Source organism: Homalodisca vitripennis, chromosome 5 (genome assembly GCF_021130785.1).
Source record: "Homalodisca vitripennis isolate AUS2020 chromosome 5, UT_GWSS_2.1, whole genome shotgun sequence".
Taxonomy (NCBI): domain Eukaryota; kingdom Metazoa; phylum Arthropoda; class Insecta; order Hemiptera; family Cicadellidae; genus Homalodisca; species Homalodisca vitripennis.
The window spans coordinates 75654125-75726213 of NC_060211.1; positions in this window are offsets into that span (position 1 = coordinate 75654125).

The window sequence follows — 72089 nt, forward strand, 5'->3', positions numbered from 1 at the left end:
TCCTTTGGAAAGAGGTAATGTGTTGACTTTAATAATGCTTTTAAATTACTTATACAAAGAGGAGCATTCTATCCTGAAGTTAAGTGTGTGTGGCTTACCACAGTTTATGGAAACTCCTAACTTCTAAAAGAATGCAAATTATCGACATTTTCACAACTACATTTATATAGCTGAACTACTTTACATAGGGGTTCAGCTATTACCAATACTCGTATAACTTATCAATTGTATATGACATATTGCAGATAGCTTAAATGCGAGTTAGGATTTTCTTAAGTCGCTATTTTGCAACAACACAAATAAATACAAAAGGAATGCATCTCCGAACACTATGTCGATAAGGGCTTTAAAGGGTATAATAATTTTAAACGGTCAATATAATGGAAACATGCTTTTGAGTATCGAAACGTAATTAGGCAGTACTGATATTAGTATATGGTTTTTACTGTGGCTCTAGAATATATTGGATTATTTTTTCTTTAAATAATCGTATAAATATATACCAGAAATCTGTACAAACCGATTGATATTTCTATGCGTTATGCGTGAGCAGTTAAATCAAGAATTTTAACTACACTTTGATACAGACAAGAGTGGTGGAAAATCAATTTGTGGAAATCCAAAATAAATGAGGGCCATAAAGACTGAAACAATGACGAACAGCGTTGGCAGAATAACACAATCAAGAGCTCTCTGTTACGAAATAAGTGACTCGGAAATACGTACTTTTGAAGCCCTTTTAATTTCATCTTGTTTGGCTCTAGAACTCAGAGAATACTGTATATTACAGTATGTGTTTTTAGATAATTACATACCTAATGTTTGGCATTAAAGTATATTTTTAGGTAAGTATTTGAAAGATTACGTACATATGAACAATTTTATATACGGTAGACCCATAACTTCCTGCTGTTTTCTCTGCGATATAGGAAACTATCCGCTAAATTGTATACCAGATTAACATTTAAATATACCAAAGCAAAATTCTATTTTTACCACATAAAAACAAAGTAATTTGAATAAGTGGAAAACACCAATACCGAATAGTACTACACGAAAGACTTGGTAGTTATTTGTTACTTCAATGGAAGAACACAGGGGTTTCAGATTGCTTGCAACATTGCAGCAAAATGTGTCAATGTTGATTGTTCCCGTATCTAATACTCTATCACGTTTACAGCACATTTTATGCACTGTGCAGTGCCTTGGCTTGTGCTCCTTCTAGCCACTCAGGACTTTACAGACTCTGCTAGACTTTTTGGCGTATGAGGTTGAATAAACTGTTCTGTTTTGAGAGTTCATCGTAATACATGTATTAGTTTTCCGTTTATGTGTATGCCTGACTTTATACAGTATATTATAAATTATTTTTCACCAATAACTAATTCTAAAATATGGACAAAATTCACTTTAATATGGGTTTTAATTGATACGTCTTAATCATTATTATTCTTTTTTATTTAAATTGAACCCTCTTTCAGTTAAAAAATTAAACTTCTTATTTCGCAATAATGGCTAATTAATCCGAACCTTATCATTTAACTTTTAACAGGTCCAAAGAAAACAAAATTAATTTACTTCTAACATTACTATTAGATCGAGGAATACATGTAAAACTATAAATGTGCAGTTTGGGGACCAATTACCTAAAGAAACTAATTGATCTTGTGGAACTCACAAACTTGCTTCACTTACTTAATAAAGATGCACTAAAAAGGAACTACATGTGTATCTTTTCTTATTTTACAAAACCTTTTATTGGGCAAAATGGGAAAATTGAAATGCTTATTTTATATTGTTAGCCAATTATTTTAAAGAAAAATGGTAACAATGTCAGCAGTTCACGCACTGTTGGAAGTTTCACACTACATTGTTTAAGTTATCTAAAAACATTTTATAAACCTATATTTATTCTGAAACTACAATATTTTAAATATTGTTGTTAATTTATACATTTATTTTTATTATTAAATAGTATTTATTGAGTGAGGGCTATCCACCCTCATCTTGTATGATAAAAAAAGAAATATGTTTTTCTAAATATGTAAGATTTTATCTTATTTTTTACACTATTAATCTCTAAATGTTTCTGTGAAAAATGTAATATGCAACACAAAAAATTTTTATGAAAAATACGTATTATTAAAAGCGTTTCAAAAAAGGTTGCATGTCACCAAAATATGATCTGCCACGACAGGATTTTAGTAATGCCACTTCCAAGATTAAAACTTTTAGATATTGTTATACCGTGATTAAAAGTAGATTTAAGTGTGGTGATATTAATTAGTTTATATTTTATAAAAAAGAGTAAAATATACTGAGGAAAAACAACAACCCATATATCAATAGCAACACTAGTGTTACGCAGCCAATTTGTCGCAGTGTCGAATTTTCGCCAATGTCCCCCGCTTCACAGTTCATTTATTCCGGTTCAGCTTAAATTGCCTGTTCAGGCAAAGCATCAATCGATTGTTTTCTAAAACAATGGGAACTACTGTCCACGTTAAGAAACTCCCTAAAACGCATTAAGTAAACACCGTCAATCCAATCCAAAACATGTTTCAAATTTAAGCTTTCGTCTTTTCACTATCTTGGCTGGAAATAATAATATTATATTTTACCTTTACACTCTTTCGGAGACATTTGGAATTTTTAAGTTAAATACTACGCTAGATTTTGAAATATATCATTTATATACGATTCTTTAAGCATAATTCTCCCCACTGCATTAAACGATGATTATTAAAGGATTATTAAAGGATTTGAACTTATAAAAATCCTTTTTAAATTATTTGTTGTATAAATTGTTTTAGTATTTATTCGATTGATAAACAAATGCTGGAAATAGCTATCGTGTCTATGTTTCATAAATAAATAATTTATAATAACTACTCGTTCTTCATAGGTTCATTTCCAATATTTGAATTCAGTGACTATGTATTAGTTGGACTGAAAAAAATATATCCTATTCAAGACGTACTACGTGTTTTGTGCTGGATTCGGTTTCGTCGAGTATTTGCAGTCTCCAAGCAAAGTTTCTTGTGTTAGAGTATTTACTCTGAAGGAAGACTCTGTTAGAATAGTTTAACTCAAACGTTCCATACACCAAGTACATATTGTACCTTGATAACATATTTATTTCTCTTATGCCTTTATTAAATAACACTGATCTATTCAGAAACCTTAAAGTCATCGAGAAGCCGAAAAAGTTAAATTTTGCCAACAACGTTTTCCTTAGTTTTGAATAATTTATATTTTCTTATGCATTTAAGCATTTGTAATATAAGTCCAAGATAATATTTTTGAAATTCCTGTACCAAAATGAAAAATTTTTCATGCTGTAAAAACATTGAAATCTTTCAGCGTAATGTTGTTCCATGTATAATAAAATGTATTATCTCATGTATCATTGTATAATTTAATGTATAAAAGGTTAATCCTTACAGAAAAATGTTTATTCTTTTTATAATAAATACACCTTTCCAACAATTTGTTTCACCGCAGTTTAATTTTTATAAATGCCGAAATATAGTTCTTATTAACTGAATCAAAGTTACATTTTAAGTTTTTGCCTTTCCTGTTTAAGTTAACTATAAGGGACTCCTGTGATTGGCTTTCCACTATCCAATCACAACGTCAGTGACAACATAAAGTCAACTCGCATTGTAAAACAGTTCAAAACTTGTGTGTAGCATCCTACATCCGCATATCTCTTGAAAAATTACATAATTCAATTTACTTTTATTTTAACATCACTAATTAACTTCTGAAATATTTGCACATGTAATTTGTCCCATAAATATTTGATGAATACATTTTAAATTGACTATGTACAAATGCTACTTTTATACAGCATTGAAGTTTCAAGAAGCTGTCAGTTCGTTCTCGAAATATTGTGCAGACAGGCTGATAGACAGATACGCATCGCTGACGCTCAGCCAATAGTGTTCCATTGTGTAATAACAGATTTGAAATGGGTAGCGATGAAATTAGAATAAGACGCCGCGCCCGTAGAATGCGGCCCGTATATCATTTGGTGGTAATTAGCCTCTCAAAGTCGATAACACTCGCAGTCGTCACCCACCTTGGGTATAATCTCACAATATTTCACAAAGTTCAGACTCCTCTTGGTCATTTAAGTTTTGGTGGATTGCCACTTATACGCAATTGGTATTCTTCGTTAAATAAAAATATCATATATACAATTTTACTGGAATTCATCAACATAACCTGTAATAAAAAATAGTCAGAACTAATTAAGTTTTTAATTTAACAAGAGCAACTTTTAGTTATGTCACTTCAAACTAAAATACTAAATAATAAATTATTAATATATGATAAAAAACGAATAATTCATATTTAAATATAATATATGATTATTACATTTAATTATTTCTTATACAATGTGTATTTAATATAGATTAGTGGAAAATCATTTAATTAAGAATAGTTCAAATCACATTTTAACGAGATTGTAAACAGTATTGTTCGCTGTTAATGACTTTAGATATGTGATGTAATAACAAAATTAATCAAATTTTGTTTCATATTGGTTTTCTATATCAAACACCAAATGATTAACAATAAACGTTAAATATTCCAGTAAATGGCCTATAAATATTCAATTGGAATTATTTCGAAAACGAACTGACCTATAGATCAGGCAGTTTGCGTTAAGCATCATTTATATATAAGGCACAGTGCTACATCATAAAGTAAAAGAAAGATAACAAAATTGGAAAGTCAGTGTTAACAATCGGTCACAAGATATTATTTCAGTGCATGTTTTTGTTGCAGTTCCTAACAGAACTTTTATTATTTGGACATTAGTCTAAGACCTTACTTAATGTTAAAAATGTGAATGTATCATGTTTAAAGATATCTTGAGAAAGATATTATCTGAAAATTTCTTCATAGACAAGAATGAGTTGCATGCAGTATTTCCAAACATGAAACTTGGCCAAGCGTCATTGAAGCCTTTCACTAAGTAAGCTGACACAATTTATCTTGTTTTGCCGGGTGGATGTAAAAACTTCTTTTCTGTATGATTGTCTTCCCAATATGTGTATAAGCAAGAAATCTCTAGTATTCAATTACCTATAAACTTGAAATTTAACAGTTAATTTCAGTGAACCTGTTACGCGACCCGTGTAAAGTGTAGGTCGCGAAAGTATCCCTTTCGTTGCATCTAGGATAATCGATGTACAGCAGTAGCAAATGTTGCTGCCTCTTGGAGAGAAAACCACTGAGCAAGTAGTGTAATGTCTGGGTCATTGAAGGTTCTGTAGCTAAATTTGGTTTGTTATTTGGATGGTAGAATACCTGTAGTGTTTCTTTGTAAAAAAAAAACACCCAAGTCCGTTGCCCCTAGCCGATTGTTTTTTTTATAGGAAGTTTGCGCTAGAAAAGATTAAACCTTAATTTTTGTTTGGGAAAACTTTTTATATTTTAAATTTATAAAACATTAAGATAACCTCAATGAAGATAAATAGTAGGGTTCTCAACGAAGTATTACAGGCATTTAAATTATGTCAATCAGGCCCAGAGAGATAAAGCTAAAGATTAAAATATGAACTTTTACAGTATGCACATAGATTGTAGATCCAGGGAGGTTCATGTCTGGTAATAGTTTTTTTTTTTTTTTTTATAAAATTAAGCTGTTTCATCTTTTACTCCCTTTAGTAACTGTTTATGTAGTACATAGTCGAAGGTGTTCATATCCTTTAATTGAACTTTGTTTCTCAGAGTCTGACCATAAAAATCCCAAAACTTCACATTCCTGCTACTAATAGTTCAATAATAAAAAGATTGTATAATCATTTTGCCAGTCTTCAAGAATGATATCCTAAAGGACTGGGACCAACATTTTAATTCAGAATTAAACAAAATACTGCAAACTTTCAGTTCCTATGCTGTAATGAGAAAGATTCTGCATCGTAACATTTGATTCAATTAGGTAGACATTAAGCGTATTAAAATCCAGGAACTTCCCTAAAAAAGAAAAAAATATGGTTTATTCTCATGTTGCTTTGACTCCTGAACGCCTGCTGCGGTGGCGTGACGGTGCCCGGACATCAAGATCGAAGAGACGGCAGTGACAGTGAAAAGCCATTTGTATTCCCCGGCACGTTGGGTCGCGTATCAATGGATCACAACCACCTCAGTTGTATTTATGAATAATAACAATGCTAACATTTAGTTTTGGTTTTAATTATGTCCATGAGTAATGAAACACCGTTAGATGGACCAAACATTTCAGATATGGTACGTCATATTTTAAACTGCTAAGAAATTAATAATTAAATCACTAGTATTTGACGTAAAAGACACTTTTACCTTTTTTATATTAGTTTATATTTACTCAGAAATACTTTTTGAACCGTTGAATTTACTGTAATCATAGTGGTAACAATAAGTAGTATAACCACGTCTACTCGCAACTATAAAATTATTATAGGACTTTATCATATCACATCATAAGCACTCACTGAGATTACTACGACAGGCTCAGTTTTCGTCCATTTTGTCCTAAAATATTTAAATCGTTTTGTAGCTATTCATTAAAGTATTGTAGAATGTTGCAGAGAAGATAGAGTATTTCATTGATATTATAAAACCATTTCAAACTCCCACTTTAGGCCCCAAAACATTGCTCTTTAAACGCTAAAGATGGAATATTCTGAAGGGGATATCATCTATTAAGCATCACTTTTTCAGGAGTCAATTAAAAAGATCGTGCCTACTACGTAACTATTAATCAAAAGGAACCCCCTTGTATTACTAAGGATATCTGTTAGCAATTACATAAAACAATTCTAAAATTCTAAAAATAACAGTGATTAAATTCTGAAATGTAATATATTGTAAGCTATTGAAACAAAAGTAGATAAGAAATTAGACTAAAGCTAGAAGTAGAGTGTTACGAAGTAGAGGCTTCTAAAAAAGTATTTGGCAGAAGTGGTACTAAAATATTTGCGGAAATAAACGTTAATTTTTAAGGAAACCGACCCTCAGGGTAACTACAATAGATCATTATTATAATTCACCAACAGGAAATTTTTGACGTAATAAGACTCATAATAATTAATATCGACTAGAGAACATCCCTGCAAATGTTTTAAAGATATATTCTATTCAAACTATTGTTAATTATACGTTTCACTGTTTAAGTACCTCGTTCTGTTGAACCACAATGTTTAAGTAATTGCCTCTTACAGAATACTATTATCTTGTCATACTTTGACTACCCCTTCTCATTCTGGCAATGCGAAATTAACTGAATTATTGTTCTATAACAACAACGATGGCTCTGAAACGTCTTTACTAGAGAGATACACCATCAGCAGCAGTTGGTCAATTTAAATGTCTGCTACTATACATGGAAATTTTGTCTAACAAAGGTAAGGTAAGCAACAAAAAGTTTTAAAACTATCGCAGTATGATAATACTGCAAGGAGGTTATTAAAAATTTGGTTTGCAATGACGACGATTCCCAACTATCTTTGAAAAAACTCTGCAGTTCGGGTGTTCAAAAACGTTATTACGGCGTGCATGTTCCATTATTTCCTAATACTGGTACTCTTCGCTCATATAACTCGGTTTATAAGATTAATTAATTTACCTGGGTTACTATATCAACAGGTCATACCTCTTGCCATTTCAATTAAAAATACCACACAATTTAAAAGATTTGTTTAATCTGTTTGACAAGGTTTCCAGGTTGCGAGGTGTGTGTGACAAAAATATAAGACAAGGTTATATTTTTTACTACTTACCATAAACTAATGTTTAACTGTAAGGACAATCAAATTTGTGTCATGAGGAGCAATTCTGTAATCATTAAAAACTCGGACAGTTTTAACATTACTCGTATATTTTTGAAGATCTAAGTGACCATTTCTATTTATTTCCTAGTAGTATACTATTATACATTACCAAATAACACTCGATTTGAGGTAATATTTATTACCTTTATAACAGCATTCTTGTTTTATACAATTTGGATATTTTATTTCTGCTTGTAAATACAAATTCGACTATTATTATATTGTAAGTAAACTATTATACATTATTGGATACGCGGTTAGGTATTCTCATATCTTTGTGCCACGTGACGAACAATTTATAATTTTTCATCCATTACAAATGTCTATATGCATTTTTAAAGTTTGTGTGGTACAATCGGGGATTTTTCGCAATATGCTTGTGTCAAAAAACATATCCACATAACAATCGTTACATATTCCGAAAAAGATTTCTTGGACTGGAGTATTTATTCTGCAGAAATATATTTTGTATATGTAAAATTAAACTTTTTACACCAGTCTAAAGTGTAGTATGTACAAATAACATATATCAGGGTTTATTCTGCATTCAATGCTGGTTGCAGTTTCACCGCGTATTGGCTGTCTCCAATCAAAGTTTCTTATGCCGGAGTGTTTGCTCTAACGGGAGACTTTATTGGAATAGTTTAACTCAAACATTCCATACGCAAAGTGCTACATATATGTCCATATTTTACCTCAGCTACATTAATTTCCTCCTAAACTTTTGTCAATAAATTTGAATAGTTTATAAACCAACTTTGTTTACGTACGTTATTCGTAGACAGTTGCGGTTTTCAACCTACCACACAAACAAGTTTTTATGATAAAGATAAAAATGTATTCCGCTATTTGACTTGTTACTTAATTTTCTAAGTTCATAACTAGACATTTCTGATGATATGCATGCATTAAAATATTTGAAACGAAACAAATGGTCAATGATCATCCTAACATACTTAAATAAATATAAAATTATATTCAAATGTACTTGCGACTCACTGATGACATTTTTTGAAACCCTGAGGAACGTTGGAAGTCCGGGTTTTCCCAAATTTCAGAGTAAATAATAGATGTTATAATGTTTATATATTATATATATTATAGGAAACATAACACTAAAATTAATATTTAAATCTTGAAAGCGTATTTAAAAATTGTTTTAAAACTTGTTCATATTGAGGTATAAATTATCATATAATGTTTCGTAAGGTCACAATACCAATAAAAATCAATGTAAACTTTCTAAAAATTAATTAACTCCTTATAATACAATAAATTATTATATTGGTGATTGCCAGTTGATGAGTTAATATTTCTGGCATTAAAAAACAATTTTTGCCTTCATTTTACAATGGTCAGTTTTATAAAAGAATCACTTTATAAATAACTGACAGATTCTTCATACGCTGCCTACAATAAAAAACAATAAAACAGATAGGAGTGCGCCGCAACACTTCTGTAACAGGCTTCTCTGAAATGCAATGCAAAATTTCGTCTATAGCTCTGTTCATTATTTACGGATTGGAGGACAGAAAATCATGCAGAAATAAAACATTTACATCTCCGCTTACAGTTATGGGCTTCAAGCTAAAGCTAAATTTCATGATTGGACATGCACTGCTATTTAACTCATCCTCGTGTTTCTAGAAATGAAGATTCATGCTAAGTCCATAAATAAAATATTTCTCGACGTACCTTGCCATATGATACATTTGTTAGGATCAAAATTTTCAGCTCACTTTTGTGACATTGTACATTAATATTTAAAATTTTAAATGCTACTCTACGCTCCAAGTAAAGCTTTATTTTTAAACCATGCGGGCCGTTCCCCTTAAAGGAATTTATTCCACATGAAAACTTAACTTATTCAACATTTTAAGTTTTGTAGCTCTGTTTGTAAGCTCTGTATAAACCAATATATTACACAATACACAACAATCTATGTATCAGGCAATCACTTAAATATGTATATATTGAATCCGTATTGTATTAAAAATTAGATTTGCAATGCATGTGAATATACAAGATAGCAGCCACATAAAATGTTGCGTAACGGGCTCCGCTAACGTCTCTTACAACATTTCAAGTTATAGGTTATACCTATGTTACTATATCACGTATTAAAATGAAAAATCTGATTGTACTCAGTTTTTTTATAAGTTTATTTATTCTGTGGTTCTCACGTTGCCTTCAGTTTTCCTTGTAGGACCATTGTAAAAATATCCGGTAACACCTAGCCAAATCCAAGGAATTGAACAAACGATCATCATGAAACTTGGTTTGGCCTATATAGAAATAAAGTGTCGTGAAAAGTTCATAAAATGAAATTCAAAATGAAGTTCCGTACCTAAACATATGTGGTTGTTTCCGACAGACAGAAATAAGATTTTTTTCCACCCTCTCGAATAGTAGGCTTTGCTAATGCTCAGCTAATATGCAATATGTATGAATATATGCTAACCATTCTAAAAATATAATTCTTTTCAATCAGTCTGAAAATCTAGATGGATTCTATAGTCCATTTTCTTATTAGCTTCAAGGAATTTATTAGAAGATAAATGAAACCTTTTATTGAATTGCAAAATTAGTAAAATGTAAGTTTTATTGCTTTAGATAAACACTATGTAGTTGTGTAAACTCTACATGTCAATTTACTGCTTGGAGTAATAAACAATAAATTATATAAAATTAAATTGCATGTAGATTTTTAATCCTTGCACATTAATTGAAGGCTCCAAACTGCAGTAGAAATAATATAGTACAATTATAATCATCAAAAAGTTCTCTCAAGGCCAAATAAGGTTTTTAGTCAGTATCTAATTACAGATTTTGTTAGGAATACAAAGAAATAAAATAACTGTATTAAACAAGGCTGAAATCATTGTTTAAAATGTGATTTTATACACCGTACAACATGGTATTTGCTGTAACGTATGACATCAAAGATTATCTTGGTCACTTTTAATCATAACAGTAATATTTAAATGTTGTTTGACAACAGGTTTTAATATAAAACACCCAGTGTTTGTTTATACAGGTAAACACTCGATGCAACGTCATATGTGTTTTCAATTAGAAAACTCTGACAGCCTTTTAACAGTTAGTATTTTATCTGTAGTTTTAAACTGTGATATTTTTGGAACTTCATTGTTATTTTTACAAATCGGGTGGTACTGATACATTAGTTTTAATTTTCGAATTTATATAAGCCTTTTGAAATTACTAGCAGTTACCAGCACCTTCGCACACAATGTCGTACAGTTTGCACTTGTTTGAGCACTTCTGGTTCGAGCACTTGTTTGAGCACTTCTGGTTCGAATGAATTTAATGTCCGACGCTAATGTTGGGTTTGCCTTCTTGCCAAGATAAAAAAACATTAGTTAAAAAGTGTTTACTTGTAGGCATTTTAATTTTCTTCGTTCCGTGTAGGCCTCGTTTACTGATCAACAAAATATATATCAGAGATAATACAGGCCTAATTTTATCAAAATACAACTAAGATGGGTTTTATACTTACTTACTCTTACTTACTCCCAGGGCCATTTATATCGGAGGTGATATTTAGCCGCACCAACAAAGCTCCTCCATCTTGAACGGTCCTCTGCATCTTCCTCTGAAGCGCCCACCTTCTCCATATCAGCCTTCACCTGGTTCCACCATCTCACTTTCGGTCTCCCACGGGGTCTTCTTCCTTCTGGGTTACCGTACATTACCCTCCTCAGTTTGCATTCCTCTTCTCTTCTCAAAACATGGCCTGCCCAACGGAGTCTTCTGCACTTTATTTCTCCTATTACATCCGTACTATTGTAGAGCTCCCTGATTTCTCTATTATGTTTTCTTCTCCATACCCCTTGTTCATATGATGGCCCATAAATTTTACGTAAAATTCTATTCTCGAAAACTAGAAGCTTTTTCTCATCCTTCTTATTTAGCCTCCACGTTTCGGATCCGTACAAAAGCACTGGACATATAATTGTTTTGTATATTCTAGTTTTAGTTTTGTGAGAGAGAGATTTGGTTGAAAGCATCCTATTGCATGCATATACACATCTATTTGCTGAGTTGATCCTATTTTGTATCTCTGGTTCATGTGTGTTTTTATTTGATAATTTGACCCCAAGGTACTTAAAGTTCTCCACTTGTTCGAAAACATGCCCATCAATTTGTAGGGGTCCTCCTCTTTGATTTTGATTCCTTTTAAAGTGCATATATTTAGTTTTTGCATCATTCGTCTTCAACCCCACTTTCTCTGCCTCACTCATAAATAGTCTAGTTAGTGAGCTCAAATCATCTACATTTTCTGAAAATATGACAACATCATCTGCAAAAGCTAGGATGTTTAGTTTAGCTCCAACTTCCACCCCTAAATCTCTCTCTGCTACACTCTGAAGTGCTTCTTCTATGGCAATATTAAATAAGATTGGAGAAAGACCATCTCCTTGCCTGACTCCTGAGTTTATCCCAAAAGGTACACAGTCCCGACCATTAATTCTTACTGAGCCTCTTGACTCTGTGACACTCATCTTAACTAAGTTTATTAATTTTCTCGGGATGCCAAATTTATCTAGTTGTGTCCACAACTCTTTTCTGATTATGCTATCGTATGCTTTTTGAAAGTCAATAAATATGGCAAAAACTTCTTTATTATATTCCCAGTATTTAGCTAATATTTCTTTGAAAATGAAAATCTGATTTGTGGTTGATCTGCCCTTTATGAACCCTGCCTGTTCTTCCCTGATTATTTCATTTGTATAATGTTCAAGTCGGTTTAAAACAATTTTGGATAAAACTTTATATGGGATGCCGAGTAGTGAGATGCCTCTGTAGTTACCACACTCTTCTTTTTCACCCTTCTTGTGTATAGGTATTATTATTGCTTCTTGCCATTCAGCTGGCATTTTTTCTTTCTCCCAAATACGAAGTATTAGTTTCCATAGATTTTCCACTATTATTTCTCCTCCTTTCTTCAAGAATTCTGCTGTTATTTCATCCTTCCCAGGAGCTTTGTTGGTCTTTAGCGCTTTGACTGCATCCTTTACTTCTTCTATGGTTGGTGGTTCTATATTTGGTTGAACATGATAGTATTCACCAACTTGCTCTTCGTCCCTAGTTTGGTCCTCTACATTTAGTAGCTCGCAAAAGTACTCTCTCCATCTTTCTATAACTTTTGTACTTTCTATCACCAACTCTCCATTTCTGTTTTTTACCCCATATGGGTATGGGGTAAAACCTCTTTTGAAGAATCTTATTTTCCTGTAGAAGTCCTTTGCGTTCTTTGCTGTATTATCTTCCTCAGCCTTGTCAAGCAATCTATGCAGATACAGTCTTTTTTTCCGCCTCAGCAACTTGTTTGCCTCCCTATTTGCTTCATTATAGCTTTCTCTATCCTCTACCCTGTTACTATTCATCCACGTTATTTTCCTTTTAACTCCCATCCGAAGGTATCTTCGCCTTGATGTGGCGGGTGGGCTTGCGTGCTCCAACGACCTCAAGAGCTATACCGGCGGTAGCGTAGCTACTGGTAGGGCCTCCCTTGCCGGACAGGTCTTCGTGAGGTAGGAGCCAGACTAAGAGAGATACCCTGGTCCTCCAGGTTGGGGGTTGAGCGTTGGGCTGACGACCCGCCTCATAAAAAATTGTTGTTACGAATCACCAACAAAGAGTAGAAACTGGACGGAATAAACGGATAAAGACCCGGCTTTGCTTTAAACAATTACGATTTGGTACATGGAATGTAAGAACACTGGCAGCACCAGGGGCGAATGACATACTAGCAGAAGAATTGCACAAGTATAACATGGATGTTGTGGCACTTCAGGAGACCCGGTGGCCCCTGGCAGGGAGAATTAAAACCAAAGATTATTTCATTTATTATAGTGGCTGTGAAGATGCCAGATACCACGGTGGTGTGGGTGTTGCTGTAAACAAGAGAATTTCGGATGCTGTGATACATTATGAAGCAATTAATAATAGATTGTGCAATATTAGGTTAAGGGGAAAATTTAGTAACATATCTCTAGTCAGCTTTTACGCGCCAACTGAAGAAGCAGAAGAGGAAGAAAAAGATAACTTCTATGGTCTTCTGGACGAACTGGTGGGTAGGTTACCAAGTTTTGATATGAAGATTATTTTAGGGGACGCAAATGCCAAAGTAGGAAGAGAAGAAGTCTGGAGACCTGCTATTGGAAAAGAGAGCCTGCACCAAGAATCAAACGACAATGGAACCAGACTGGCAAGTTTTGCAATTGCAAATGAATATAAAATAGTTAGCACGATGTTCCCAAGAAAAGATATACACAAATATACATGGACATCACCTGGTGGAACAACAAAAAACCAAATTGACCACGTGATCACAGACCAAAGGCACAAAAGTAGTATAACTGATGTTCGAAGCATCAGGGGAGCGGAATGTGGAACTGACCACTCATTAGTTTTAGTCAAAGTGTGTCAGCGAATAGCAATCCAGAGAAGAAAGGAAGTAAGGCAAGAAAGAAGAATAGAAGTGGGTAGACTTGAGCTTAAGAATATTGCTGATGAATTCAAACTGAAACTGGAGAATAGATTTAAGGCCCTGGAAGACATGGAGAACAATGAAACTGTAGATGCCAAATGGTCTAATTTTAAGGAAGTAGTTCTGAACACAGCAGAAGAGGTATGTGGTAGTAGGAAGAAGAGAAACAAAAAACCATGGTTTGATCAGGAATGCGAGCAAGCTCTGAAAGATGGGTTTTATACAGTCTTTAAATTTATAATAATATTGTAATCTAATATTTGCTAAAAATTTATAATTAAAATAACGTTAAAAAACTATTACGTGTTTGTTTATTTATGAACTAAAATATATTTTTAACTTATAAGAACATGTATAGCTGGAATTGATATGTTAGTTCTAAAGCACAGTCCAGGGAACTTTGATCTTCAACAGTCTTGCCGACTGATTCAAAAGGAGTCATTGAAGTCCAATTCTAACCATCTTATGTTTTAGAACATTTTATAATGTAAATGAGTACTTACATAATCAGTAAAATCCAAAAACGGTGTGAAAACTAATGGTTATTTCTTTTATACACTGCAACAATTTAAAATTGTTTCCATTCATCCTTTATTCTTTATTGCCAACCGCAAAGCCAATATGTACATTAGATACAATTATGCGATCTATAATTAATATTAGTTAATTATATATAATTTAATTATATATAAATTAATCGGTTTAGTGTAAAAACGCGGCATCGAATTGACCATTTACGATAAAATTGTTTGCAGGGAGCAAGCCAATAAATTAGCAAGATCTGTGGCCCTACCGCGTATTAAGTTTCCAACAAACCTTAGCAAAGTTTGTCCACTTCAGAGTCCTCAGATTTATAGTGAAGATAAGTCTTACCACTGTGTTTAATTTTTGTTCGAATAGAAAAGATTATGAATATTCTTTTAACGTCCAATTTAATTCAGAACTAAAAAATACAATATGTTCGTTTAATTCTAAGGTACAGAATAAAAATCCAACTTCAAAATAGGTTACAAATAACAGAGCTAATAATTTCAAAACTAGCGTTTTTATCTAATAAGCTCAATATAATCTAATTGGAGGTGATTTAGGTTAAGTTCCTTTTACAATTCATATTATTTAGTTGGTCTTATATTTATACATAAAAATGATCAAATGAATGTTTTAATTTTGTATATACGGAAAGATAACTTTAATTTATGAAATAAATGTACAAATTCCCTTTATAATTCAGTCTCAATAGGCAATAAAATAATTTGAAATAATTAAAATTGTTGTGAGTATATTAGAAGATATTGAAAATGCGTTAGAACGAAAAGAATTTGAAATAATGTTATAGCAGTTTTAAAATAGTTCAGATAGGATAGCAAAATAATGTTCTTAATACATTTTTGAAATGGTTTCTTAGTTTTATAGAATTTGTATTTTTATACTGCTGTTAATTTTTAAAATAATTGTAAAATTACTTTAATGTAGTTTTAAAATGATCCCAAATCATTGTAATATTACACTTTATAACATGTTAGATATTATTTAATACAATTTTAAAATAACTTGTGATATAATTTGAAACCATTGTAACATTTTTAATTTTAATGATTTAAAAAATATTTAAAACCAGTATAATAGAAATTCAATCAAGGTTTCAAATTATTTCAATATCATAATTTATAATCAAAATGGTTTAAAAATAGCACAGTAATAATTTTGAAATTGTTTTATGCTAACTGTTGATATTAATTAAACATTAAATTTGTTTAAATTTTCACTGTATGTGTAGTTTTTCCATACTATAATTTGTTTAATATTGATTTAAATGATTTGTTTCATAAGTTTCAATAGTTTTACATAAAAAAAATTAATTCAGCATTAAAACTTTTTATTTATCCTTATTTGTTTAACTATCGTTGTATTAATCAAATGTAATATTATGTCTCATGATAGTTGTTTCTCGTCTAATATTTTGTAATTTCAATTTTTTCATATCAAAAATAGAATTATAAATAATAATGTTAGGACGTTAAGACAAATTAGAAAGCTCTTTTTAAAATGTTGCTTATATTGAGTCTATTACAGTATCACTAGAACATATCAATCTGCTTATTGTGTTATGAAGGCGGCCAGGTTTTTTTTGTTCATTACTCTTCCACCTCTCTCCACTTGGGTTCGGCACGACTTTAGGGAAGAATAACACGATCAAAAAGTTTCTTCCTGTTGATCTTTTGATGCAGATTTTCTGTTACTTTATCTTTCAAAATTTGGTTTTTTATTGGCGCTAGTAAAAAATGCTCAAACACATTGTAACGATATTTTTGATACAGGGGTGACTTACCTGTAGAGAGAATGGGGAGGAAAGTTGCTCTGAGGAGCGTATGAGCTATACAAAAACCACACCACTTTCCAATAAATATTCCATTACATCTTTATATCTTCACCACTGATGGATATTTGGATATTTGCAAGATCTATTAAAGCACATTGCCATTACGCGGGGCTTCTACATCTTTCTCTGCTCCAGGAATTTTGATTTACCTCTGTCACTGATCATAATGTTATTTTAAAATAACTTTTTATAACATTGTAAATTCAGATATAGTTTAGAAGGATGTTAAAAAGAATGTAAAAACAAATTGATGACACTATCTGTTCTACTTTGCAACTGATGAAAAGTGATTAGCCACGCGTATAAATTCAATGTGAAATTTATTTTTATGTTATTTACTTATAAAATTATGGTAAACTGTTTTAAATAACTGTACAATCTGTAATACAATTGTAAATTTTTATATTGTACAATTCAAGTTATTTTAAATTCAAAATCTAAATATTTGAATTAATAAAAAAGATTATTCAGCCACTGATAGTAAACTCTTTTTAAAAAGTAAGCTTTAATAGACTCCAGTTTCTGGTATTAAAATAATTTATTTTAAATTCATTTTAAAAATAAGGCACAATCGTTTTAAATTATGTCAAAAGTTATAAATGAGACTAATGAGAATATGTAAAATAATTTTAAAAAGAAAACCAAAATAAATTACTTTGGTGAGAAAATTATTTCTAAACTAATTTAAAAGTCTAATACCATAGTTTATTATTATTTCATTCATACTTAGCAACAACAGCTGTAGAAGTTATTACTTTTCACAGACAAAGTTCTGTTTCCATAATTTTGTAAAGTAAACATATTTAAATGAGTTTACTTTATTAACAATACTGATTATTTGACTTACTGATTATGATTACAACGTAATGCAATCGTTAGATTAGTATTCCCAAAAAAATTGGTGAATTTCACCAGCATTGAGGAAGACTAGCTGTATTTTATAATACTGTTTCATTCCGTACCATCAAACAGCTGTAATGAGAAACTGACATGGTCTCTGCTCATTAAGTATCAGCTGTGCAGAATCTAATTAATGAGTCAACAATGCATTTTCTCAGTTTATGTCTGTCATGCAGGGCTATTTTGCCATAAACCTTGATTTAAAGTTAATTGCTATTTTTCATATGTATTCTAGCAAGTTTTTATTCTTACCATTTTTCGAAAGAGACAAAATTGTTATTAAACAGACATAAATATAACTGTAGAGTATAAATTGGGGAGTTTGTTTTGGGCGTCCAACTGACATCTACTCCATATTAGAGTTTTAGGTGAACGTTATAATATTACAGGTAAAGTTGGTTGATCTCACTCTGAATTTAAACAGTCTATCAATGACCTGGTATGATTAATATGACACAAAACCTGATTACAGAATTAATAAAATGAAGAATACTGGTATGTAAGCGAAAAGTAGGTACTGTTTTTACAGGTAGACTTATTTACCGCATCATACAATAGTATAATAATGATAATAAAATAATAAAGCAGTTTTTTATTAAATTAATGCTACTCAAAATAATTTCACTGCTACACGACTAATAAGTGTTTTATTGTTCGTTACTTATACAACCGCTTACTTGCCACAACACATTATTTCACAATATAGGTTAACGTATTGCTTCCAAATATGTACAATATACAATATTCCAGTCTTACAACAGGTGTGTACGTTACACAGCAGTTTGCTTTAGTTACATTTCCTACCCACCACATGACTAGTTGTACCTAAACTTTTCTAATTTATGTCACTGAACAATAATTGTGAAGTAAACCGTTTAGTAACTTGTGGTCTCATGCACGGATAGGGCCTGAGCCCACTCATGCTCCTTATATAGTAAATTATTTGCCTTACGCATGTGTTACCTACCTTAATCAATAATATAACTAAACCACAGTGATCAATGCATAGAATATGTTTAAAAAGATTATTGAAAACTGATACAAGAGTGTTGTTTTTGCCCTATCTCAGTCAATTAACCACCTATTCGGTCTATGGTCATTGCTCGGAATCGCGGAGGATAAGATAAAATAAAGAGTGAGAGTAGGTAATGAAACTGATTTTATTTTTTCCAGTCAGGAAGGAATGTAAGCCAATTCACAAATAAGAGTATGTGTCCCACACAGGCTCAACAACACTTGAATAAACAATTGTTATTTACTTTCCTTAAGGGGGTTCGGTAGGCCCTATCTTGCCAATGCTAAATTTACTATATTGATGACACGTTTTCTTAGAAACTACTGGAGATATCTGACTGAAATGTTTTACACATTATATATGAGTTATGATTAACACTTTAAACGGGCAATTTCTTTTATCTATCCCTGATTTTTAATTACAATTTTTTTTAATTTATTTATAAAAATTTCTAATTTTTTAATACGTTTTGGCATGTAAAATAAAAACTAAGCCAATTATTTTAAAACCCCTGGGTTAAAGATTAAATTATACCTCAATTAGCATGTAGTAAAAATATCAAGTCCATATCATATATAGTTTCTGAAAAAACGGGTCATTTGCACAAAAATTTAAAGTTTTCGGCAAATCGCAAATAAAGTATAAATAATCTTTTATTACTGTATAAATAGGGGTTTAGTGCATTCCTGCACCATAGGATGGCTGGTCTGGGTCCTCCTCATCTAAAATTGCTTCTTCCAGCTTTCTTTTTGCACTTTATCTTTGTTGTCTGGCTTTTTTCAATAAACCAGAGAGCAATCGCTCGGCTCGTAGTACACGTAATTTGTCCAGTTCACACATAACTGAGGCTGTATTATCAGTAACAGTCATTCCAAGTTCTTTTAGCACTAGATATCTAGTTTCATTGCCCTTATTAAAATTTAAAATGGCATCATAGACTCCAAATTTTAGGGTTTACAGGCCTACAAATACTGTTTTAGGTAGTCGCGACCAAATCACTGCATTGACCGATTCGTTAGGGTTTTGTGACTTGCCATGAAGGCATTTCTTTAGTAGATTAGGGTCTGACAGATCCTGGAAAATAGGTTTTATGGCACACTCATAATAGCTTCAGGTATGTGCATGTGCTGACGGTGGTCATATTTTTCTTTTTTGGCTATGGCTCGCTGGTATTTGCACCAACTGTTACCTTTTTCACAAAGTCCGTGCTGGGGGGTTTCATTTGTGGATAACAGGTGAAAATATTCAGCCCATATAGCTTTCTTCATTCCGTCCAAATTCCCAGAATTCCTCTGACAGCCAAGCCGTAATATTTTTGTATAGCTAAGATGCGCTCATCGGTAAGTCGATCTCTTCCTCCAATAGTTTTTCCATCAGAAAGAACATTTTTCCCACATTTCATTTTTAGTTTCCTAAGTCTTGAGCCCATACGCTTTTGAACATGTCCACAACACTCCAGTTTTTCAATCACACATTGGTCTCCATGTGGCCTACTCTGAAGAACTGTACTGAACGCACTTCAATCTCCGTCCCAAAGGGAAAACGTCATGACATTGTCCTACATAAAGTTGAATAACTCTATTTCTATTCACTATTTATTAAATGAATTTATTAAATATAACGTTAACAATGTAATTATTAAATTTTAAACTGATAAAAATCTATGTAAATTAGAGTAATTCCTTTATGTTTTATTAAATTAAATAGATTAAAACTTCATTATTAACCCGTAAAACTTTTTTGATAACTCTTTTACGTTACTTTAATTCAGTTTTGACTTTTCAAAACAAAATCAAATATTTTTTTATAACTAGCAAGTCATTAGTTACTACTTGCTTTCGTGATGTATTTTTACTCTTTATGAATCAAATAAGAAAATAAAAATTTGCCTGTACATTTATATATAACTTCCTGAGTAGTATTTTTTACCATCGTGTGGTTCATATTTTGTGTAGTTTCTAATTTTAGAGATTTTGAAAGGTAGTGTACAACTCCGCCAGAAAAACCACTGTACTGAGAATGACTCGAGTACTCACACAGTAAAGTTTTAATTACATCGTTTGAAATTTCAACGGAGTTAAGGATACAGGGAAACCAAGAGATTGTGGAGGAAACCGTGTTTTTGTGTGTGTGTAATGGAAATACATTTATAGATATTTATTTCCGAATAGTATTAACCTATACGGTAAAATATATAGGTCTTATTGCTATGTAACTTATAATAATACATTGCGTCTTTATATGGTCACTATATTATATTATGTTTATAATTGTAATTAAAAATTCATTTACATTGATAACTAAGATTTCTTTCAAGCTGCACCTATTTTACGTAGTATTGTAAGTAGTACATTTTTCAAACTTTAAACTGTAGTTCTATCAGTAGCGTTCGTGCTTGGCATCACATCATATTCTGTAAATAGGATTCTAATAACTATATAAAATAATTATATATACATCAATTTGTAATTTACAGTACACCTATTACAATCATACATGAAACTATGATTTAAAATTTGATTCGGAGCAAGATATATTCAAAATAAAGTGGGTGAATTGAATATAAAGTCTGGTGGACCCTAATACTTAATAAAATTTTAATTCCAGTTACTTGTCCGATTTTATGAAATATTGCGTTATTTTTAAATTCTTTAATTTATTAAACATTTGAAGTGCATTTTTCCGGCTATCAATGTTTTGCTTTTGTACAAAAATGCAAAAAGTAATATTTTGAATGGTAATTGAAGAAAATCAATCAATTTTACAAAACATTTCTTGATAACAAATCCGATATAATAAATAATTAAAACCCTAAAGTAATTTAGGGTAAAAAACCAAAGTACCTAGCGTATATAAAATATTTATGTTAATATTCAATTTTATTTTTTTAAACTGAAAATGATGGTATATCTTGGAACATCCGTACTCGAGATAATACCAATACAATTAAGTGCCATTAAGCTAACTGCGGGAGAAGTTGTGGTCCACAGCATGAAACAGTTCGGCGAACTTTGAATTCAGGGAAATTCAACAGACTGGCAAGATTGCTTCTCTAGGGATTCTGTGTTTGTATTAATTGAAGTGTCTTCATGTTGGAATCAAACATCTACCATGAGGTTGGGAAGTACAAAGGGAATACGCTGATTAGACATTTAGTGCCACCTCTCCAAGGTTGCCACGTTTTCGACACTTATGTTCACGTAATATTGGCCTTTTGAAATTCGTTACAACTCCAAAGTATGATGTTGTCACTAAAAAATCTTGAACGAGCAAATCTCTTGGTGCTGGATTTCATCGTAATTATGAGTGCTGGATTCTTAAGGCAATTCAAAGAGTTTTCTGTTTAAATTAAGTTTTCTTTTAATTTTCAATATTTTTAAGTTTTCTTTTAATTATTGGTGTCGGTCCATTGGAAAGTTTTTCTTAAGAAAATAATTTTGATAATGTTCGCCATTTCATTTTTGAGTGGTTTGCATTTGAATTACAGTAATTTAAGTTCATTTTATACAGGCTCAAAGAAAAATGGTTGAAGATAGGAATATGTTTTTGCAATACATTTATATATAAAAGCAACTGGAAGGAATACAAATTGCTTGTAGATCAAACGCAATTTCTTAAATTTTATCAAAACATTTTCCTTCTTTAACTAAGGTTAATTTATTTAATTATTTTAGGTTCCTAGTTATTAAAACACGTCATCGACTGAAGCTACAATTAAACTACATACATTTATCAATCAAACTTTTATTTCAGCCGGATTTATTTATGTCCGGTAACAAAATATTATCGTTGAATGACCATAAAAATCTTTTTCTGTCATCTGTCAAGTCATCTAAAAGAGCTATTACTTTAAAATAAAAATATTATTCCAATTAAAAATGTACTGCACCGCCTTAGAAAGTTCACATCTTACCTCTAGCTTTTCGTATTTTTTCTATAATTCAGTCCCTCTCCTGCTATTAACTCTTTAATTTTTTAAATAATTTTTTTATGAGTTTCCAAAGTAAATCCAAAAGAGAATGAGAACACTGAGTATGGAAACGTTTAATGAGAACCTCACAAGACTTAATGACAGGTGTTACGATTTTTAATATTTAAAATTGAAATATTTTAATTCCTTGCACATTTTTTATTCCCAAGTATACTGTAACCGAGTTAATGTGCGTCTGAAAAATGATCAAAATAAATAAAAAATATATTAAGCAGTGACAAAACCATAAGCAGTTTCTTTAGGTAACGGAAGATGTTAAGAACACCTCTGTTTTAATATTTTATTCGAGCATATCTGTATACTTATTGACTAGAGGTACCATCACTATGAAATTTAGCTTTAAAACATTTGGAGGCCTCTATTTTGAAACCATTAGTGATAATTGTTTATATTAGAAGGAAGAAACATTCCAATTAGCTATACATATATGTTAAATTACAAATTATGTTAATAAGAGAGAGGGAAAGAGAGAGAGAGAGGGGGGGATGGAGGGAGAGAAAGAGAGAGAGATGCTGAACAAAACGAAGAGAGCATACTATTACAGAAAGTTTTTGGTTAGTTTCGCCTATCATATTATTTTTTTTACTATTTCTAGGAATTCATGCTCCAATCACCTAATTTTGTATTTGTAATAACAGAAAACAATCCATTGTAAAAAGCTTCTTTTACCATTAGAACTATGAAGTTGATATAAAGACCATAGTGTAGATCATATTAATGATGATCATATTATGATTTCTTTGTCAAACTAAACAATCAAATAAAGTTAATTATACACGTTTGTAACAAACTTACTGGACAGTGGCCGGTTATTACGATTACTTCTGGTTGCCATCCTAGTTATCCTTAAGGCCATTGCAAAAATGTTTAAATATTGTTTTTACTTCAAAAATATTCATATTTATGATTTATTATTATTAAGTATTACTAGATTTTTATCTAGTTTGAGCCAAATTATATGCCCTTGCAAAATTACTTTTTATTTTTGATTCAAAGATTTATATTTAAATTACAGACAAGAAAGCGAACTAACAAAAATTTTCAAACCCCTAGTAGGTATTACAAACTAAGCGTTCAATTAAAGAAAACAAAATTTATCCATGTAGAATATAAGAGCGTTTGTTACTATAACATGCAAACGATGAAGGACGACTATAATATGACGAGAAACGATATTAGAGAATATAAATAACTGTTAACTGTACTAGAGTGCCTTGACATGATATGTTTACATACCAGACTACAGCGTAAGTTTATTTTAGTTTAAAGACAATTTTATGTACCAATTGCTTTGTATTATAAATTAAAAACACAGGAACTAAAGCACTGCTTTGTACTAATAACTTTCGAAAATTTCGATTATATTGGAATTTTGCACACTTTATATACAAAATGAATATTTATTAATGTAAGAATTAGGCAAATTTAATAGTTTTATTACATATATTATGTGTTCTGTTCAGTATCTTTGATTGATCATATATAATTAGAGATCTTACAACCATGACATTGTAAGCATTATGTTAATGAATTGATTAATAATAGCAGATAATAAGTGGGATCTGCTATACAAACTTATTGATCAAGCTTTACTAAAGTGTTCATGTAAAGGATATTACTTGTTGTGTCGAGTTTCTGTGGTGTAGGTAAAATTTGGTTCCAAGGTCTAGTACACTGCAGAAAACAGCAACAGTTTCAGTGAGGGGATCCTTATCTAGCATATATAATATAGGCCGTGCAAAGATGCTGGGCTTGTAGGGAATGGTGGCCTGAGAGTGTAGCTAATGCCTCAACTCTACCATTTCTATTTACATTTGATACACTCAATCTCAGTAGCGATGTATTATAATATTTTACGAGTATTTTGGCCCAGCACCGTTGACCAACCTGTACCTGAGAAAGACAAAATTCTAGTGGCCGCTTCAACTTAAAACACTGTAGCAGTGACTCCATTTTTACAAGCTGGCAATGGATTGGCTCGGATGAACAACACAATCTTACTATGATTTATGTTCTAAGAAATGTACCCAGGGGTTAAAAATATATAAAATAATCAAAATGTCAAGTAAGGTTTCAGCATAAGAGAATTTGTATCAAGCTAAAGGAGTATTTGATTGATTCAAGATTCAATAGCAGAGCTCTTTTATGATAGTTTTAAGAGTTGGTTAGCTGGAAGTTCATTGACTGTGTACTATTATAAAACATTAGAGATGATATTAAAAAGTATAGTTCAATTGTAGTATGTTACATGAACATAAAAACAACATTTCGATCATTGGTTTGCCTTCTTTTTTTCAAGCTTAACACCATATTAGGAATGGCTAGAAAAAAGTAAACAATTTAATGAAGATAGGCACACACTAACCAGATAGGGTTTGATTTAACTTCATAGTTGACAAAGAAAAATGTGACCATGTCATTATAAACACACACAAAAAACAAAAGTATTTATGGTGAGGGCTGAACTGGAAATCGTTTACAGTTCGTCACAATACCATGGCGTACCGTCTTTGCCCATGATATCTGACGAATGATATTGGCATGGATTGAGGATTGGACAGTTTTCAGCCTAATGTTTACTCCATCTTTTCTGAATCTTAAAATTATATTTAATGAATGTTTGTTTGATTTAGATAATTAGTGTACGATTCCTGTCTAAAAATGGTTTTTTGTATTTTTACCATTAGCCTGGCTTTAACAAAATCTTAGCAGCTAATTTATTCATCACAACTTTAGTCCTAAATTAGTTACTCAAAAAAATTGTGTCGGAATTTTGTTTAGTGTTTTGCCTCATTATCATTATAACTTAAACGTAATGTAACTGGTGATAAAAACGTAAGATTTTCAGTTTTGAGACTTCTATACTAAGTAATAGTAACAACGCTCTACATTCTACTACATTACTATATCCACTGAGCCCGTAAACTAGTGTTTTGAGGGACATAGTACCTCCTAAAGCCTCGGTGAATGCTACTCTAGGAAACCTTTCCCCAATATTCTATAATTTTACTGTTTATTATTTCAATAAGAAATAAACTTTCATTAAGGATTGTTCATATGGTTTTCATTCAAAACGAAACAGGCTTTTAAAATTATAGAGTGAAACAGTAACAATAAAACGAAACAATATAAATGGCGGTAGAATCCTTGAATAAGCCATTAAAGCTCCTATTAAGAGGCAGAGGCTGATGTTTAATGGCGGTAATTTTTTAATGTCGACAGGGTTGTGAATGAGGCTTCCTGAATTTTGCTGGTGTCGAGAGGTTATGTTAAAGTGAGGATCGCTGTACATTTGATACTTCTTTCCTATTATTTGAACCCAATGTACCCAATCAAGGGAACATATATTTATCAAGACGCTGCCAAAGTCTCCAAGGAATACATCGGCATTTTTTTACAGTATATAACTTCAATAAATAAAATAACATAACTGCAAGTTAAATGAAGCTTTTTGATACACCACGAGGAATAAATTTCAGTGGTTGGGCACAACTCATTTTATGAAAGAAATAAAATTTCAAATCGTATTAAATAAGTATTACACATAATATCATCACGTTGCCGTGTATGTATTTGGTGGCTATTGTACAATTTTATTTCAAAATATTTCAAAAAGACGTTACGTTACTGTATAATAGATTATCTCATTAAAGCCTTATACTTAAAATTGTACTTTCATATGATTATTGGCAACAATTAGCCAAAACAAATGACTGAATGTAAGTTGTGTATATCTGTACGTACTTAGTGAGGAGTAAATCGATATGATTATATTATATCATTCAACTAACTTAATAAATTAAATTTGAAACATAAATTTTATATTTCAAAGGAAGGGTAAAATTACAGTTAGTGGTAACGAAGCATTATTTTAAAGGCTTTACTATAAACCAATAATACAGTTGAAATTATTTAGAAAATAATATTCATTATTAAACCATATTTAGCCTGGTTGAAGTAGAATTTTGCGGGTAGAGGTCAACTGACATGCCAATACAATTATTAGTTATAGGATATTCCATAATGTAAATTAAATAATTAAAACTAGGAATATATAAAATAAGGAATATACGAGAGGCGAGAAGGCCTTAGGACTTAATTATACTAAAACTCTATAATAAGCTAACCTAAAAGTGTTTTGTTACAAATTGAGTTGTGACATTTGAAATGTATTCTATTGATTAATGATAAATGAGACATTAATTAACATTACTATTAGCGGTTAAATTTAAAAATATTCTATTCTTTAAATAATCTTCATTGCATAAATGTTCCTCTAACCACCATTAACTTAATAAATTACTGATAGCAAAAAAATATTAAATGACAGCTATAAACTTATTTATAGTTATAAAGAAAAATTAATGTTTACATAATTGTTTAATTAAGAGGCTAAAATTATGTAAGATTTAAAATTGACTTCATCACCCTGTGTGGTGATTGACTACTTACCAAAACAGCTGAGATCTGCGAATGTCATCGTTTCCCTCGTAGCTAAGTCAGCTTATTTTCTCTCTGCTTTTGAATTACTTTACCTTTGTAAACAATCCTTCCCCTATGCAAACATCTCTTTCCTTAGATTGAAACTACCGGTTTGGCTAACACAAGCAGTAATGATTTTTGCTGTCGCCTCAGGCACAAATACAATCTCGCCGCATACATGTTAAAATCTGTAAACACATATCTGTGATTCCGTTGCTGGTTTTGACAGTTTTATGTTTAAACATCTGATTTTAATTTCAACATGAATTGAAAAATATTCTCCTCGTTATTAAACTATGAATTTTCAGATAATCTTTAAAAAACGTGTGTGTTTTATTGATTCGACATGGAAAGTATCGTTCAATACTTGAAAGTTCCAATGGGAGACTTAATAGCATTTTCCACGCTCGTTTTTGCCTTACGCGTAAATGCAATCTCGCCCCGTAATAGTTCATTTTCGAAATGAGTAATAAAATTTACAGTTAATATAATATACAATAAAAGTTAGTATTGTAACAAAACAATATACAATAGCAGCTCTCATATAAACTATTGTGTAGTTTCCTAGTTCTTACCCATTTATTCTCTTTCAACTTACCAAACAAAGCAATTAAAACATTTCTTTGTAATTGTGTAAACCACTCATTGCTCAGCAGCATTTCTAGTGAAGTTGTATGTTGTGGTTTAAGCTCTTTAAAACTTATAAAAACTATACATAAAAATATATAAAACATAATGCTACCACAGCATTCTAAGAAAGTTCTGAAGAAGTTTAATTTCTTGTAACGAGCAGAATTGGTCAAGCCACCAGAAAAATAGCCAAAGAGTATCTCAATAATCTTACATCCCATGGTAACTTCAAAATTATAATGTTCAGTTTAATTTGGTCTATGATGGTAGGGTGGATAACACATTCATAGTAACTTAAGCATATACTTTATCGTACCAAGAAAGAAGTGGAACCAGAACTGTTCCTTTGAAACAACAGAAATTACTGCATTCTTCACTCTAGTATTGCTTAAAGACACGGAAATAAAAATATCAAAGTCGTAGGAGACATCGCTTGGATACATGATGCAATTTGGGCAAGCTACCAATGGGGATAATTGGCTGGCAATTATATATTCTAGGCATATTCAATTAATTATCCGTTGTACTCGTATATTTTCAGGATAAAACAAACGACATGGTATTTCTATAATTGATGAATATACTAAAGTCTCTAACAATTTAATTATAATAACACTTTCACCTAAAACGTTAGTTAATTGATAAGATGTAAAATATTTAAAGCAGTGTAAAAACACGTCACCTATTTTCCCTAATTAATTATAGTTTAGTAGTTATTTCTAATCGATAGTACATCTTTGACACAACTCCTAGGACACTTTTATAAAACAAAATCATTAACTGAAAACAGTGAGTAATGGCGAAACATACGTTAATGATAAGCATGAACTTGAACACTGCAATATTGTCTCAGTGACGAGGTTCAGCATCACTGATAATGACCCATGTTAGTTTCTCATTAGACTCATTTAATTAGAGCGCACTGAACCAAGTACCGTGGCAGTGTTGCAGCTGGTTTTGCAAAATACTCGTGTTTGACCAGAGAAAAGGCTGTATCACTTTTTAATCACATTCATTCGTTCTGCTTCGCATGAAAGTGTGTGCCATGAGTTGTAAATAGAACATTATAGCTTTATTTTTTGCAATTATACCCAAATAGAGAAAATAAATGTAGCATTCAGACAGGTAAGTGAAGATTGCTGTGAATTTAACTATTTTCAAAAACATTATTTTGTAAAGTTTAGTGCATAAGGCTAACAGGGAGATGATTCTTAATTTATTTAATAGCATTTCTGGAAGAATAATTTTAGTAAATAAATTTGTTGTATATAAAGTTGTTTAATTGGACGGTGCTAAATTAAGGATAATTTATAACTCTCCTGGTTCCGTCGTAATCAACCATTGACCTGCAGAATATTACGTACATATTCAACACATTCAATTTATTATAAGCATGAGACTTTAAATATATATATATATATTTATATATATATATATATATATATATATATATATATATATATATATATATAATTTCAATAAACATTGAATCACAAAAAGTACTTGCTCCGCCGGGAGTCGAACCCGGATCTCTCACTTGCCGGGTGAATGTGCTACTATTACACCACAGAGCACTTACTTTTTCTGATTCAATTATTTTGTATTTGGCCATATCTGTCACATATGCGTTTAAATAAGCAAACTAACATATGATCGGAAGACCAAATACCTGTCAAACGACTTTTATTTACATTAAATTGTAGAAATGGCAATAGCCTTACTTAATTTCAATAAACATTGAATCACAAAAAGTACTTGCTCCGCCGGGAGTCGAATCCGGATCTCTCACTTGCCGGGTGAATGTGCTACCATTACACCACAGAGCGTGTAATATAAAATACATATATATAATGCATTTAGCAAAAGCACATCGGTCTGTCATTTGCGACTCACTTTTAAGTTTTATGTTAGTTCCGACTAATATAATCAATCTATGTATCACACAAGATTTCTCAGAATCACACGAAAATTTGGATTTTTGATGTCTGCAACAGATTGAACATAAAATAAATATATCTACTCTTTTGTATTAGAACACAAATTAAACCCAGAGTTAAGACTTATTTTCACTATAAATCTGAGAACTCTCAAGCGGACGAACTTTACTAAGGTTTGTTGGAAACTTAATACGCGGTAGGGCCACAGATCTTGCTAATTTATTGGCTTGCTCCCTGCAAACATTTTTATCTTAAATGATCAATTCGATGCAGTGTTTTTATACAAAACCGATTCATTACCGCAAAAAATTTCAGTAAGATTCGAAATGGACTGTTATCTATTCCAAATTAAGTTTCTAAAATTATGATATAAAACGAACACCTGCTCATTTTGTTCGCAGTGTTGGGATATCTACAATAACTGCAAACAACACACATACAAAAAATACAAACACACATCAGAAAGCACTGTAAAAATAAATTAATGTTTTTTTGTTTCTCTATGACATTATCTAACTTATAATATCAGCCTCCACCTCCCTGTACCATTAATTGGCTACGTAACGTTATACAAAAATTAGATCAATTCCTGTGACTGAGGTGAAATATCAACGACGCTTCTTTTTCACCAGAATAAAAGTATTTTCTAATTGATCATAGAGAAAATTATATTGATAACTGTATTATACTTAAATACACATAATGTAAAATTACTTCCTCTTTTAAAACCTATGACCCCTTGGATTAATGACATCAGAATCAAGTCAATATATACCATGCAAAATCGTAGTAAATTTTCAGCTAATATACTCTAAATAAAATCAATCGATGTTAAACAAGTCCAGCAAATTGGAAATTACTAAAAGATTTTTCATGGATAGTATGGAGACTCAGGTGCTGGATAGAATAGATGTGTAAGGTATGTACTCGTATGGTCACGATTTATATGGAGGGATACTTGCACTTTTTAGGTTATGAAAATAGATATCTGAGTTAAGGATTATTACTTTCATATTTCTTATGTGATCTCGATCAAACCACAGTTAGTAGTAAAAAAGTCGATATTTATTTCACTACCCGTACGGTAGAAATCAAGGAGCTCTTCAGTGAACCCTTGATTGAATTTATGTAACAATGCCGGAATTTCCATGTTGTACACTAAACAATAATTTATATTACAATATTATCTTATACAATTTAAATAATTTTAAAATAATGATTATTTTTAATATGCAATAATGAATGTTCAAATTGGTATTAATTTATAGGATATATTTACGATATTTAAATCTTAGTTCGAGAATTTCTGCCTTTTAATACAATTCGTATTTGCTTAAGATGGGTAGAGTTTATGTTCTCAAGTTGGCAGAAGTGTTGCTACAAGTCGTCTGTTGGCACCATCCGTCACTTCCAGTTCAGTGCTTCTGATTGTTACTGTCGCTCCTCCCCCTTGAAGGGAAAAACCGCCGGTGTTCTGCTAACGCTCTTAACAGATGTTTTAGAAAAACATCCAACAAGATCTTTAATACAGAAATTTAAAATCTCTTACGAAAATCAATACTGTTAATATTTCATCTTAATTCAAACTTAATGGGAATTATTATACATTGCAATCATGCTATAGTTTTTCTACACCGTATTTGATGAGTTTAAATTTATATCATAGGCCACTGAATCAGGAAAATCTAATAGTTAAGTTTATCCTTATCATTGCATATAATAATCAGAGTGGGTTTGATAATGAGGGAAGGATTAACATGTAAGTAAGAAACAAAAAGGAATGCAACTCATGCAATGTACGTATGCATGTAAATTCTTATTAAAAGCTCTTAAATAAAAGACATTTCGGTAAAACTATTTCCCAGAAAAACACCGTTTAAAATAGATATAGCAAAACATAATATTATTGAGTTTTGTAATCGTATTTCGTAAATTTAACAAGTAAATAATGAAACTGGTAAACTTTTAATTAGCATTGAATTTGAATTTTTACAAAACTACATTTCACATAACTACATTGACTAAATGTTTCCTACCTCTCGCCAAAGAATTAATGTATTGGAAATATGAAACTAACCGCAGTACCGAAATGTGAATAATTGTATGTGATGGCTCATTTTAAACGTGTAAAATATTTTTGACGTTAAACCAATGTGTTAACCTTAACAGCTTTACCTGTTGAAACTTTTGTAGTATAATTTATAGAAATTATAACTACAACTTATGAATATTATGTTAAAATATGGTTAAATAAAGAACATACTCATAATTAAGGAATAAAAGGAACTTTTTCAACTATCTTTATTTGTTTTATAACTTAGAACAGCTTATTAGAGACCGTTTAGTATATAAAATATAATCTTTTTATTTTAAAATAAGTTTAAAATCGTGAATCTCGTAATATTTCTGAATCCGCGTGTGTACGTAATTAAGACTTTGTATGTTCAAATACCAGTTAAAGTATAATATTGAATTAATACTTTGCAAAAACACAATTTCTATACAAATAATTTTCACAAATATATAGATAGCATGCGTTTTAAGATAGCACTAATGGAAGAAAATATAGCTTTTGTTTAGTTTATAGATTTTCTAGAAACTTTGAACTGTAGAACCTTAGAATTTTCTTGAACCTTTAGATAAATTATATAATTATGGACACCTTCTTTCTAATATGTTTTACTAGGGCATTATAATTTAAATAACTTCCAATACGTAAAAAAGGGTGTTATAAAAGCTTTTTCAGGAACACGAAAGTAAGTTAAACGTGTAAAATAATCGTTTTTCTACTCCAAATGGCTGCATTAACCTTAAAGACATAGTTTATTTTATTATATTATTATTAAGAATTATAATAAGAATAAAAAAGATTCTTTCCACTGTGGATAAAGCAACGCGTGTACATTATTCTTAATTCTCTTACTAACTTTCAGAGAGAAGTGATTATTAACGCTTAACTTTGGGTAATATTTTGACAGTATTTTAAGTAATATGTATACTAAAAGGTTAAAAAATCATAAGGATTTATAGCTCGTATTTATTAGCGCTTTAAGGGAAGCTGAAGCAAATGAGCAAAACACAGACTCAATTAACTTGCGGAGTCTCTCTGGGTCTGTAATCGTCCCTCTACAATTGTAATATCCCTACAGCTCCAGCCTTTAGTATCATTTCGTATTTCAATACTCGACTCAAGTGATAATACGTACCTAAGTAAGATATTGTAATGTTTATATTAGGATATATATATAGCTAAATGTAGTGTTCCAAATCTAATCATAACACGCTATATTTATACCTAACCATGCCTGGACATACTTATGGGTTATGGGTATCTTGTCAAATCAATTTTAAAAGGGCATATCTTGATTTAATATACCCACATCAGATTTTTCCATAGACGAGATTCTAATATTTTCCTAGTACCGTTTTAAGATTATTTATAATAAAACACAATTAAAATATTAAGTCATTAAGATTTTAAAATCTATGCCATTATACTGTAAAAATTATATCAGTAAAAGTACAGAATTTAAAATTAATATTTCATTTTTCAGTATTTTTCATAATACTTTTATTGCGTTTCAGGTGAGGTTCTTGAGGATTCAAATTGTGAGTATTTTCACTGATGTAGTAGTATTATTCATTATCTCTATTTATCTCACATTAGTTTATCATGGATTCCAGCTGATCGCAATATTTATCTCAATTCAATATATAAGTTCCTTTTCTCTTTCTTTTATTAGTTTACATACATTCAAAGCTCTATATCACGCCTACATGCACTACATGCGTATCACTGGTCTATGTTTATGTAAGTTCAATGCTTTTGTTTGCATTTTTATTGTATTTAAATACTAAACTACTACTACGAGAATGCATTTAACTCCCACGTAAGATTTTATTTCGTGACTGGTAAATAGGGTACGAATTTCTACAACTGATAAAACATACGCTGATTTTAATGATTGGACATTTAGATATAAATTTATCATCATTTGGAAAAACTCTAAGAGAAACATGAAGTTTGGTATTTAGTTGTACAATTTACTTGTAAAATAATATGTTTTATAATTTGGGGTACAATCTAATAGACGCCTCTTTTATTAGCATTTGTGTATATTTTTTGTTTCCTTTTGAAAGACAATCATACAAAAAAGAATGTGACATTAAAATGACGCATCATAGAAATCACTTTTGTAGAAATTAGGATTTATTCTAAATTTAGAAAAAAACACACACAAAAAAAATAAATAAATTCTGCATATGAAATAATGTCTCGACATTGTTTTCCAATTTTTGCCCATTAAATTGGGTTTTATATCAGAGTTTAATTAATAAAACTTTATACACCGTCACTATAAACTTATTTATGTGTTAGAATAGTTATGTGACGGATAATTATAGGTTTCATGGACCAGAATGGAATGTTTGATTTTAACAGTTTTCTTTTTAAAGAGTACATAAAACTAGGTTAAAATTTTATTTTACAATTGGTCAGTTTTGAAACTGTGGGTTAACTCCACCTGAGTGAGCTTTACATATGAATGTGCTTTTGATTTTATTCTATTGTAATAAATTAAGTAATTCACTAAATTCTGTGTGAACAAATCTATGTGCTACAAGATTTTATTACATTATCCAATAACTCCTTATACAATTTCGGATGAATTAAATAAGTCAACTGACTTTACATTAGTTTATAGTATATTATTGGTTAGTTTAAACTCTTGAAAACCTTGTTGTAAAATACTTATATAATCTCCAAATTCTGCTGAAAAATAATAATTTTAACATTTCTGTATTGGATACTAAATTTAAGTGATATCTTTGTGATTCCAAGATTTAAACATGTCAAATATGTTTACCTTTATAATCCGCCCTACATCTATAAGAGCAAACAAATTATTGAAATGAATGAACATTGGGCATTTATACTGGATTAGGCATTCAAAACACAAGAAATCAACTACTATAGGCTTACACGTTTCGTTTTATTTAAATATATAATAAATATTCATTCTAGGTCATTTTCCTGCGCCATTTTTAAACATACAAAACAACTGAATACTTTTTTTCTTGATTCTAAAGTTTGGAATTACTGACTTCTTAACCCGTTGAAAATACGACTTACCCATTTCCGATATACTGAGAACATTCACTGAAACTATTTATGTTTGTAATTCATATACCCATAAAACTTTATAAAACAAAACATCAAATTTAATCATGAATGAGGTACAAGTGAGCCCTTGATACAGGACACGGCGTGCCGGGGAATACAAGTGGCTTTTCACTGTGGACGTCGTGTCGGTTCGATTTTGATGTTCCATTGCGCTACCGCAGCAACCAGAGTTCTGAGGGATAAAACCTACAAGAGACAATTTTTATTTTCGTAAAATTTAACCAAGTTAAAGTTAATAGTAGACTCGTTATACTTAGTATAAAGTAGGAGTAACAAGTACATCATTCCCACTTTAAAGAATCAACGTAACTATTCATATTTTAATACCATTTTCTAGTTGATATAAAACCAATGTATTAAAACTTGATATTGAATATCATTTTAATTTCTAACCAAAACCATTGTTGTTTGTTGAAAATATTGTATTGAGGATAGTTTGTAAGGATAACATGATTTCGGAAATTTGCCATCGTCTTAAGAATAGAATACTACTGTTCATGGAATAAAATAAATTCACTTATTTAGGTATCTAACAATTTATTAGATAGGTTAGCAAATAGATAAAATTTGTTAATACTTTAATAAGGAGATAGATTCCGATCCTCAAAACTTTCTATTGTACTGTTGTAACATATAAGATACCAAAAACACGAAATTACGTTATTCCTTCATAGCTAATGGTCGGATAAGCTGCTCAATCAATGATCATACATCCAAAGACCATATAATCATGTATTATATCTAATATGTTACCTATCATCATTTAACAGTTCAGGACTGAACTTAGATTAGAATTGTATCCTGATCATCTGATTCCACATGATTTCTAGTTAAGACATAAATATCCACCATTCTTGGTATCTGTTATTTGCTATTGGTATTCATTATTTCATAAAGTTTATATACATTTTAGAGTAAGATATAATTTATCGATACTATCCAATTTGCAAAACTAGTAATGAAGTTCAAAAAGCATGGCATTTTAAAAAACATATAAAATACTAACTTTTTAAGCGCTGGTGTCAAATTTTTCTAGTTGAAAACACATATGAAGTTGCCTCGAGTATTTACCTTGTATAAACCAACATTGAGTGTTTGATATTAAAACCCAGTGTCAAACAAAATTTCATTAATATTAGGATTAAAAGTGACCAAGCCAATCTTTGATGTTAGCGTTCCGACAAATACCATGTTTTACGATAATTACGATCCCATGTCTGTGATTTCAGCCATGTCTAATACAACATTATTTTATTTCAATTTATTCTTCCCCGAATCTCTAATTATACTTTGACTAAAAACTTTCCTTAACGTTGCAAATAGTTTGTGAGGATTGGGATACTCTAAGTTGGCGCATATTAATATTACTGCAAGATGAAGATATCAATAATTGTTTTACGTTTGAAAAACATACATGAAATTGGATTTAATACATACAAATGTATTTCGAAACAATCGATAAGACAAATTTAAATAATTTAAAAAATAGCATCTTGTATATCTAAAGCAATATAATATATAAGACATAAAAAAACTTTCTGTGTTGTATATTTGATGGAAGTCATAAGGTTTTAATACAAAATACAAAGCGTTTTTAGTATTAGATTGTATTTTAAAAATTTAACAACTTTGCAATTCAATTACAATTTTCTTTTTCTCTACTAATAAATTCCTTATCGTTAAAAAGTAAAATAGACTCTATATTGTTAGACTGATCAAAACTAAATATATTATAATAAAGCGTAACATAAATTCACATACCATTACATATTGGCTGAGCGTCAGCTAAGCTTACCACTCAAGGGGCTAGAAAACATTTATTTATGTATGTATGTCTATCTTTCCGCTCGATATCTTGAGAACTATTTGACCTATAGATTTTATATTTTGTAATTTATGCTACTTTTTATCAGATTCGCATTTATGTTGACCCTAGTCTGATATGCAAGGAAATAGGAGAATACAATAATAAGGATAGAAAATCATTTTTCCAATGAACTTGTGCATACTTTCCAAGGTAAAGGCTGAGGTTAAAAACCAGCACAACTTCTTAGGATATTACAATACTAAACGTTAATCTGCTTGTGCTTCTATTAAACACGATTATGTATTATTTTTTACAGTTTACATGAAGTTATTTTAAACACTGAAATAACATTTAAATATTACCCCCGTATTTACTACTATGCGTTATCGTTGAGCTATATAATTTTGAAACAAATGTGTTCAGTATAAACGGACCATGGTTTTGGAGATCACACAATCATAGAGATCTGCCTGAATGATTCACTGCCTCTTAAAATATTTGAAAGCAATTGTAGATATTATAATATTAAAATTTTAGAGATTTTTACTCCAATAAATCGTGGGATTTTGCACTCAAATTTGACCTATTACATTGATGATCATACAGAAAGTTTTGATGTCTATAACTTTATAGATTCTACACCTTGATCTTGATATATAAATATCCAATTGATCAAAAGTAAATGAGAAGATTGATATATATTCTAGTCTTTAAAAATAATATATATAAAGTGACTTTTTAGTACAGGAAATTAGGTGTGAAGCCTGGTAGTCTTCATTATTTTATTGTTCTTTCAACCTAAACAAATGTTATTTGACAGATAAATTTAAATTTACAAATCGATATTATGAAATCTAATAAATACATTTACAAATTTTTAAGTATACTTGTGATCTGAAGAATCGGTTTTTATAGTTTTCAAAATCAGCCGATTGATCATTTGACTGAACGGGGGCAATAAAGGGCTGAACCGGAATAAATGAGAGCTTTGAAACGAGACATTGGCGAACATTCGACACAGCGACAAACTGTCTGTGTAATGACAGTGCTGCTATTAATGGACAGGTTTTTGTGTTGGCAAACATGTTTACACTTTGTGAATACAACTCAAACTACGTAATAGTTTACCACATCAATTACTTCTAACTTCTATCATGGCATATCAAGTCTATATGTTTTAAATATGAAGGAAAACCTTATTCCAGTTATTCCTATTATCTACTGCAACTGCGACCTTTCTTTGGACCTATGTTTATGGAAATCAATTATATAGTTAAGGATATTTAGTTATGTTTACAAAATAAGGGTTATGTGAACATTACTTTAAAGATATAATAATATATTACGATGTAATGTAAGTCAATTCTTAAATTATGGGTATTGAAATTACAACTATTTTAACTTATTCAAAGCAAAATAAGAATGGTACCAAAATGTGAGTAAAATTTTAGAAAATAATCTTAAAGTGGTATTATGTTTGTTTGGAGAGAAACGGTATTTGGTAAGTCCAAACAGATAAGATCTTAGAAGGAGATTATATTAGCTAAAACTATACATAATCCTTTCTTGGCTAAAATGTGGTGAATCAGTGATAAGAGTGAATCAATCAGTGTCCGGTATGGTCAGTTTATCATGTTGAAATAAAACAAATTCTATTGTTTTATACGCAAGGAATAAATTTATTTTCAGATGGCGTCTAAACTATAAATTAAACTGGAATTTCATTTAATTTAAGTTTATTTTTTAAGTAGGACTTATGAAGCCTAAAAAAACTGACAATAAGACATTTGAATTTTAGTTTAATTTTTTTCTATGTAAAAATGAATAACTTGTAAATGTTTATTGTATTTTCAGGAAATAAATATATTTTATTCTATTATATTCTATTCTATTCTATTCTAAACGTCCCAATGACAGAATTAATATAATCATTATATTTTATGAATGCTATGAAAAAAAAATCAGTTTCCAATACATTACAGCTGTTTCAAAATGAAGATAAAAACTATTGACTTGATGAACATATTCTGCACCACTGCTACAAATATCAAACTTCTGAACTATTACTACATTAAAATTAAGACGAAACAAATAAATAAATGTAAATGCAGTTCAAAAAGGAGCAAATTTAGACTTACAGTTACCTGTTACTTACTAGGTTACCTTTTACTGTGATTTTCAAAAATTATGTAATGAGATTGAACTCAATAAGCGTATTTTGTGTAATCAACAACCCGAGATGAAAACGGAAGTGAGAGACGAAACTTCCAAGAGACTAGAAATAATGGTGTAGAAAACCATTTGAAGTAATGAGATAATAATTACCATACTGAGATTTAGGGATATAACTGATTAAATTAATTGTATGACAAATTTACCTGCAATAGTAATAAACACTATTATTAATTTTATATATATTAGTGTTCCTTCATGCGATAATGTTTCTCGTTTATAGCCCAACAGGAACTATATTGCGAGATACCCTACATATTATATAACACATATTAAAAATCTCTAAACTTTTCTTTGTAAAAATTGCTATCTGTCAAATGCAGGGAATGAACTCGTGTTCATTAAATATGTGGGAGTATGAGTATACACATTACTTAAATTATTATAAAAAAACTATCCTAATCAGCCACATTTGCGTGATTGGAGTAAGTAAATGAAACCATTCTGTGGTTGGAAGTGAGCCGGATTGATTTAGTCATTTACTTTGTCACGTGTCGCTTCATTTGCATTTGAACTATATTGTTGACCATTGTGCATATAGAAACTCAGTACGTTTTTTCAGTGTGGTTACAGCATGATTGAATATAAATTTGTCGGTACTGTTTATATTTTACCACGTATTATAGTACGTAGTGTTGGCATGTCATGTTAACCGATATGGTAATATTTGAACTTTTTGTTGCATGTTGCATTAATCATAACATAAAATATGCGAGACTTCAATTTAAACTGTATACATTTTTATGCGAATAAAATATATTTGTTTTTATTTATAATAAATAATATATTGCAGCATTTCAAGTTAAAAACCCCATCGTGCGTCATTACATTATCTTGATGATGAGGGGTAGACAAACAATCGTAAAGAAAAGTTCTTATATGCATGGTAATAAATTCATAAGTTCAAGTTCAAAATTATTTTCTTCCCTGAAAAGCGCAAATTGCTACCATTAACTATGGGCTGTGATAATCCCTCAGTGGTCTCTGCAGATCCTCACTCTTTCGCTGCAAAATTATGCTTTCTAATTTAAATCACTTCAAAATATATAATAAAGTTAAATTTTCTCTACAATTTGTTATTATTAATGCTGATTTGATATGGTTATTTATGCAATAACCTGCCCTGTTGAAACAACCCACCATGTATAAAGTTATTTGTTCATTTTCAAATTTTTACCTTACGAGATATACTTACCATGCATGAATATATGTAATTATAATAGGTATGAAACATCCATAATATGAGACTAGTTCTGCTCTGTTACAAAACACATAAATTGCAAAATTCTCACAGCCCTTAAGGCAAACAAGACAAAATTAAAAGCATTGGAAAAGTCCGTAATGCCGAGCTACTTATTCCGTAACACCGAACACTTGGCTGTGTTATTGTGCCGGCTCCTCGTCATTGTTTTACTCTTTATGACTCTCATTTATTTCGGATCTCCCTAAATTGGTTTTCCACCACTCTCGTTGGGTTCGTAGTTACAGAGTAAATTCCATTGCTTATGCATAAAAACAGCTAATCAACTCTTACTGTGTGTTGTAAAAAATAAGTTATTTTCTCAAAATACGTTTTATTAACTATACCATGGATTTAGGTTAAGTTTAAATTTAAATTTGTTCAAACAAATTACATTGCTTTAAACCATTCATTATGTATACTGCAAGAATGTTATGTTCTTATACTCGTGGGACTGGTTACATAACCGGAAATTCCTACTTTCAATGTGTATAACTTCCTAATTTTTATATTATTCATCTGTGACTCTGATGAATAAAAAAACAACCTAACCAGAAATCACTGAACATCTTGAAACTAAGTGATAGTAGGCCAGTGAATAAATGTTTTAATTTATGTACTCCCATATTGGGATGAAATTATAAATAGACTACTTCAATTTCCAAAACGAAAGTATTTATTTTGAAGACAACTTCTGCTGTACTCTCTTATGTAAAGGACAGTCTGGAATGTAAGCATCTGCATGTTAGGGTACTCTTGGACAGTAAACAGCTTTTTATATTCTGCTACATTCTCTAATATATTTTCATGCCATATTATAGTATACCCACACAATGTCCTTTGTTGATTGTTTATCTTACCAGATTTGTCTTAGAAACCAACCGCATTTGATAAAAACATTGCAAGAAAAGTTTTTAAAAATTACAGTTGGTCAACTACAAATGCTTATTTATGAAAATAATTCGCTTTACCAATTTAAGGCAATCAGAACCTTTCACCATCCCTATACCTGTTCTGTATAAAAGTTATATAACTAAATGGTATCTAATGTTTGTCTGTGCGTATTATATTAATTTTTAAACTACCAGTTTGTCTACACTTGCCTTTGCCAAAGCTATAAAATTAGGATCCTTGTTTTATATTGTTAGCTACACGGTATTGCATAACCACCTTGAAGTTAATTCCATGGATTTCCCTTATGACGTATCGCAGAGTTACAAGTTTTACATTGACATAACTAACAACCCATCTCGTGCATTGATATGCATCTCGTATCCAACCCGATATAATTATTCACTACAGATTTCATAAAATAATAATGTATGCATTCTGTATACATGTATTCAGAATGTATGATATACATTAAATTACGTTACCAAAGCATCATATATCTTGGATCACTACATAACACAAGTTTTAAAGTTCCTTAGACATTCGAAAAGAATTACTTAAAAACGTGCTCCATTAAAAGCAATTCATAGTGCATTAAACGCTTTAACATTTTCTCTATGTATCAATGAAACCTAGGTATTTATTATCTATGAAACCTAGTTGAATGTTCTTCTTATTAGCTATCTCAAACACCTCCTGGTGTTTATCTTTATTGATCTGGTGTACTTCCTATCTTGCATTGAATTATTACTTTTTTGATAAACATGTTAGGTAGTGTTCCGAGATGATTGAATCTACTGATGTACAAATGTCATAAACAATATTATATTTTATAACTACATGATCCTGCCCCCTAAGAGAAAGCTAGTCTATCACTCTTTAAATAAAAGTAAGTACTTATAGATGTTACTTGTTCAGAAATTATTTTAAGGATCGTCATTATGCTTTACTTCGAATGTTTCTTTTAAAAAAACCTAGTTTATAAAATTTCTAACGATGTGAAGGTATCTTTGTTTACCCAGTTGGTGTGAACACAGAGAGGGAAGGGATATTATGGTGCGGGCCTAATTAAACAACTGGCTAAGTTTAAGAACCGTGACTGAACAAGAATGAAGTCTGTTAACGTTTTTTATAGAACTTACAAGAACTATATTCCCACGCAATAAAAAGCTACAAAATGCATAGTTAATAAAAAATGGCTAATTGTAAAATTTAAACTGTTAATACGTTTTTTTATTTCATCGGTCTGCGCAGTCTAATACGAGACATCTCGTATGTCAAAGATGTGTATTAATTATCATAAAATATTCATATTTCTTTCTGAATTTTATTTATTTATTTTACACTCTATAATAGATATTTATTGAACTGTAGTGCACCATAATATAACTAAACTCTATTAATCACTTGATTGTAGCTGGCACTTTTGTTTATTTCGACACGAATGATGTTATTTAGTACATAAATTCTATGTTTTGTACTTTACGTGCTACATTTAAAATCACAAAAAATATTTTATCAGATAAATTATTAATATCCATAATAATTCAAACAGACAAATTAAACCTACAATAACTACCAAAATAAGTTTATAAGGATAACTGGATAAAATAACAACTAGATTTTCCAAAAACGTAACTCACAATATAATGAAACTATATTTTCATGAGTATCATTAATTATTAAATCATAGCGCAAAACTGTATTTAATCGCTGCGCTGAAATAGGAGGCTAAAAATCTGCAGGATGAGGCAGATCGTCACCTAGGCACGTCATATTAACATAATAATGTAATAATAACAATATATTCAGTGTTCAGCGGAATGAACATATATGATTACTATAAAATCGACTACAACTTCGGCCAATAGCACACTGCAACTTGTATATCTCCATTTAAATAAATTTTACCTTGGCTGTTGGGAATCCAACCTGTGTAAAACTGTTGTTTGGTATGGTTTTTATGAAGAGTATATTTATAGGCAATATCGTGTGTGTGACGCTTAGCATAAACAAAACTTCTCATGTGAGTGTAGCGTGTTCTATGTTGTGCAAGGTTGGTTTTCTTTTCATATCATTTTCTTGTCATAAAGTACAATTCATTTATTTTGGCACAAATCTTTCCTTTAGCTAGTTTATATTTTAAATTATCACCATTATATTTTATAGAGTGTAACACCCCTGTTTTATACAAGCCTTATATTTAAAGCTTGACACCTGAACACAGTGTTAAAATGCTTTAAATAAAAAATCGTTGTACACTATGTATAACGATTTTTTATATTGAGGTATGATACATCATAACTATTATGTATGTATGTATTATGTATGTATACCTCAATATACAGGTTGAATTTTAACGCCCTCATTTCAGACTGTTTTATGCTTTTCTTCTGAAATCGACTCCGGACCACCGCTAATCATTGTTTAGTAGTCAGTACTTCATTTTAATTAAATCCACATATTCTACCACCATTTGGGATCTGCCACATGGAATTAGATAAATTGCATTATATAAAGGTCGTGTTGTGATACTCAAGTCGAAGGCTAATATACTTAACCAAAATTAAGCTGTTAGAAAATTTAATTATTTTTATTCTCTTGGCATAAACTGCCTGGCCAAAACTATTTTTTTTTAAATAATAATATCTTAAAAACCAATAAAGATATTTAAATCAAAATTTAGCATAGTATTCAATTTATAAAAATATAGTGAAATGGTGTACCACAACATCATCTTTACGTTGATACTTACTGTGTAATTCCAATATGATGGATTGAAGATGGCAGCCAAGGATACGAACTTAATTCAAATAAAGTAATTGCTGCTCAAAAAATTATTATCAGTATTCCGTAATCAATATCTGAAGAAATTTGTATAGATCATTGGCTACACTTAAGAATTACATTTATTTCATTAGTCACATCAGTAGATGACGCACTACTTAACCTCTTGACACGAAAGAAACCAAGACGGTTCTTAGAAACTAATAACAGTAAGTTCAGATCTCAAATTCAATATATTATGTAATGAAATCTATGGGATTCGAAGAAACGACTTTAATCAGTGTAATCCAAACTCGGCAACCAGAAAACCACACTACATAAACACTGGCTGCGGTTAGTCAAACTACAAACCACATGCCCGTAGCAACATTTGTACATTGGGAAGGTATCTATGTTGGTCTTATAAAGGATTTCTACTGATTTGCGGTGGCTTCCAGTAGTTAAAATATACTGTACGATGAATGTAAACTATACATGCGAGTATTTAATCTGTATCTCTTTACATTTTTGGAATACTTAAGAAAAGGGTTTGAGCTATTGATTTATTCAGTATTTCAGGAATAGGTAAATACTTTATTTAAAACTACACAGGACTAGTTTAAATTTTTATATGTTTATATACCTGCTTATTAGACACTTTTTGTTACTAATAAATGCAGAACACGACAGCTTTATTTTCACGACAGAAAAATATCTATATAAGGTTAAAAGGTTGATTAATTAGTTGTACTTTAAATTTATATTAGTGAATGAAAAATATTTTCTTCAGCGTTAATTGAAATTGTTATTTAAAAAACAAATTAAAAGCCAAAACATACAAAAAGGAGTTGTTAATGGAATTGCTTAGTGCGGAAATCTGTTAAGAGTCATTAATTAAAGGAAATACCATGTTGAGGCAGTCACTAATTAAAATGTCAACACACAGAGTTGTCTTAAGTTAATTTTTGTCTAAATCAATGCTGTACAGATGTATACGCAATAATGTTTTATAATTTTAAATTCATGAAATACCGCTGAATTTTAAGACCTTATCAACATTGATAAGGTCTTAATTTACTCTATTAATCGTGAAATGTTCATTTTAAAGACCTAATGAAGATATTCTGACTGATTCTAATATTTTTCATTGGGTACATTTTTTGGGGGTTTTTCAACACACTTAACTTTTTGGAGGAATCTCTTTTAAAATAGAATGTCAACCATCTCCTCAAATCAAAATCGTCTACATTAAATAACAGAAATGACTAAATTGTTAAACTTATCAAAATATAGGTAGACGTATTCTCGCCAAACGCATTATTACTAAGAATAAATTAATTAAAACTTTATTTACAGTTATTTGCCCATCGAGAATTAATATCCTTTTTGAAATAAAAACTCTACTTAATACTATGTAGACAAATTTTTGAAATTATTGCATCTCCCTATAATTATATCTCAATTTTTTATTTTAAAACTAACCTTTATTTTTTAAATGATATAAAAAAGTATTTCTCATTTAGATTGGCTTAAATAAACTCTCAAATGGGAAAACTTAACTAAGGTTTGTTTTAACTTTAATTTGTGTTGAGGCCACAGGTTTTTTATATGTATTGGACCACTCATGACGAACATATTTATTTTAAATAGTCCATTTAATACAACTGCTTCACTCAAACGTAATAATAAATGTAATAATGTATCCGTGTTACTTATATTATATAAAATTCTGTTAATAGTGAGATTTTTATGATTGCCTAAACGCTATTTCAGATTTAGTTATAATATTGCAATACGCATTGATATGGAAGTAATCAAAACACTGCACAGCAATCACCTGCTCATCCCGCTACATTCCAATCAACCGATGTTAGGATGGCTGATTATAATCATTACCATTTCAATGACTACCTTACTGTACAGACCTGAGTAGTGTATCTAAATAGGTATATATCTTTACGTATGTAAAAATATTTTCAATTATTTTCATCATTATTAAATTAGTATAACTTAAGGTATGAATTCTACCACACTTACATCATACACGTATTTATTTATCTGGTTGATAGTATAGATGTTTTTGATGTGAGTAATTAGTTCCTTTTCATTGAATTATACGATTATTAAAATATAATTTAATTTTAGTTTTGTCAGTTTTGTGAATTCGAATAAACTGTTTGTTAGAAATTAAAAGTCTAACATAAAATCCTACACCTAGACAACTTTCGTTTCCGGAATTTGTGGTCGCGTAAAAGATTAAGTTTCCAATGAGTGTCAGCAAAGTTTGTTCGCTTTAGAACTTTACGAATTTACGAAAACGATACTTCCAGCTTAAGTTACCGAAATATACAGCTGAAATTATGTAAAAATAAGATATTTCACACCATTGCAAATCAAAATATCTGGTACCTAAGGAATTTTATTAAACTCAGCTGATTACAAAAATTCATCTACCAGTATGTATATCGAAATAAATATTCAACAGTTGAAGTTTTTTTGTTAATAAAGGATTATTACTTAAATACAGGTGTGTGTGTATATATATAAAACTACTAGTAGTAATTAAGCTGAGTTCAGTAAAATTACTTACGAGATATTTTGACTTTAAAGATGTAAAATATTTTATTGTTACTTAATTTTTAGCTGTATATTGCGCCAAACTTAAGCCGGAAGCATCGCTGTAATAAATTTTTAAAGTTATACATGTAAATTTTATATATATATATATTATTTTATATATATTATATATTATTTTATATATATATATATATATTATATATATAAAAGTAAAACTCAAACTTAAAATCTCTCATAACTGGCTTCCCTTAAAAGGCTAATATATTTTTTATAAGCTATTTATCCATATCTTAAAAAACTAATTTGACTATTAAATTATCTATTTTTAAATAAATCTTTCAATAATGATTGTATTTCGTAAATATTCGGAAGCTAAATATTTCATTGAGGAAAGTTATTTTTATTGTTACGCATGATATTATTTGGAAGCCTATTCTAATCATTGTAAATTTCAGATAGATCCTAAACTATTTTAAAATTATTTGATTATTGAATTTAAATCTATTCAATTTAAAGTTGATTGAGATTAGGTTTTATTTACTTTATCATAGTACTGTTTCCAGTTACAGCATATTAGCTTAAAATATAGCTTTATACTTTCTTAGAATTTACTACAATAATATGACGTTTTTGTTTATGATTAAGTATACAAATTTGACTAAATCAATTCAACTACAAGTTAAGCTACTATAGTTAAAAAATAAAATCCAGAATTCACGATTCCCAAGTTTGAAAGACACGGTTCGGTCATTTACTTCCATCCCAAAGTTCTTGATTGCTATTATTATTTTATTGCATTTAAGCTCAAAAATATTTTTTCGAATGTGTCTTAGGTCTAATAAGTATAATTTTACAATTATTAAACCTATTTTTGTATTAAATTGTGCATACATTTTACTTCAGTTACTACTTTGAGCACTGTAAACATCTCTAAATATATAATCCATGTATTCTTAAATATAGTCTTACAATGACTTCACTGCCACACAAATATTGTACCTAAGTCGTTTTTGTTTTGCTAAGTTTTGGACTAATGACAAAATGTGAAAACTTCCCTTTGAAAACAAGTGAATTCAACTTTCCCACCAATCCACATATTTCTTAACCGTCCTTTATTAGCAATCATGATTTCATTTTTTTACCTTATTTGTCACTATATATTTAGTAAAATTGCTCATTTTAAATAATAAAATAATAATAAATAATAAAATAAAAATTTGTTATCCTACAACCGTTGGCTATTGGAATAATTCTGAGCCTTTTTTAACTGTAGGTCTTTAATGAATATTCCTAAGGAAACTTATTTAGTATAATCCAGGTCTATATAAGCCATGTCCACTTAAAACATTACTGATGTGTGGAATGCTATACGTCATTGATTTTATATTTAATCAGAGCTGGAAGTTCAGCATACACGTTTGGTGAGTAAATTAGATATTCATACAATCAATTATCATTAGAAATACTTTCAATGTATTACTGAATTCATTGAATTATTTTCAATTACACGTTTAATTTTATAAATCACTGCAATGTTTTATTTCAGCCGTTAACCCTATAAACAATTTCACAAACTAATTTTTATTATATTTTAGGTGAGCTTATTGAGCAATTATGCGGTGAGTATACTTACTTTAATTTGGTTTATTATGTTTGTGTTTACAACAAATATTTAGAAAGCAAATGATGAATTGAGGATGTTTTAATGATGTAAGCTTAAACTGTATTTTTTGAGAAATATGTACGTTATCATGTTATTCAAAACAATATGATCGTCAGAAAGCTTTTTTAAAGAGTTTAAAAGAACGTAGAGAGAATGAGAAGTTCGGCAAACTCAACTGAAGAGAATTTCGTCGATGAACATTAAATCCAAAGTGTTTTTGTAAAGCTTAATTCAATTCAATAACTTTTTTATTTACTATAATTAAAAGTTGGGTTTAATGTAATTTATTGTTTTAATTGTAATGTTTTAAAAACAATGTTAAGCAAAAGTAATTTATTACATGTAATGAATCCATAACAGTATATTACCATTAATTAAGTACAAGAATACGTAATACTTGACACTAGACATAAATATAAGTACTTAAGGCATATAGTTAAAGAAATATTAGGCACTCTTATAGTAATAACTTTTGCCAATTTACAGTTTTAGTGTTTAGTATCCAATAGGCAGGTTATTAAATATTCTTTGAGCGATGATGTTAATTTTGTACACAATTGATATTTAGTTTAGGACCTCTCTTTTCATTATCATACTTAAGCCTATATCTATAGCAATTGATACTACTTGCTTTATTACCACTTCTCAAAAGAATTCTTTCCTAATTTACGCAAATTGCAGGGGTAAAATTTGTATAGTACAAAAAACCTCAGCATTAAAGTAATTAATACCTACTTTTAATTGAAATTTATATTAGTTTTACAGTGGTTTAATATGGTTCACCTCAACAAAGAATTTCGTGCTTAATTTGCTAGTAACCAATCCAATATATAGAGAACGTATATCTGTTGAAGACAGATGTCAAAAACATAACAAATTGTTATGCATGATATTTATTTAGTTTTTAAGTTATTATATATTTCCAATTTACACCATATTATAAAGTACTTCCTAAACATTTTATGTCATCTCCTAAATTTTCTTTCGAACATGCATTATAAATCACCCAATATAACAATCATTTGAACTGAATTTTTAAGAATTTTAAGGCAAACAGGTAACTTAAGAGAAAAACGACGTTTTCTTGCAGGTAAAAAATTGTATTTTTTGGGAATCTCCATTACAATTATTTTTAATCTTTATTCACGATATTTTTCTCCGATTATTTTCTGAGTAAACGCAGGGCAGTACCATCAGTAAATGCAGTAACTAAGTTCACATCCATTGTTTATATTATTTACAAAACAGCTCACAAAATGTACACTTTTGGAACTCTATATTATTTGGTTCATCCTTTGTCATCATATTCGCATTCTATGTGACACTTGACTCCTTTCATGCAAATAAATTACTGAAAAACATAAAGTGACTTATATTATTTTACTTTTATATAACTTTTGTAGTAATATTTCATCACATAATGAGTAACATGACTTCTTACATGTCCAAGAAAAGTACACTAACATGGTATGAGTAAAAGGAAACTAACAAAAAAAAGATCCAAAAATTGATATAAATTAAAGGCCACGTGGGAGATGATGTTAGAATTTATCTTAATATAAACTTAAATGTTGATATGTATTGCTTGAACTAAAATGCTTTATATTCAAACAAAATAACAATTTTTTCAAAATTTAACTGTGCAAAAATATGTTTTTTTATTATTCCGATCTCAAGCTTTAACAATACTTCAATAAAATTTATACAATATACAGTGGTAAACAATAAATATCACATAACTATTGTTCATCTAAGTATATCTCCTCTTCTACCTGTTTATCTTAGATATATTTTTATCTCCCAATGATCAACGTACTTCATGTGGAATATGTATGTGTAATATGCCGGCATAAGCTTAACAAAGCGTCCTCCGACACAAATGGAGAATGAGCGTAGAGAGTGGAGAGATTACTCTTGCACTATTGTACTAGGACGTGTATGAGGGGTTTCATCTGCTTCAATGGGCTGGCATCATCCTGGCAGACGACCTCAATACACTATCTTAATAACTTATGATTAGTATAATCGATTTCAAAATTTTATTGTGTACTCCAGCAATGTAGTCTTATTTGTAATATTCACTTCATAAAAAAAAATTAAAGAAAAACTTCTTTTATATTTTATTACATTAGGACTGCTTTCAATGTTGAAAATATGATGAAAATAATAATAAATAACTATAAGTAAATATATAAAGTGGCACGTGTTTATGTTTATTTCAAAATAGTGTAACAGGAACGTAAACACTCCCTGTTTCTTCCTATAGACGTCATAACCGTTGCCACGTGATAGTCCTCCGACAAAAAAGCAGGAGAAGCGTATTTAAGAACATTTATACTTTAACAAATATACTCCATTAAACATAATTTTTTTTACATAAGAATCATGAACGCAGATTCAAATTAGTGAACAGGTTAAATTTAAGCAGGGACTATTTTGTAGCTATAGGATGACAGTATAAAAAATATTATTTACTTAAAACATTATTTAATACAAGAGCAGTATTTTTATTTCAATAATATACATACAATCATATTACTACATGAATGTTTTATATATTAAAGATTTCAAGACTGTTATTACATCTAGGGAAATTTGTACTGCCATTTTCTCTATGCTTGTGCTTTATATATTCGGTATTCACATAGAAATAGCCTAATCATTGGCAATGGTCACCATTAAAATCATACTTTACTTCTCAGAGCGGAGGTGATTCTCTGTTCATAACATTCAACAATGATCTTTCTGTCAGTCTGTTACCTACCATACATGGAAGTGGTTTTAAGTGTTGAGTATTCAGGTATACAATGTCTTTAGTTCCACCAAAGAATAGACGTATTTCATACAGGTTTACCATCATATTTCAGGGGTTGGCATAGTCATTATCGAATACACTCTAACGAGATCCAGCATATTTTTTGGGATGTGAATTATACATTTGGTGCACGAAAACCAAGAGATCATTAAAAATATATATCGGAATGTGTATTTCAAGTGCTGTCGACAAACACTTCAGGCCACTTTGAAACGTGAATGTTCTCAGGGTAAGCTCCGTTATGTAAGTTTTTATCAAAATAAAACAAATTTTATATTTTAAAATCAGTAAATTACTTCCATTGTATGTGCTTACGTTATAAAATAATTTTGAAATCACAGATATTTAAATATTTTAATATAAGATACATAAATATTCGATGTATTAAAATTGTTTATACTAACTGTTCAATGTTTGCACAACATTATAAAGTAGAAATATTGAATTTTCGATGTGTAATTAAAGCATTCATTGCAGAAAACACTACTTTCGGGGATTTTCAAGAGAATGATTACAATAATTTATTATAGGGTAAAGTTTGACATAACACTTTAATATTGAAGGCCTGAAATTACAAGAGAAGCGCTAAGTTTGGTATTTATTCTCAGTTGGAGACTTATCTGCAAAAGTCTGAGCAACAAATTCAACTTCGTTACTGACCAACTACAGCAATTGAATACTACTCGAATTATAATTTCTTAATTTAATTCTTTCTAATTTATATATTTTAATGTATGTGTGTACGCAAACATCTCTCCTAAGTATCATCACTATTATTCATGTAAATCTAAACTAATTTTACAAAAGTCTTAGCTGCAATGTAGTCCAATTACAAGACCAAGTAAGTAGTGGTCTGAGCCGAACTTTTTTCCAGAAAAGCACTTTAAGCGCTATAAACTGTAACCGAATTGGCAATAATGTTCTATGAAATGAATAGTAATTCATTTTAGTAAATAAGCACGCAGAACCAAATTCATTCTCTGTACAACACTGTTGCAAATGTAATTTTTACGGATGGATGGAGTTTTACAAACATTAACATGAACATAGTGTTGAATAAATTTTGTTGACCCATGATAGTTATTCCTAGTATTTTATTAAGGGAACGGTGCTTCAAATTTCCCACATAACTACTACTATCTACGGTTAAAGAACGTCTTAGCTGCAGCCAAAACCAATACAAGTCCAAAACAAGGCCAAGGGAGCCCCTAGAACTAAACAATCTTGAGTAGGCTATATTCTGAAGAGCAACCTAAGACTTCTGAAAATACTACAAACATGAAACAGGATACGCAATAATTGTTAATTCATTATATTTATTCAGTGCTTTTTGGGTCAACTATATAAAAGCTATTAATTCTTTTTTCGTAATTACCACATAATTCTTTTGATTTTGATCACAATTGGCATGAGAATTCCGGATAAGTCGGAATAAGTAAGTATAATTTGCAAATGCTAAAATATTATAATTTTAATTTCTCATCAAATTTACGTTTAAAAAAAATCGTTAAAGATGAAAAAGTCTAGAAGATTTTATCGCTGCATTTTTGTATTCCAGAACACTGGATATCGTTTCTTTATCTCCATAATTAACGGATTTGTGAATTTTTTTTAAACAATAATAAATGTTTATAAGATTAAGATTTTAACTCTTTGTATGTCATGTTATTTTAATAATGTACATAAAATCATATTCCTACATGAATGTTTTATATATTAAAGATTTCAAGGCTATTATCACATCTAGGGAACTATTCAGTGCTTTTTGGGTCAACTAGATAAAAGCTATTAATTCTTTTTTCGTAATTACCTCATAATTCTTTTGATTTTGATCACAATTGGCATGAGAATTCCGGATAAGTCGGAATAAGTAAGTATAATTTGCAAATGCTAAAATATTTTAATTTTAATTTCTCATCAAATTTACGTTTAAAAAAAATCGTTAAAGATGAAAAAGTCTAGAAGATTTTATCGTTGCATTTTTGTATTCCAGAACACTGGATATCGTTTCTTTATCTCCATAATTAACGGATTTGTGAATTTTTTGAAAGTTTGTGAAGTTTGGATAGCTGCTATTTTTAAACAAAATGACGTAATAATCTGGGCAATGAACTTAAATTGTTACCTGAAATCAGTTCTAAAATGAACTTATAATTATAGATATAAACCCATCACAATGACAATGCGCGAAATTTACTATTCGCTCTAAACTAACTTAATATTTTAAAGCAGAATAAGAAATTGATCTTCCGTGGCTTTACAGTTTTATCGATTTGGATGTGTGCCGTACAACATTAAGATTATATTTCTATGAGAGGCCAACGTATATCAGGATCCTACTAAGTGACATACACTTTATTTCTAGATATGATTGAAGAATTTAAATTAAATAGAAACTCATTATGCATTATTAATTCATGTAACTGGTGATATAAATATAAGTCAATCTTAGATTCGTTAAACGGAGAGTGTAAATATTTATTTATAAACATTATCTTTACGCAACATCAGATATCAGTACTGTAATTAAATAAAATTATAGTTCCCTTAATTCACAAATGAGATTCAAACAAGTCACTGTGGTCCATTGATACGGGACGCAGCGTGCCGGGGAATACAGATGGCTTTTCACTGACACTGCCGTCTCTTCGACCCTGATGTTCTGGCACTATCGCGCAACCACGGCAATTAATAAAATCTACATGAGACTAAACTATTATCTTTCCATTTTTTCGATAAGAGGCGTTAATAAAATACACTAATTTAATGTTAAAGGTGGGTTAACACAAGTTCTGATTAATTAAAGTAATTTTCTGACCAATGATGAACTTAGTGTATTTGCAATTGTAGCCATTGCCAGGTATGTGAGCTACTTGCATGAATTTGGCTTGCAAGCAGTATAATAATTGTATAATGTATATACTTAATTTATAGTGTATATAAGTATGTACAAGAGTAAGTATTAAGTAAGTATTATTCCAAATAACATCCATACTTTAGTCGAATTTCAAAACTTTTATATGGCAATAGGTCTCCGCTCTCTTGGTTCAGATTGGCATCAAAAATTAACTAAGGATTAATTTATGGAATGTCTCTTGTTAACTTTTGTTATAATCTGTTAATAACGACATATAATTACGTTATTTTATATAACACTTCAAGTAGTACATTGTAATTTATTCTCATTAATAAAGTGTTATAAGAATATTATAAATTTACCTCAAAGTTATAATGAATGTAATCGCAGCTTACTTTTTATCCACCCTGTTCAGCCTAATGGATGACAATGAGGGTAATGGCTGGACATTGAGATAATGCTGATCCAGCGGTGGTGGATCACAACTTTACCAGGCTATTATCGCCAAACTCTTATTATCTACAAGGGGTTTCATTATTACATATTAAACTAAATTTAATTTTTGGAAAATCCTTTACCAAATTTATATTCTGTGACAGTTAAAACAATTTATTTTCCGCAATTTTGCGGATGGCCAATACTTACAAAGCCAGTATTAGTATAAAAATTCAATTAGTAATTTTATTCCATTTCATGATAACCGTAAAATATCATAATGATGCATCGATGTTTATATCTTTCTATAAACAGTTATACATTAAATACATTCTTCGCTTTGAATGTTCTACCAGGTACAAAAACGTATATATATATATATATATATATATATATATATATATTATATAATTATATATATAAAATTGTGTAAATAGTTTTTTAAATAGTCTCAATTTTAAAACGACTCGTATGAAAGAAAACTTTTACAAAATGATTTATTAGGTAAATAAACAAATGGTAACATGTCAATTTTAGACTAAAACATTGGTTTGTTCTACAAGATATGTTTAGTCCTATAATTGTTGTATTTAGTATTCTAGGACAATAAATTTAAAATATAATTTTATCTTCGTATGTGTTTAATATTCCGTATGTCTGTTTGGTTTTAGATAAATAAAATAAAATATCATAGCGGCTCAGTATAGTATATTGTATAATATACTATACATAGTTGCTAGTAATCGGTAGATAGACGTATAATACAACTTGTAGAAAATATTGTCTGCAATCTCAAAATATTTGAAGCTTGAGTTTAAACTTGTGTAAAAATAAATAGGCTACTGCAATTAAAATGTTAAAGAACTCTTCAAAGATTCTCAAAAACGCCCATAGCTTTCGTACTTATTTTCTTAAAAACCATTAAACCTGTCTTTATATATTTTATATTTTGTATTTATATTAGGTTTATGCATATCTAAATATTAAAAACTTCATTTCATTTATTTTTCATAAAATAAAAACACATTTTTACTAAACGATTTTCACTATTTCACAGTGTTTCGTATTTCTGTTTATATTTTTTATATTTCTTGCCATTTTGTCTTATTTGTTTTATTGTTCATAATATAAGGCATAACATTTTAAAACAATATATATATATATATATATATATATATATATATATACTTATTTACTTACTTACTGCCGTGGCTCCTGGTACCCAAGGTGGTACTTTGCCTCGCCAACACACTGCCTCCAGATCTCTCTATCCATTGCCTCTTCTTCCCTTCTTCCCAGTTTTCTTTTTTATAGGATATATATATATATATATCCTACTGTAGTTTTTTCACGTGCTCAGATTTTAGGAAGACTTTTGTATCCAGTTTCAATTTTATTCATTACTACATTGACTGAGATGTACGCCCATTATAACTATACCGACTCTCTTAAGTCAGTATATTACTCATGTCGCAGTGACGGTATGACACTACTATAATAAAGATGTAATTATGTATTTATTTCTATAGTTCGCGAAACAAGCAATTATTCTAGTTTCTTATCACAAGCGCACATAGTAAAATTTAAAATTTTTTTGTTTATTGTAGTTTTATTTTTGCTACAGCACAAAATACACCTAAATCGGTATGAAATTATGTTTTTGTGCCCAAGATGGATTCAATCTCTTCCTTATTTACATATGACTGCAAACAATAATAATTCATTAAATATTTCACGCTCGTATTAGTCTGGAACAAGATAACTCTTTTTAAGAAAAACTTGTTTTTATACAGACTTATTTTTAATAGTACATAAATATAACCACGAACGTTTACGTTGTTTGCTTTATTTACTGTTTTGTTAAAGTGTTTATAGTGTTCATCTATTCTTTTTTTTCTCATCAGTTATTCCTTAAATATCAACCAGGTTTAGAAGAATCTGATTAAGTTTTAAAAATAATTAAATGTCAGAGTTGTGTTTCTGTTTCCAACCCACCTGACAGTTTCATTTGTGGGATTGTTTGCGGCGAGGCAGAGACTGTCTCGGGATAACCTGAATTGATATTTTTAGTTTATATCTTACCTGTGAAGACTCTATTTAATTGTACTACCAAATGATTAAAATTTTAAACGTCAATATTTAATAATATACGTTAACATTTATCAATTGAATTTTTGTGAAATATATGTGTTTTTACGTATTAAAATACATTTTCGATACATATTAAAAGCAATAATATTTTAGGAGGTTTGTTTATATTTTGTTTCATTCGGTTGTTTTTTTTTTTTTTTATTTGAAGCTCTATAGACCGTTGATGATGCTGGTTGATTTCAGACTATTAGTAGACGTTTACTATTAGTTAGATATTTTTATGTGATTTACAATACAACTTTTACAATACCGTTTGATTAAGAATATTATTTTAAGGGCAGTCCGACTCCCATTTATGTAAACTCAATGTTAACGATATGTCGCATAACACAAAAATTATTATAGATAGACTTGTAAATTTTTTTTTTCATAGATCAAGTCTTTGCCTGGTTCTTAACAAAGGGGTTTGACTATTTAGTACAATTTATATTAACTATGATTTTTTTACTTTTTATGTTATTTTTTAATTTTTGTTACAAAATTTTTTTTAATTAAGCCTATTTAAAAATTTTTTTGAAATCCCTGTGTTAAGAACTAGATTTAGATTTTGATAAGCTGTAAAAACATTTTGGTGATGATATCTCTTACGGTTGGGGAAATATCCGACATATTAGTTAAAAAACGTAGTTTACGGGAAACGGCCAAAAACTAACAGAAAGCGTAATAAGAGTATTAACTTACATTTTAATAATGTCCAGCACTGTAGGAAGGGTTGTCTGGGTCTTCCTCCTGCTGAAATAGTCCTCAATCTTCCTTTTAATCAAAGTTCATGATTGCCGCATTTTTTTCAAACTTCAAAAGAGCTTTTTCAGCCTTGCGGATGCGCTCTTCATCGAGGCGTTTCATGGCTTTCGCCAGGTTTACCCCAGCACTAAGACCTAACTCTTTCATCATTTTCACTTTGGAGAAGTAAACATCATTATAAGAGAGGACAGCTTCATAAACCCCGAATTTCAATGTATCAATAGCTACAAATGTTCTCTTTGGTAGACGAGCCCATATGACGTTGTTTAGCGACTCGTTGGGGTTTTGGGACTTCCCCTTCAAGCACTTTTTTAGCAACTCAGGATCTGACAGGGCTTGGAAAATAGGCTTAATTTCTAGCATAATGGCTTCTGGAAGATGAAAGTGCTGTGAGTGGTCATAAGTTCCATTACTAAGTACACGTTTGTTGTAGGCCTAGGCCTAGGCTTTGGCTTACCAACATTTTTCCTGACTTTGATAGCCGAATAGCGGGAACCACTTTTCTTTTGGTTACCCATAACTAATACAAAATAAAACAGTAATAGTCACTAAACTAATTCACAAATAAACAATGTGCACTAACACAAATGTAAAATAACTCAAACTAGGTAACTCAGATTACTGTATTATTCACTTTCAACACAACTGACAACAAGCAGAAGCATAACCACAAAAGTAAACACAAGTTAGTAAACAGACAGTGTTGCCAGCTGTATAAAGCATAAACATATTCTGCAGGGACTTTGTTATTATAAGAAGTTCCTGTGACAAAAAGTCGTAAGAGCTGGCAAAATCCACGCTGAGATATCGTGCAGTACTTGTTTAAAAATATTTTTAAGTTGGGTTGTAAATTTATTATTACCATGTGTTATACATCATTGGATTTAGAAACTTTCAAAGAATAATAATTAACAAAAAACAAAAATCGAAAAAAAATTAAATAAATTCGAGTTAGACTGCCCTTAAACGGCACCGTTTATTAGTTATACTAAAACTAAAAAGCAAAGTGTTGTTAAAGTAAAAAAACATCACTCGGGGATTTATACAAATTTCGCAGACCTTCTGGATTTTTGGGAGAGGAAACTTAAATTTTTGGTCTTAGTATAAATATACTATGGTTTAAGTATTAGTATGGTACTAAATAAGGATAGATGAACATAGTTTAATTAGTATGGTGTTATTTAATTGTCGTATAAAGTTATTTACCCGAAATATTATATAGTATAATCCAACTAGTTATTTCAAAAATAATTCTTTGTATGTTTTACTAGTATTTTTCACTCTAAAAGAAAACTACACATTTTCGTAATACAGTGTGCGCATTAAATTGATTCAGTGGAATAAAAACATAATGTAATGTTGGAATTGTGTTTCGGTTTCCCACTTACCTGACAGTTACTTTGTCAAGGTACTTCGTCAGACACTCTGCCTCGCTTCATGCTGCGTGATCCTCACTGTTTCAACGCTTCTTCACCCAAAGACTAGTAATCTTCAATGAAGCAAAGGTATTATATTGAATAGTACGTGCCGAAATAAACAGTACTGAAATTATGAGATTTTATTTATTTAACTATTAGAATGTACAAGTAAAAGGAATGAATCAGTTAGACTGGTTTCAAAACGTATTCAATATAATGTCTATTCGGTTTCAGAGAACACTTTTATCGTTTTTGAAGATTTTGTATAGTTTTAGTGAAGAGGGGTTGTTTCACCCATGGCTCTTTTTTCATTGTAGTTGGTAGATTCTTACGGAAAATCTTCTCCTTCAACATTCTCGAGATTGTCTGCAGACTGTTAGGCAAATATGCAATCATGCAATAAAGGCGTCCACGAGAAAATTACGTGACATAGAACTTACTCTTGTAGAAAGTAAGTTAATGTAAAGAAGGACTACGAGTGAAATCTTTCTCGACATATCTTGCTTGCCACGTGGTAAAATCAGACTTTTTTCATTACATTGGGTTTTTTAGGCTGCAGGTGTTAATATTTCACATGTTAAAATGCATTATGAGTGTTCCAAGTGTGTTTAAAAATTTAATTATTTTGTTATTTTCTAACTGCCTTTATAGTTACACTTACCAAGGTAAAATGTTTGCTAACGATATGCCAAATCCAATGGCTGCACCATCGTGAGGCTCAGTGTTCCTCACGTAAAAATTAACCGTTATGCAAAATTATATAGAGATATCGTAGTGACTAAAAATGAAATTTAAATAAAATAAAATTAAATAAAATAGAAATTAAATTTAACTTTAATCAAGTATAGATGTAAGGATTTAGATGAAATATTTTTACACTCTGAGCACACCAAGTACTTATTATTACGTGTCGTAAATAATCCTTGTTACTGTAATGTGATAGTTTTACACTTGAGAGCTCCAGAAATATCATAGAATTACTCATAAAATAATAACAAAACAAACCATAGTTTGATCATATTAATAAAACTGCTCTTGGAAATTTGACTAGGCAAGCAGTGTCGGTGTTTCTGTATAACATTCATAAGAACAAAACTCCAGGCAGGTGTGCCACTGTAACGGTTCAGTTTATTGCAGGATCACTGCCAGTGTAGCCAACCGTGAACAACGAATATGAGCCTTGTCTCAATATTGTCCTGTTTTTCACAACACATGTTTTACCACTCCTTTTTATTGAGTCAAAATGTGATACGTGTTCTTCGCGAAATTTAACATCGGGTTTATTAAACATACGTTAAAAATACTGTTAAAAGTCAGTAATGTTTTATGCATTTAATGTAACTATATTAGTATACTAGTATATTACACACTTTGTCATTATTAGGTTCGTTATTAGGAATTGGTCGACGTCATCACTCAAGTTGTGGAAAACCCATACAGACGTAATCCTGCAGATGTTTTAACTTTAAAACTAAAGGGAAATCGACGTTATTCGTTTAAAACCCCCAAATATGTATAAATAATTAATTTCATTTATTTATTGAATATAATTATTAGTCGGATTACAGTTAATTTATATAATTATTAATTATTTGCATTACAGTTAAAAAATCTGAATACAAACAATGTTTAATTAATAACTCCTGAAAAGAAACAATAATTAATTAAAGCAAACCTTATTAATGTGAGTGACTAAATAGATTTCTCATAAAAGTTCCTTCCATCCATCTTACTAACACTTCAAATCAACAGCTTAAGTTTATTGATAAATTCATTAGTAAAAGTAACGGATTTTAGACTTCCGCACTTTTAGATTGTGCGTAAATTAGAAGAAACGAGTCTTCCCAGCTTAGAATTCCATATTATTTGCAGTCAAAGTACTCAGCTTAAACAAATATAAATTATGTCCGTAGATAATACAGATAAACAAACGGGGGAAAACCAAACACATCAGCAAGTTGTCTGTGGGCTGTAATGCACAGTTATATTTTTCACCATTACACGATTGATTGTATTTATAAACTTAAACCAATTTAATATTTACATAAGGTGATTAAGCTAGCTGTAACAAATGTATGGATTTTATCAAAAGCTACTACGAAAATTTAGTATGTTTTACGATTGCAAAAGAATATAAATATGTACATTTTCTAAACATTTCCCTGACTTTGAAACCAAACTTGCGTTCACAATTAAAATCGTGCACAAGCTTATCTATATATTTAAAATAATAACTGATTGAAATTTAAACTTTAATTCTAAGCTATAAATAATAGAAATATTGACGGTAACTCACAAAAATTACATATTTACTGACGGAACCACTTTAAATATAACGTGTTTCGTATTTGGTATTCGGTGAATACTAAACACTATTGATTCAGCCTACCCTTATAACATTCTATCCTGCCATTCAGCTGACTGGAGTTAATTAATCTAGCTCGAGGTTGTTTATCACTATCTAATGGCAATTCCTGACACTCGTCCTTACTAGAATATTGATTTGAGTTCATCTCTATGTCCTGTTATCTCACACAAAAACAATTATTGATCTAATACTTCAGCTAGTGATTATAGGAAAAACATATTTGCTTTAGAACTAGAACATTGTCCATACTCTATTAAGTTATGTTCGGTCCCTGTTTATGTTGCTTTAATAATACTTCTTTTTCATTTGCGTTTATTTGGATGAAATTCTGTATCAGGTTAAAAGAGCTAAATTTAAATATAGAAACTAACACACATTGTTGATCCAGGTGATTTTAATGCGAATTTTATCAGTGTTAACCTTTTTCTAAGGAGAGGCCGATCCCCTTTTAAGAATTATTCTAGCCGTCAACATGGGCCACTGTCCTGTGTAATAGATTCTCACTGTCGAACAAAAAAATGATGAAAGTCGATGGTACTGATAAAAGTGCTGTGGTCACAGACATGATTTGAACTATGCGCTATCTCAGATCTAACTCTAGACATCTAGACTGCTCGGATATCGGCACTCACAACATTAATGTATTAAATCTAAACTGATTAATAATTAAAACTGTTTTCCCTTTCGGCATTTGTTAATGCAGCTAGTACGGTGATATTTCGGTGATATATAATAGCACAATAGATAGAAGACAAAGTTCTACATTGTAATGCTTTGTTTCCCAACCGGCACTATACCCAGTCTTGGGCTCGGCAGAACAATTAGCATGAGTAAGATCTGGCAGCAGATTTGTTAAATTGTAACTCTTTATGTAAATTTAACTTGCGTACAACGAAACACTAGGAATTTATGAAATGTTTCTAAAACTGAGTTAAAAACCATTTTCTTTCCAGATTACTAAGGAACAACATCGGACAATCGATATTCCTATTCTTAAAATTTCACAGACTAGACCATTCACAACAGACCTTTAACACTCGTAAGAAGATGACAACCGACATTGTAACAGGAACCTCTATGGAATCTGGATGTACTCGTGACGTCAGACATCTATACATTGATGGTCGCGTTGATGCTTTTACAGTGTTCTTACATTGAATCTTGCGAAGCTTTGCGTAATGTTCTTTAACAAACTGGAAATTAATAATTAGCAACCACATCTGTCAAATCAACTAATAATATCAATTATATCAGTGTTGATAACGATATGGTACAATAAAATAAGGTAACGCTTAAATCTGTTGAGTTCTTCCAAAATGTTGTAAATAATATGATTGTCCTGCCTCACCATTTCCATTCTATTGTTCATCACTTAGGAAATTAATAACAATTAATTAATAACATTCACCGTTATATCCAGCTAATCATGTACAAAGAATTTTCAAGACGAAATATATCTTTTTTTAGTAGATTGACACTTTTTATTTTATTTCAAAATTCCAAGAATTTAATTTTAGTAAAGATTTTTTTAAATATTTCAATCAGTCTGTAATTTATTTGAATAAATATATACTGTAGTTAATTTCTAAAGATACTTCCAACCTCATCTTTCTAGGTTATTGAGAGGTAGGATAAAGGTGATGGTGATTGAGGGAGGGAGTTTTAACTTTAATACATATATATCGTCGTCTCACTCTAACTCTACACAGAAAAACGTCACAGTTGGCTCTCTTTGTTGGCTTCAGGATGCTTTCTAAAGGATGCTTTCAAGGTTTATTAAAAACACCTTAGAGCAGATTCCCTTTTCTTACTGCAGTGTATTTTTGTTGTTATAAATCTGGTTGTTCATTTCATTCTTGGTGGACCTGGACAATGCAAAATTGTAAAGTATATTATCGATGTTAACGACAATTTCAAAAAACTGTGATGATCATACTTTAATTAGCCGGTATTACTCGTAAACATGTTTCAGAATAAACCTTAAAATTTCACTGTAATTTTAAAAGGTATTCCAATGTAAACAAAATTTTTAGAATAAATTATTTTATTATTTTCAATATATTAAAAAAGATAAAAGTTATTCTTTCTAAAAAGATTTGAATTATTTTCCGTAGTTAGTTATAAATTAAAAAACAACTATCAGATCTACAGTGTCCATTAATCACACAAAATATAGTTAACATTGGTTTTATTCTAATATCAACATTACCCTAATATAAGTAGGGTGTCACTAATAGTACAAGCTTATCCAAAAACATAAAGCAGAAAATGTTTTTACCTTCAAGTTGTTCAAGCTTGTGTTTTTGAAACAGTAAGTGGTTTCACAAACGCTTTGAAATGTTGTAGACAGAAATCGAACTAAACAATGGATTTTTGTTTTAAATTTTGTTACGAAACTGTTTAAATGTGGTTTTTTTTTTATTTTGTCACTCTTAAATTGGAAGAATTTTGAAATTAATATTAAAGACGACAAACTGCTCTAAATATTTTTACATAATAATTATAATTTTTACATTTCATTAACGTCAATTGTATCTTACTTACTTGATTTTTATACATACGATAAAGTTGAGCTATAACTAAATTCTTAATATTACGCCATAATATTTATATCACTTCAGTTTATATTATATAAGGTTCGTAGTAAATAGGAATGTTCATTTGATATTATTAGAAAAACTGTAATACAAGTACTTTTCCACACATAGAATTGTTATAAGCATCAACTTTTAAACAACATGGAAAAAACATTTTTTTCTCATTAAATTCGACTTTCTCTTTTTTCCTGTATTCCGACTATACCAAGTATAACCTATTAATTAAAAGAAACCCAAGAGTCTACCTTTTAGCTACTCATAACATCTGTGTTTCTATTATCTTGTCAGTGTCAATTATCTAATTCGGGGTTAATTATGGGAGCTTAGGTGGTTGAAATCTTTTCTGAAACATTTATTTTGTCACATTTGCCTTACTCAAGACTATAATAAAACAAATGATCTTTCCCCGCAGATACATAATAAAAAGAAATAAAATGAATAAACAAACATGGAATACAGTTTTCTGTATTTCGTCATAATATTGTGGTCAAAATTAAAATAAATTATATAAAAACATGACCATATACTCGTGATGACAGAGATTTTCACTTTTACCATAAACAGCCGATTTTTAATGATAGGAGAAGATGATAGACGATATTGTGTCAGTAACCCCTATGAAGTTTGACCGACGGTGCTAATGATAGTACTTCCACAGAGCATTTAATACGTTGGGCCTTACGAAGCTTCATCGCATGAATTCTCTTTGTATCTTGTGCATAATGTTGCCTATACGATAGTCAACTGCAAAACCCATTAGATTATACAAAATATAATTGTATATTCAATCTAAAGTATCTAAATATTAGGAAAACCAAAATTATTAATCCAATATAATAATGACAAGAAAATACAACTATTATATTTTAGCCGTACGAGAACTGTTATTATACTTTCAATAGCAAATTTTTTTATAAACAAACCTGTCTTAAATTTATATATCAACACTAACTTTTTAATAACTAACTAGTATTTTTTGTTTAAAGTTTGTTTTTGACGATGAGTACTGTGAAAGAATCAGGATTTTCCCGGACATTTGATATCGTTCAGTGATACGACAACAAAATACGAATAAATAGTATTATGTTTATATTGTTTTCCTCATCTTTAAAAAACGCTGTGTCGATAATTACATTCAACAGAAAAATGTTTCAATCAATCATTGAATCCCTGCCATTACATGTCACATACACAAAATATTCCAATGTTTAGATTGGTTTGATTTTATCATTTATACTCCTATCCTGATGATATTCAGCGTTATTTAATTTATGAGATATATTAAAAACCATTTGCATTCACCACAGATACAAACGTATATTTGAAACAGCTAAATATTGTTCTAAAACAAGGTTATCCAACTGCTAGCTCGCGGGCAGCTTGCGGCCACCATACCACAAGGTGTACGGTCCGTGCAAATTTGGCAAAAATATCAGAAAATACTGGAAATTTATTTAAGTTGGTAGCTACCTGTAATTTAATAAATATAAACTATTTCAAATGTGGTAGTTATTACGGATAAAATTAATATTTACTTATATTTTAAGTATATCAAATGGCCAAAATATGATAACTTCATCAGTTCAACTCGAGAAGGCCGATTTGAGTAATTGCCAATTGTAATTTTGCTTGTGAACCGAGCAATATAATGTTTTTCCTCTTCACCACCACTGTGAGAGTCACACAGACAAAGTACCACTGCGCATTACAACGCGACTCGACGCTGACAGTCTGACTTCTGACACTGGCAGTGGTAGTCATGGGAATGGTTCGATTACTCCACCGATCGTTGGTCCAACGACCCTGTTTGTTTCATTTCTATAACTTGTACAAAATAGGGTCGTTGGGCCAACGAACTTTATATATTTAATGTATGGTATGCGTTTGTTTTACCAACAATCTGTGATTTAATTTAACCATGAACTAATTTTAAGCAATAATAATTTGAGTAGTTCGTTGGGCCAATGAACCCATATTTAAACCTAATCCTAAAAAGTTCGAAAGAAGGCCAATTACACCACCGGGCGTTGGCTCAACGACCTACGCCGCGGCGCCGCTGCATTAGCTCATTTAAGTGGGCAGAGGATCGATTAGTCCACTACTTCAGTCGCCGCCGTCTCCTTCTAAGACCTCTTGCAAGACAATATTTTACTTGTTTAGCATTCCATATAATACGTTATTTTAGTGTTCTTCTCTAGATACTAATGTATCTCAAAAGTAGTTATATATGATAAAGTAGCTTTATTAAATACTAAAATCAGTAATAATCGTGTTAATAGCCGTATGTACTATTGTATCAGTATTAGTATTCATAAATGTTAAAATAAGATGACATGTTGTTTTATCATTACCTATTAATTACTTATATATCAAGGTTTATATAAAGTATAAGTGATTTTATATGTAACGAAAGATTAGTTTTATTACATTTCACTGATAGTGGTTTGCCTGGTTAATAAGAAGTCGGTAAAAATTCCATAATTTTTGTTAGAATTTCTTGTACTTGTTTGGCAAGTTTAGGAATAATTATATATATATATATATATATATATATATATATATATATATATATATATATATATATATATATATACAGGGTGATTCATGAAGTTCTCCCCCCACTTCTACAGCACATTTGTACTAGTAAAAATAATGAAAAAATGTTATATAAACATACGTCCGAAAACGCTTCGTTAGCGAGTTACAGCTAGCGAAAGATTTCGCCTGAATTCCTGGGTAAAAGAGGTAAAATAAAGCCATACTGAACTTTTGGAAAGGTTAATTAAGTAAGAAATATCGTGGATTCTTATGTATTTTTACCTGATAAAGCTAATAAAATAGGTTTCAGATCTGTACCTGTAGTAGTTTTTCAGGGGATTCAGGGTTAAATGCAAAAAATTGGGGCACGAAACAATGTTTTTTTAAGTTTGATGTACAATAACTTTGTTAAATTGGTAATAAATACATAAAATCAACAAACATTAATTGTAGATAATTTAATTCTGAGAAAATTTATATAATCAAAGTCTAAAATAAAAACAGAAATAAGTACCAAAAATCGATTTATTCAGTATAATACATTACTAGTTTTTAAGCAAAATTAATATCAGGTTGGGCCAACCGTACGCAACTTTTTAAAATAGATTTTCGAAAATGAGGCCATCATTATCAATACATTTTGCAGCACATTTGTGTATTGCTTTTGTTGCGTTTCTTAATTTTTCAGGGCTTACCTGTATCTGCACAGCCGAATCCATAATACGGGCAATTAATTCATCACGAGAATTCACTTTTTGTCTTGTATACAATGTCTTTCATCATCCCTAGATGCAATAATCCAATGGAGATAGATCTGGTGATCTTGGTGGCCAAGGGTGAGGCCCTCCACGACCAATCCAGTGTCCGGGAAAATTGATGATTTAAGTAAGCAGAAACGGCACGTGTAAATTGGGGAGGTGCTCCGTCATGCTGGAAGTACAAAATTTTGTCTGAGATGTAAAGGAACATTCTCTAACAGCTGCGGCAACTCTTCTTGAAGGAAATGCAAATAGAACTCAGCATTTAGGCGTCCAGGTAATATGAAAGGTCCAATCAGCCGATTGTGCAAAAGGCCACACCAGACATTGACCCTTAATCGGTGTTGAAAGTTCTGTTCCACTACCTCATGTGGATTTTCTTCTGCCCCATGAGTGTTCATTGTGCAAGTTATTGACACCATCCCGAGTGAATTGTGCCTCATCCGTAAACAAAATACGCTTGTAGAGTTGATTATTAATATTCCAAAAGTTGCAAAACTCCAAGCGAAGCGGACCATCCCCTAGCTGTAGATGTTGAACCTTTTTGTTTATGAAACGGATAAAATTTGTTTCGATTAAGTGACCTCCACACCGTTGACTGCGAAACTCCTATCCGCCTAGAAATACGTCGTGTACTTACACCTGGACTGCGATGAACAGCATTAATAACAATATCATCATCAAGTTGGACAGCTCGTTCATAATTGGTTCTAGTATTTGGTAGTGATCCTGTTTCCCGAGAGTAACGAAAAGTTCCTGAAATTGTTTTGGTATCTGGAATCCTCCTATTAGGGTAACGTAGTTCATATTCTTCTACAGCAGCTCTAGCATTACCATTACAGTAACCCAAAATAAAAACTATATCCGCGTATTCCTCTGATGTAAATAAGTAAGGCATTTTTTCGCTGAATAAACAATCGAATTATAACTCACAGAAAATTTGCATTTAATAACACGATTCACAGAACCCGATCTCCTGCTGTAGCTTGCAAAACACCACTAATACATAGTTCTAACGTAACAGTACAGAATACCATTGTTGATCAGCTGTTATTCGTGCGTTACCAACTTAGAAATTAATAAAACAAAAAACTGCATTTCGATGACAATAACAATAATGGGAAAATGTTTTGCTTCATTTATTTTTCAGACATATGATGTAAATTTTTATTAAAAAAAAATACAACGTAATAAAACATGATATTTTTATTTACAAAAACAAATTTATTTAACATTTAATCTTGTTTTCTCAATTTATCTCATCATTAAGGAACAAACATTTTGTTTTTGTTTTATTTTAACGAAATACCGTACGGCATTTCTTTACAGCTAGTAATGTATTATACTGAATAAAATCGATTTTTTTGGTACTTATTTCTGTTTTATTTTAGACTTTGATTATATCAATTTTTCTTAGAACTAAATTCTCTACAATTAATGTTTGTTGATTTTATGTATTTATTACCAATTTAACAAAGTTATTGTACATCAAACTTAAAAAAACATTGTTTCGTCGTGCCCCAATTTTTTGCATTTTAACCCTGAATCCCTGAAAAACTACTACAGGTACAGATCTGAAACCTATTTTATTAGCTTTATCAGGTAAAAATACATAAGAATCCACGAATATTTCTTACTTAATTAACCTTTCCAAAAGTTCAGTATGGCTTTATTTTACTCTTTAACCCAGGAATTCAGGCGAAATCTTTCGCTAGTTGTAACTCGCTAACGAAGCGTTTTCGGACGTATGTTTATATAACATTTTTTCATTATTTTTACTAGTACAATGTGCTGTAGAAGTGGGGGGGAGAACTTCATGAATCACCCTGTATATTTATATATTATATATATATATATATATATATATCGTGTGTATAACATAACTAGAGGTTGATATTCGTTCTTAGCTGACCGCTTATAATGTTTAAACAGATGAATATTAAATATTTGATTCACATTAACATATAAATATTGATTGCAAAAATATTGTATTCACATTTTTTTTATTGTGTCACAGAAACACCTGGATCAGAAAAAATAATAATATAATAATTTTAGTTTTATTTATAAATTAACGTAATCTATTATTTCTGTTTTAAATGTAGAGTACCACTATATGGCCCGTAATCAAGTTCAAGGTTTCATTTTTGGCCCTCGAGCCACTGTTAATTAGACACATATCTGAATTAATATTTGGCACCGTTTTACTTTTCACTGACTAGATGTTTACAAGCAATCAATTGTCAATATCGATACAACGTACAAGTACTGGTTGTGTTTAATTATGTTTGAGCAATAAATTGTGATATTCTCGCACACGTTTTAGGCATAGTTAGAATGGAATCAAGACATTATTAGATAACCTATTGTAGAAATTATATTAATTTTTAAAAATTATCCAAATATAAACAACTCAGTCAAATTTTCATAGCTAAACAACTAAAACTAATAACTTCGTGTTTGAAGCAACAATCAGAATAAACATCTTTCACTTGATATGTCATGAATAATTTTCGAACGTATTTTCAGTATAGCCAAAAACTGATATTATATATTGATATTATCAAACATATTTTCGGTTATACATTCAGGTTATCTCATCTAAGCTATGGGTGACCTACAACAAGTTAAAGCCTATTTCAGGTTGATGGATGTCTAGGAAAGAGGAGTTACAGTGAGGATGGTATAGAGGCTGATCACTGAGTTAGGGTTGATCTTTCACCGACTGATCACAACTTGAGTCCTTACTCGTCACTTCACTTCTTGATACCGTACTGTCGTCCTGTCACATACGGTATCAAGTATTACCGTATTGTATTTTACTATATATGTAAAATACAAACACACCATATTTGTATTTTACATATTATATAGTATAGGATTTTGTGTAATTGTCATTTTAAATCGCATGAAATAAAAATTAAACATATCGTTTACATTTCCATTATTTTGGTTTAATAAATATTATTAATATTCATTAAAAAACATAATCAAGCAAATTACTTGTAAAAATAAACGAGTTCGTAGAGTTTATTTGGATAAACATTTGAATAGTAAGATTGCATAACTGAAATCCACATTTTAAGGTGTGTTTCTCAAGAAGAATCGTTAAACTGTCCTCGTTAAGCTATACTGTGTTACTTTATTCTCGTAACACATAGAGCTTTCTGTCAATATTAGAATATAATATAAGATTATTCTATCATAATATTTCCAATATTCATTTTATTCCTTTGATACAATTATTTTACCTAAACCTAGATAAATAAGGTACTACTAATATTGAGAATGTACTTGAATTTCCTGTTTAGTACTCATAATAAATAATCAAATGCTAATTGAAAGGAAGAAAAATTTACTTGACTATCTAACATGTGTGATTGTAATTATAAGCCAATCAATCTGCATTGCACAGTAAATGTTGTTGTTTTATTACATCACAATTAAACGTAAATTAATTCTAATGTCTTTTCGTGGTTGTTCCTATGCTACCAGAAATGTTATATGACTAGATATGTATAAGGTATACTTTAATCCGAACTTACCTATTTGATGCCCAATATTAGGTGCCGGAGTAACTGGAATACATCAGTATACCACGTGTACTGACTCTATAATAATCTGAAAATGAATCGTTCTGATCTTCCCCATACCCTACAGTACAACTTACTTCCTTTATTGTTATATGCTATCTCTGATTATAATCTGCACTATAACCCCATTTAAGTATAATTACGGAGTATTTACTTCATATCAGTTATGTTCTGTTGGTGGTATATTTCCTCTGAAACTTCAGCCATCGTGGCCTATACACTCTGCTTCATTCTAAATTAATCAACTAAGAGCACTTTGAACAGTTGCTGAGTACTGTTTTTGCTGTTCTGATAACCATGTCAGAATGTCTTCAGATGGCAAAATGTGACAGTCATTAGAGCGAAAATTAAACTGTAAATCACACATTCATAAAAGTATAATTATGTCGACTGAGCAGCAATACATAGAAGAATGTGTTTGAAGGAACTGAGAACAGTTTGGAACTTTCTATAGATATCAATTCATTATAAGTGTAATCTTTTGAACTTGATAAAGTTTTAATATAACTGTGAAAAGGAATATCTATCCTGTGTTCAGGTCTAGCAACAAAGATACAGTAACGTAAATAAAGTAATCTACTTAGGTAATAATGTTATGTTATAGAACAATATTGAAATAATGCTTCCAGAAAAATATTTAGCAATATTAACACATAGTTTGGGTATTAGAAGAATAATAAAACTACAAATATTAAATTTACCTGAAGGAAAATAAAAACAAAGTATCAGAGATGACTCTATAAGCAAACTATAAACTTCAAATTCAAATTAAACAGATTACCCAATACTCGAAATAAATATGTATAGGAATCGAAGGCAACGTTTAAATCAGTGTAATCCAAACTATGGTGACCAGAAAACCACAACAGACAAAAGGCGGCTGCGCTTAGTGAAACTACATCTAACATACCTGTGTATTTGTACATTGGGCAGGCATCGATATTTTTCTGAAAAAGGGTTCATACTGACCGACAATAACTTAGTTAAAATGGTGTAACAAATTGTATAGCGCAATTAATGCTGTTGTGTCAATGAAGAATGAATTTCACAATTAATGTCAGTGTAAGAAATTAATTCACGTTATTTATTTAGTTTGTATGAATAGTCAAGTAAAGTATTTAAAATATGCTAAAAATACATATACAATACCAAAAAGAAATACTTGACAGTATATATATAGTCAAAATTTTAGCTGTAACATAACCAATAAAATGTATACAATAAAAGGAACTATTTGATTGTAATTCAGGAAATATAATATATCAGCTAAATTGTAATTTTTGTAATAAACAATATATATATTGGGCAAACCTCTAACCGTCTTCGTATCAGAATGACAGGTCACCGTTACAGTATTGTTCATGGAGATGACAAGCCCCTCGCTGTACATTCCAGGGAATCAGGAGAGAATTGAAAACTGTTATAAATTAAAAGGCATCAATAATGTTCCATTGCATGGCAACAAAAATATAAATAGGTTTAATTTGAGAAGGAGCGGAACTGCTCATCAACTTGTTTTAAAATCAAAATTTCCTTTAGGTTTGAACATTCATTAAATTTATAAAATAAGTTTTTTTTTACTCTTTGGTATTTTGATGAAACATCAGCTGTAAGGTATTTTCCACTGTTTATTATTCTATTTCAGTTCTGTTTCTTGTTTATATTTAGTTAGTTAAATTATTTAATTTTGTAAGTATTTATAAAATATTTATTGTTATCTGAAGAAGTATGCTAAAGACATACAAAAATTCATAAAAAGTTTACCAACATTTGATTTTTTTA